At 37.5% G+C, this 72,089-nt stretch overlaps 1 protein-coding gene across 1 annotated transcript; it reads right to left on the reverse strand.

Moving 5' to 3' along the window:
• Positions 1 to 6,157: 6,157 nt before the first annotated feature.
• Positions 6,158 to 46,494, reverse strand: DCN (decorin). The gene is made up of 8 exons (XM_076334379.1): positions 46,304 to 46,494; positions 41,771 to 42,003; positions 25,335 to 25,447; positions 15,121 to 15,334; positions 14,819 to 14,932; positions 13,509 to 13,602; positions 8,783 to 8,921; positions 6,158 to 7,682 (listed from the first exon to the last, which is right to left on the reverse strand). Exons 2-8 carry the CDS (start codon positions 41,973 to 41,975, stop codon positions 7,488 to 7,490), a joined length of 1,074 nt encoding a protein of 357 aa, XP_076190494.1. The 5' UTR covers positions 41,976 to 42,003; positions 46,304 to 46,494; the 3' UTR covers positions 6,158 to 7,487.
• Between the last annotated feature and the right edge of the window lie 25,595 nt (positions 46,495 to 72,089).

Here is a 72,089-nt window from a genome sequence, read left to right on the forward strand (position 1 = left end):
TGGGTTGCAAGTGCACATTGCCAGCTCATACCCAATTTTTCATCCACCTGTATACCAAAGTCCTTCTCTGCAAGGCTGATCTCAATCCATTTATCACCCAGTCTGTACTGATACTGGGATTGCCTCGACCTTCATGAGGTTCACATATGTTCATGTACTACCACACATGCTTTCATGCCAGCCCAGAAGCTGTCCGTGAGGTAGCCAAGTGGCTAGAAAGCTCTTTTATCTCCTCTCTCGCTTGAACTGTGAGGGAGGGTGGAAGCGGGTCAGAGGTATCCTCAGCTTCCTCCTCTTTAGGGCAGAGCTTTGGTAAATGGGACATGTCTTCTCCAATTCCTATCCCTGCTTTTTCTTTTTCAGCTCTGCAGAATAATCTAAAATCAATGTGTAGTTGTATTTTTCCATAGTGTGAGCACATTCCCGCTGCCTAAGATGTAGGGAAAACAACAATCCTGTGGGTCAGAATTCTGACAAGGAAGTTCAAAGGAAATATTACCATTTCACAGTAATTTAGTCCTTTGAGAGCAGTAAGGAGCCTAACTACTTAACTTTTTCCATAACAATCCAATTATCTGCATCTGTTGAACAGAAATTCACACAATCTTCTTTATCTCCCCGTAACCTACACATGCAGTGGCTCCTACTATATGTCAGAAATGGTTGGCATGTCTTTAAAGAACTTGGTGTTGGAAATGAGCAGTAAGGGATAGAAGAGAAAAAAAAAAGACCCAAAAGGTTAATCTTTTTGTGTAATTTTGGTGATGGCATGATGAAATATTAAATCGCCTGGGGTTTAGGATCTCTCAATCGTTCTCCGTTAGCCAACACTTCAAAGACAGTGCTTTGTTTCAAGACTTCATTGCAACATATCCACTTTCTCCTTCCACGTTAGAATGATGTGTATGGACAAACCTCTAAAGGATTATTCTCAGAATTGAATAAGCCTTTTGAAGCATTTCAGTTGTCTAGAGTTTCTAACGTAGCCAAGCAATATTTAGAATGATTCTGTCTTTCATGTCAAGATTATTTTATGCATTTTGAAATTACTTTTTTTTTCTGCATTCTGAAATTTGGTTTATTCTTTATAATCTTTTTATTCCCACAAAGATTCAATACCTTGAAATTAAAAGATGAAAGGATTCATCAGCAGAATACTACATGATTAGCTTAATTGGTTCTGAGTTTTCCTGTTGAAAGGGCTTTCTAACATGCATTTAGTAGCAGACACATGGTCCCTATTTTCCATGCCTTTATATTGGGATTTGAACACTTTCAAAAAGTTACTGTGTGGAGAAGTACTAGCCTAATTCATCTCAATTAAAGTCTTCATCTGGAAGCAATAATGTAACTTGTCCAAACCTGAAGTTTGCAAAAATAGTAGCAAAATCCTTAAGGCTTTTTCATTCAAATATAATATGTAGTTTAATATATTAGTTGAAAATGAATAAAAGGTGTAAGTATGATTTATCATAAATTATATACCTCAATACTGTTGAGTCAATAACATAAAGAGCTAGGAAAAAAAAACCCTGGAATTTTGCTTCATTTCATGTTAGATATGAAACTAGAAAGTTCTGTAAATTGTAACCATTTATACAGAATAAAGCAGTACGTATTCCACTGTCCATTCTGCCAAATGTCAGGAGCAACGAAACCTACCAATTAATATTTGTGCATATAGGCAAAATATCATGCCATTTATCACCAGAAATCATAATTTGCAAGTATTTGTCTTCCCTCCATCTGGGTGTGAGCCAAAGACAGTACCTGGCACAATTCTTTGGATGAAACTTTTCTGGATGGAGGTGGTTTAGACAGTTTGTTTTTTGTTTGTTTAAAAACTACCTTTTGTATTTAGACAGTGGGTGGTATCTTTTATTTAATTTCCCTTCAAAATTAAGTGCCCATCTGTAACTTTCAGTTCCTCTGACTGAAAACATTGGAACTATTCATGTGGGTAAATGTTTGCAGATGCAAGGCCTACCATGTTTGTTATTTTCCAAAAACTTCTTCACTGTGTTGCTTGCTGCAGCCGTACATGTGGATTCAGAAACATGACCATCACTGCTTCTCATCACACTGCAGATTCTCTGATTTTATTATTAGTTCCCTTTATTTCTTTTTTTTTTAATATTATGTTATAATCTACAAAGATGTGTGTGCATGTATATATAGGATTAAAACAATACCATTTTTCATAGTTTTGTCCATTCTTTCTCCCACAGATTTAAGTCCCAGTTTAAGCAGGCAGTAACAGAGCATTAACATTCTTCTGGTCTGCTGACTTAAGACACCCACATAGAGGTAATCTCCAAAGCTTTCAAGCAGCATAATGTACACACTGAGTGAGAGAACAGCCTGACAAAGCAGTTTTGAAGAAACCACATCTTTGTATCTCAGAAAGGAAAGTGTGGAGTTTAACAGGCAGGGTAAGCAGCCCTCTGTAGTACCTGTATCTAGACTGATCCTCAGGCACTTATGGTACACTAACAGCCCCAAGCTTCCAGAGCAGGAAGCAGGGCAGGAGACCAAAGGCTGGTTTATGTCACTTTAAATGTATCCGTTGATGAGTCTAGCTGTTTGAGTGTTTGTGTTGAGTTTAATACAAACACTAAAACAGTTTTTGTGCCTTTTCAGGAGATGCACAGATACTTTGTCCTATTGCAGCTGCAGCTGCTGGAGCACTGTAGGGTAATGTTTTATGCTAAAATTTATCAAGTATTTTTAGTTCCACTATTTCAGTTTGAAGATGATGCACTTAATATTGAACATCTCACAGCCCATGTTTCCCCTTCAGTGCTGTGTAAACTTGTTACTAACATGCTCCTTAATTTCTTTTTCTTTTTATTGAATAAACTATTTCCAACTAAATTAGCACAGACTAAATCCCTTTGGGTTTAAAATTTGGAATGGAAAAAAAAACAACTACCTAACAATAGCTTGGTAATGACCATGGAAAATAAGGCCACCTCTTTTGAAAAAAAAATTACAGAGATGTAGGCCAGTCCCTGTAGCAAAACTGACTTCAGAGCAACGTGTACATTCAGAGAGGATGAGCAAAACCACATCCATGTGCAAAGCAAGAATATTTGACTGTGGATGTACAAAAAGGCTATTGATTTCACAGCTATGCACACTGACAAAAAAAAAAAAGTGAAACAGCAGAGTGAGTATGTGAATTTGTGTAGCTTCTTTTCATAAAGTCTCATAAATGTCTTTCCTCCTGGTTTTCACAGTGAACAGTAACTTTGTTACTGTCCCTCAGTGACACTAGATGGCACTTCAGAGTAGTGGTGGGATCAGAAAGTCTTTTGTAATCTTTTCTGGTTGTTTTGCGTATGATATTATAGATGCATGAAATTAATACTTGCATCAAACAAAAGTAATGTCTCAGCTTTCTGCTAATTTGTATGTATGACTGCGAGGTAGGTAATACTATCTGTTTAAAAATGTAACAAACATAAGCAGAAAGATATTATGTCAGAGTGGTTCACTAGTAGGTCAAAAAAACAGGTTATGGGCCAAAGAGCTGTTGCCAGACATTGTGTTTAGAGGATTTGAGAAGCAGTTTGTGGAGGGAACTGAAAAAAATCTATAGGCCTGGAAATCAGAGCAACACGTTGATGCCAGGGATTTAAGACTTGATCCTTTCCTGGAAATGAAATTAGATTTGATGTCATTTATACCTCAGCAATCAAGTATATGATGACTGTCCATAAGCTGGTGCACTTTAGGAGAAACCAGCCAGCGCCCTTCTGGCCTTAAAAGACAAGCGTATATGAAGGGGTTAATTGATTTGTAGTCAAGTTTTGAAAAAATAACATTCTTTAGCAATATATGATTTTGCTAAACAAAAATGTGTATGTACTTTTGGAAAGCCTAAACCTGAGGGATATCATGAATTAAAAAAAAAAAGAAAAAAAAAGTGGGAAGGATACTACAAAAGCAAAAGAATAAGTTTACAGTATTGCCATGAAACTACAGTAAAACTTAAAGAAGCATCACTTCTTCAAGACATCATTTTCATTTCCAACTTATTTAGTCAATTCAGTAGAAAACAGACAGGACTATTTTCTTTAGTTAAAAACCTCTTATAGGGATTTTAATTAACACTTTAATAAGATTCATGACTAAGAGAAAATTGATACATTTAAATATCAAAAAGTAACAGAAAATATTGGCCATAATTCTGAAAAGCTCTTAAAATAAGAAAAAGGGAAGTCCAAACATTTACTCAGGCATGTTCCTAAGTAATGTGGTGAATCATAAGCATTATTAATTTAAGATGGCAGAAAACATATTGTTGTCTCTAATTTTATTATTCTGTCTTCTTTATCACAAAAAGATAGAATTTTAAAAATATTATTAGAAAATTGGTTTTAAAAGCAAAGGCAAGCAAGTGCTATCATTTTAGTTTGGATTTTTTATAATTTTATATTCTGTGGAAGAAATAAGAAGCCTCTGTATGTCAGTTAAATTCTTCCATCATTCTTGCAGCTGAGGATCTGTCAGTACACCTTTTTATTCTCATATCTGTTATTTCCACCAGCTTGAATTTTCCAATTACTAGGATATGTTTTGTTTCAGGCTCCCTAGGACGGTCTATTCTCACACCCGAGAGATGGCCGCACCCTTGCCTGCAGTGACCCCTCCGTGGCCCAGGGATGCAGGAAGGGATAAGATGCCTTAGGCTGCACCAGGAAACAAGGGTTTTATTCTGTTATGTGTTTGAGTCCTACAGTTGTGACTGTTTACCATCTTCATACTTTATGGAAGGATCGGAGACACACTGTTGGGCCTAAAGGTTTTCTACTTTAGCTCTCTTCTTTCTTTCCCCCCAACTGTTCATAGTTTGTTTGGGTTCTTTCTTTCTTTCTTTCTTTCTTTCTTTCTTTCTTTCTTTCTTTCTTTCTTTCTTTCTTTCTTTCTCTCTCTCTCTCTCTTTCTTTCTTTTTCTTTTTTTTTCTTTTGTTTTTAAGTGGAAGAGCCATCTGTTCTGTATTTATATGAAAAGCAGTTTTTAAAGTATTGGGCTTCTGGCTGCTTTGAAATCTTTGCAGATGCTGTGTGTGGATAGGGTCCCATCAGTCAGACATTGTAGGTATGGCTGCACAATTTATGGAAAACCAACATTGTGTTTACCTTTTGAATTTGTCGTGAACTTGCTGAGGTCTCATGTTATAGGATTCACTTATTCTGTTTTAGTGTGCAGGACTGGGAATCAGGCAAGTGCTGTTACCTTTGCAGCCCTTGGATGTTAGCAGGGAGTGTATTTTATGAGGAATAGCCTGTGCTTTAGCACAGAGGGCAGCAAGCTTCGTGTGGGACATACCATGGGTATTACAGAGGAGGAGCAGGCTCAGATATTTTCTTCTGGACTTAAAGTTGCTTCTGATTTGAAAGAAAAGCCTTAGTATGGAGAGATTTTAAAGCCATGGAGGGAGAAATGGGAAGTTTGTGTATATGCTTATATGAAGTTTTATGTCATAAGTAATTGTTATTATTTATTGTATAAATCTCTTCCTGTAAGTTGTATCTGTAACTGCTAATTTGAACTGTGTACATACAAACCCTGTGGAGTTGTTCAAGCTAAGACAATGACTTTGTTCTCTATTGAAATGCCAGTGCTTAGCTTTCTGCATGAAGTCTCTCTCTGAATAATAGCAGATATCCAACCAAGAACCAAAAGGAAAAAAACTAACTGCTGATTTTCTGGAGGGTTTTCCCTCCAGTGACAGAAGGATATAATGTACTGTTAGTTTTATTTAAATATAACACTCAGAAAATGTGAAACCCAGAAGAAAAAACAGATGCAAATGGGGGAAATCATTGGCTACTATATGAAGAAGATAGCTAACAAGAATGCAAACACGCTTTTTCTGTGTAATGGCTTTAGTGATTCATAATCATTTCCAATTATTTACTACCTGAATAAATGACAGCTATAAAAAGAATATATTCATTTTCGAGAAAAAATACCTATGATTTTTAGGCATGAAAAAGTTTCTTGAGGCAAGAGAATTTCACACAACTTGCTCTTACTTTAGCTATCACCATGCCAAAGATGTTCAATTTTCAAGACTTAATCATAATTAAAGTTCTGACACACTATGTTATGCTATCAAAACAGAAAATAAAGACAAACACTTTGGAGTTTGCCTGTATTACATTATTCTTTAATATAAATGACATATAAGTTTTACAAATTAGAGAGATTGACCTTGGAGTATTAAGAGGCTGCAGAAGATTCTTTTAAGGTGACATTTTTATTGAGTATATATTTAGCTTTGTAGATTGACAGTAGAAATGTGCAGCCTACCTTTGATGTGCTTGCTACCCACTGGTACGGGTTGAAGAATCCCAGTTTGCAGAGGGCTTCAAATCACTCTAAGAAGATACTTCTACGAATGCTGTCCCAGCAATGTCCAGCTAGGCCTTGCTGTTACTTCACTTCATATTTTGCTATACTTATGATTTTGCTTATAATCTAAATTTCACAAATTCATCAGGTGGGGAGCCTGCATATCTCTACTTGACAATTAAAAACATTGTTTAAAAAACAAAAACAGTAAAGGATGCTGACAAATGTACAATGCAGAACAAGTGAACAGTGAACTGCTAGTATTTTTGGTTTAGATATATACATGGACTGACACCAATGACTAAACCCTAATACCATGCTCTGCAAGGCAGTCTCACTGAAGTCATTATAACTGCTCTTTTGACTAAGGTGAGATGGATTTGCCCTAGAGAAATTTAGTCATTGAGCTCCAGACATAGGTTACAGGTCTTTTTACTGCAGACTAGTCATTATTTTGTTCAATAGGATTATGTTAGGCTAATCCTGAATAGCATTGCTCTAGAAGAATGGCAAACTTTAAAGAACTATGTATACAATATGAATTTATTTTATTTTTCCCAAAATAATGATATTAGCAACAACTTTATTTGCCTCTGCTAAATAGATACATTCAGAATTAGCTTAGTGTTATAGTGGATATTTTTAAACCTCCAGGGCTTGAAATAAATTTAAAGGAGGTAACTCTCACCTTCTCAAGTCTCAAGATGATTTGAGAGTCTTTTTTCCCTCTACTATTTTTTTTTTGTGTGTGTGGCTATAAAAATAACCTCAATCGCTATTTTTTTTTTTTTTTATATCATAGCTTGACAAATATTTACTCCGAATCTCATATACAGTGGAATCTGAAAACCTGTAGCATTCAGCAAACTGAAAAATACCACAGAAAGCATGCTGGAAAAGAAGGCTGAAATAAGTCGGTTTAAAGCACAGTTGGCAATTCTTTTTGATGTTATGCTTGATCTTGTACATCTGTAATGATTCATTTATTCCACATCAATGGATCATCTCCACTTTAAAGTGAAGTTTCTGGTATTTGGCATTAATTGTTAGCAACAATTTTTTGAACAGGCCTATTACAACAGGTACTTTAGCTGAAACACAACCAAACCCCATCTTTAGACATCTATTTGTAATTTCCAATCTGTACTGCAGAACGTTCATGGATACACCGAAAAGCAGAAGGCTGGATTTCCCAGTACTGCACGGGGTTGCTGAAGAGACTCACACCGGAATAGCTAGCCTTTTTGGTGTTGTAGCCAAGAGGGCAAAAGTCGTTGATACCAACTGAAGCAATTTTGTTGTTATGAAGATAGACCACCTGAAAAGCATAGAAGTACAGAAATGAGACATAGAGCTACCGTGGCAAATAGGATGAACGATTTGATGTCAAATTCTTGGTATGTATTGTGCAATGTTATACAGAGTAACAATATATCCTTTTTTCCAAACAAATGCTTGATTCTGCTTACCTTTTGAAATACCTAGAGTATACCCAATTAGAAATAATTTCTACAGAAAGAGCAGAAGCTGTGCAAGGCAATCTAATAACATTACTATCATTTGATCATACTGTAACCAAAACAGGAGTCAAAGATGTGGAATTATTAATACAGTGCTGCGGTTCAGAAGGATGTGCTGTATATAAAGAATATGTTTGGTGCTAATTGGTTTCTCTCCAGCTCTAATGTTTTCCCTCTCATGAGTGCAAACTGTACGGGACTCAGAGCCAAAGTAATCACTAATGATGATTTAATATAGCTGATGAATATCACTTTGCTCCAGAGTCACCATTTCTGATGAATTTTCCCAAGCTACATGCAAGTGGTGATTTACATTTGGGAGTCTTCATTCTTTGGGAGCTTGCTTTCCCGTAAAATCTCAGTCCAAGTGAAGACAGATTTTAATTGGTTCCAAGAGGCCATATTTCTAGCTATCCAGCCACACAGACCTCAAAAATACTGCTGATGTGAAATGCATATTGCATCTCTTTGCCCTCCTGAAGGCACAGCTTTGTGAGATGCCAAACGGAAGGTTCTTGGGAAAGGCTGCAAAATGTCACTGGGTAGAATTGAAAAAAATTCAACAGAAGAAATGTTCTTTGAAAGCATTTTTTGAGTAAAGAGGAAATCAAAGTACACAAATAATCCCATATTTGTTGAGTCCCCTCAGACACACGGAGATAATGAATGCACACCTCCAGGTCTATACACCTCCATAGACACATCCACACAAAAATCAGAATAAGAGTCTTCCTGTTGTATGCAACTTTTCCATGCCTATTCAACAGTTTATGAAACTTGCATCAAGTTACCTTTTGCACAAATACTGTATATGTTTCTGTTCAAGACCGAATAAACACACAAATACCATTTGGAATCTTTCAACTATTGCTCTCTGAGGCAGCATGATAAACTTTACCTGGATATATTTGTGTTCACCCAGCCCACCAGGTACTCTGACAAGTTCATTGTTGTTCAAATGGAGCTCTCTCAAATGAGGTACATTGTTAAGAGAACCATTTTCAACTGAAGAAATACTGTTGAAGCTGAGACCCAATCTGAAAAACAAACAAACAAACAAATATGTTAAACTTGCCCACATAACCATCTTTCTTGGGTTGATTACTTCTCTACTCTACTGTTGTAGAACAGACCAGACTAATTTTCAGAATTGTGTGTGAGGTACAGACTCACCACGGACAACTAATTCAGTTAAACATATTTAAATGTTTGACATCTGATGTGAACTATCATAATTATCATGTTATCATCCAACTTGTGCCCGTGGTACTGCATACTTTCATAAGCTATATGACTAATCCCACTGTAAATATATACTGTGTACCTCCATAGGCACCAGTCTTTCTTTAAAAGCTGAATAAGAGTTTCTTTCATGACTTTAGGAGCACTGGCTGTAACTTTCTTTGTCAAACTACATAACACAGGGTGACCAGAACTGTTAAGTTTAAATCTTCACCGCATCCTTCTAAGATACTTATGTAGTTAGAGCCATGTTACAGGCTGGAAACAGGAGCTGAGTCATGCATAATGATCTGTCCAGCAGGACACAGAAGTGGGACGTACACATTTCTCCTAGGTTCCAGACCAGATCTTTCATCACAAAATCATCCTTCCTGCTTTATAGATCCACATTCTGGGTTTACTAGCACAATTTATGTCCAATTTGGAAAATCTGGTCCTATCTGTGTATTTCTGTGTTAATACTATTTTGGTTTGCAATTACCAAACTACAGAATTTTTTCAGGACACTCTCATAAGTTACAATGCTCTGTGTTGCAGTAAGGGATTCAGTGGTAATTCTGCAGGAGTTGTCATCATCAGGAGTGTTGTCCTTTGAGAAAATTATTTCTATAAAAGCTAAACCTACTTCATCTAGTTGGCTTTATCTTTTTTCTTTAAGCAATCTCTTTTAATTTTGAGGGAAAAAAATGCTCTGAGATTTATTAATAACCAAATCAGTTAAAGAATTTGATATAGGTAATCAGAATCCTTGTGATAAAATAATTTGCTATGGATGAGTACTTTTAAGTCTTATTCACAGTAATCTACTACCTGTAATTCTTTGTGGCTTGTGCCAGCTTCAAAAGTCAGAATCTGGACCTAGTATAAAATCACAGAACTAAAAATTCTTGTTTGATCTTTATGGCAGAGATGTTTCCAGAAATAATGCTGTCCAAGAATGGAAGTGCATTTTATAATTTTCCTCTTAAAAATAAACTGTCAAAGAAAGATGTTGTTAACTAGTATTATATGTAATACAAATAGTCATATCACACTCATTTAAACATTGCAATGTTGTCATACTATTAAATGACAAAGGAGGGCTTAATGAGATCTCCCACTGACATCAACTGGGATTTATTTCACTCAGAAATCAGTTCACAGTATCCCGTATCTTTGCTAGAATTTGGTCAGGAAGAATTTTCATTTAAAAGTTATTCGAACAAAATTCCTTTTGAGTAGACTACATCAAGATTTAGGAAAGCTTGGGGGATTTGATCCTACAGAGCAATTTGGTCTGAAGATTTACAGAATAACTTCAGTGATGGGTGCTCATAGTGAATGTCTTTAAAAGGATTGGGGAAAAAAAAAACATTTTGACAGGCTATAAATTCTTGGTTGACACATATATATGCTCGCTACTAATATATGCTCGTTACATATGAAGGTCTACACGCAGATGTGTCACACCTAGGGAGACCAGCATGAAAAAAAGCAGGTCTGACTTTCATATTGGTCTGTTGAAGCAAAAGTAACCCCTTTACACACCATAGGGATGGACAAGATCCAACTCTGCATTAGCTCATGCAGGGAAACTCTTTCAGGGAAAGAGTAAAATCGAAGCAGTCTGTTGAAAAGTGGATCTAACTCCCACAAGCAGTGAAATTATATGTAATTACATCTCATCTAAATGTGTTACAAACAAACTCTCAGTCACTCGGGGCTATGTTTACAAATGAAATAAGTCAATATTAGTGTGTAAAATACAGGGTGATTAAGAATGTTAGGAAAGAATATGGTCTTCATCTCTCTTCTTTTTCCCATGGGAAAAAAAAGGGAAGAACTTGAAAAATCACTCTTGCTTAATATATTGACATATGACTTCCTTTTATGTTAGTGAATAGGTAACATTTTTCCAGTGTTTTAGCTGATCTCATCACAGTGTTCTAAATCATTGAAGAGCAACATCAAAAACATATCTAAAAATTTAAGAAATTCTCAAATATTTTTTCACCTTCTTTTGTCTCCAACATCCCTGCTGGCTCATTTCCACTTTTTTTTAACAAACTTCATGCTGCTCAACATCATCGTTATTCTGGGCTTGATGCAACATCCACTGTATGGACCTAGATCTTTCCAGTAAACTTTAATAGGATATAGACATTAGTAACATCAGTTGTGTAATGTGTATATCCTCCTGTGGAGCTCATTCTTGCGTGTAACCAGCAAACTCTTTGCTTGGTTTACATTCATGAGATTTTTTTTTTCCACTGAAGCACTATATGAAGACTTTTGAAAGACTTAAGAGTAACTTTACAAGGAAAACAAACAAGCAAAAAGGACAAATATTGGCAATCTGCTAGAACTCAAGAATTCAAAAGAGAATGAGCAGTAGATCTACACCAAGCTCTCGCATAGAACAATTTACAGTTCAAAACACCATAACACAGTCAGAAAAATGACCTGTTTCTCAAAGTCTAACTGTGCTTTAGGGCAGCTATTAGACTGTTGAGCATGAGTTGACATGATCCAGGAGAAGAGTGGTCTGACTCCGCCCGTACTGATGTTCATGAAGACTTAGATGTGTAAATAAAAGCTGTTTTTCAGTAGCTTGTTTCCGTGGCAGAAGGGGCGTGCTGCCCCTTAGATTTACCCCATATGCTGTCCTGGAGCTCTCCCATAGCTCCCTTCTTTCTTCATCTGTCTGCTCTATTATGTCCAATGTGTTCCTTTTTTAACCAATCTGTATTCTGCCTCACTTTTCAACTTTGCAAGAGAGGATTTCTGACTATGCTTAGGTTGCCTGCTTAAGCACAGGCCAGAGGGCAGTTTAAAACTTGGTGCCTGCTCTGAGCAGCTCCACATTTCCACACCATGATCAACAGAGCATCTTGTTTCTCCATACAGTACAGCCACAATGGAAGCAGCCCAAGGTTAGATATTTTTAGTAGCCCATCAGCATTTGCTGCATAAAACTTTATGTCTTAAGAAGGACTTCCAACAATATTGTCCATGTGATGCTGCCTGTAGTGTTTTCCAAGCGTGAATGTGAAAAAGCAGAAAAACTCTGTCGTCTGCAGGACAGCTGACACACCCCACACCTCCCTCTTCCAGTAAAGTAAATTACTCTTTACATGAGTAGTTATGATCTTGTTTTGGTTTTGGAAGTTGTCTTTATCATTTCTCTGGAGGATGTTACATTTTATATTAAGCCTCTATCATAAACAATAACTGATTCATAGTCCCCTAACCCATAATTACGGTATTTTTATTTTTTCACTAAAATCCAGGAGCAGACTGTTTTTGAACAGGGATGAATCTGTGATCAAATATGAACATCAAACATGAGTTGAAATGTCTTATTTTACAAGCTCTAGAAAGTTGTTCTAAGCTTTATCACTTGGAATTGCCAGATTTGGAGTATGTGTTGTTACTATATATATATATATATATATACTATATACTATATACTTCATTGCAATAAATTGCTGTCCAAGCTACTATAAACGGTGGTAAACTTAACTCCTGTTGCTCAGTAATCTTTCTTTAATTTCTGTTTTCTGCCTTCATTATGACAAGCAGAATGATTAAGATGAAGATCCAGGAATTAGATCCAGTAATCTGATTAATGGTCTTTTAGGTCAATTACACTTCTATTGTCATACAAAAGTTTTTGGGTATCATAGTATTAAAATACTTTGTAGTAAAGGCCCATTTTACTATTTTAGCATGTTATCTAATGTGAACTAATTCACAAGTAATTATGTATGTCTATAACTGCTCTTTGGGAATTCTCCTTACATTTTCCTACAGTTAGAGAAACTTATTCAACAATATATTCGCAGATTAGCAGGGTACAATCACTCCAAAAAAATGACACTTTTTCATTTATATGCTATGATTGGTTTTTTGTCATGTTCCTGGACTCATTGCAGACTTGCCTTTCTTGAGAAACAAAGGAAACACTGTTGCAAGCAGTTTTGGTTCCCATGTGCTTTTTTCCTCTGTTTCCAGGGCAAATTGCATGAGCAATGCAGTGTCCCAAGAAAACTGCATAAACCAAAGATGGAAATACAATGAAAGAAGCATGACATAATTAAAAAATCTAATTGCTCTCTTTATCTTTCTTTTTTTTTTTTTTTTTTTTTTTTTAAATCAAACAAACAGTTGTCCTGGGCATACATCACTCATAATTGAAAACAGCTGGAAAGTGTTGTTAGGAAAAAAAAAAGTGTTTTGTTCTCTTAAGTCAGTACACAAGTCCTTAGAAGCTTTTCCTGCTAAATTATCTACTGCTTCAATGATGATAATGCTCATGAAGCCCAGAATGATGTTTTCTAATTGTGTGTGGTGGTTACAATTTCAACTAATATTTTATGTGAAAAGAAGAAATAAATTCTTACTTCGCCAAGTTGGTGAGTCCAGACAGACCTTCAGCATCAATTTTGCTGATTTTGTTGCCATCAAGGTGAAGTTCAGTAAGGGATGGGGGAAGGCCTGAGAGAGAGAACACCATCAAATTACTTTTGATAAAACTGTATTATTATCTTTTTTTAAAGGACTTGTGTCATACTGAGGCTTTTTTACAGTAACAAAAAGATTTTTACTAGACACGGCCAAGGACAATTCACTGAATGAAACAAGGAACTTTCACAATCAGGGAAACTGAAAACAACTAGTAACAATTTATTTGGCATGAAATAAGACCAAGCTCCTAATGTCATTATAGAACAGTTAATTCTTAAAAAAAAGCTAAATTAAATTATTCTCAGATATGAATTCTTGCCTTCGTGATTATGTAAATGGAACATATATGATAGTGTAAGAGAAAGAGCTTTCATTTTAGCCAGACTATCCTCATACATAAATCTACAAACATTTGGCACCTAGATATTTAACAAATAACAGCAGCAGAAAATGAGATTATAAAGATGAGGTAAAATAATTTTAATGTTTTTTTTAGGTAGGGCACATACTTGTTTGCAAATTCTGTTTATCAGGAAAAAAAAATTGGAACCAAATATTTTAACTATCTGAGGTCCCTCAGAGGAACATCCAAAACAGGAAATGTGGGAAGAAAGAAATAACAACTAGTATTAACTTTCAAAAAGTTTTCAGCTATTTCAAAGCAATCTGCTGGCTGACGTATGAATAAATTGAATATAATTTCCTCTGGATTGGAACCATTCTGGTTTGTTTTGTTTTCTTTTCTTTTAATAGGTTATATTGAAGTTGTTCTTATTTTGTAGTAATTTGCAATGAAGTACTTTTAAAAATAGCAAATGTTTCTGTTTTGTATAGAAATAGTATTTTTGGCTTCAAACCCACAGACTTGTGGAGGGCTGATTTTATGCTTGTAGAACTTCAGTTAATTCTACATGAATTTACATCTGTGTAATGTTGATCAGGCTCACCAACCAGGGTTGGGGGGTGAAACCATTCTTCCACTTTATATTTCAGTTATGAGACAAGAAAAGCAAAATAACATAAAATGGTTTACTTTTGACAGTGCACCTCTTGTGGAGCTTCTCATAATAGAAAAACAAAATTTTCCAAACCAATAAAAGTCAACTGACCAAAAAATGAAGTAGTCAAGTAATGGATACTCTAAGGACTGACTCAAAAGGCTTCCATAATCATTTTTTTTCCAGCTGACTAGAAGTCACTATATTATATCTGTGCAAATCTCTGAAATATTAATTGAATTTCTTACCTTTTGGGATGGTAGTAATGTTGGTGTCCGCGATACGGATGTAGGAGAGCCTCTTCATCCCCTGAAAAGCTCCATTTTCAATGCCTGAACTCTTGATTGGATTGGTGCCTAGTTCTGCCAACAAAACATGGTCGTGAGCTGTGCTGCAGTGCAGGTACCTATATCCTTCAAGTCAAAGCTAATTTGGAGGTACAATTTATTGGAGCATTGCTTGGCTTTCTACATAAAATCACTGATTGAACTAAAAACAACATCTTGAAAAAACATTGAGTTGATTTTGTTATAATTTCTCATGCTCGTACCTAAGACAATCACTTGATTCAGTCCGTTAAAGACAGCTTTCCTCAACTTGGAGATCTCGTTCTCATGAGCCCGTATCTCCTGAAGAGACTTCGGCATATTTTCTGGGAGTTCCTTCAGGTTGTTCTTGGACAGGTAAAGTCTTTCCAGTTTCTTCAGAGGAGCAAAAGCTAACGGGCTTATTTTGCTGATTTTGTTGTTAACAAGGATCAATGCCTGTGGAGTAATAATGAAGGAGATCTCAGATGATCATTAGGGAAATTATTTTAGGAATGAAACATTTAAAAATATTTATTCTTTTCTAGTGTCTTTTGATGTCTTTTGATGGCCAATCTAATGAGCTGAAGAAAATGCAATGCAGTACTAAAACAAATAAAGACCTTCTGAATCAGTGCAAGATAAACAAGGCCTGCATAACAAATACAAGTGTTATTTCATTGCTGAGGTATATGCAGCTTCTGTTAACATCCATAATTTATACCCAAGAATAAGTACAACCCTTCCATTTGAAAGCTGTGAAGAACAAGGCATTCACATAAAACTAACATTATCAGTTTTATTTGGGTTTCTTTCTGATTCTGTTTATTCTGAGGATACTTTTATACCTTACCCATCATCACACAACCAACCTAAGCAGTTTTTCCTGAACAGAAAATTCTATGACTCAATACAGTGAAGGCACAGCCCAGCTTAATAAAAATATGCATATCATCACCTCTTTCCTGTTAGTCTTATAGACTGCACTTATTAGATATCTGTCTGATAATAACCTCATTTTTGCAGAGATATAAGCTATTTTTTGGTAAGCATAACTTGGTATGGAAAGGGAGCAATTTGAAGCATCATACTCTTAAGTCCTGCAGTTAGGCGTCATGGGCCATATTCATTCTGCCTACTACGTAGGTGCCTAATCCAGTTCTCACAACAATTGTGATATCTAGACTCAGGGTAACTCTAAGCAAATTAGCTCTCTATACAGTCAGGGGAGAAAGGCCTCCATGAAAGCTCTGTTACCTGTAATAGGTGGTCTCTGTATGCCTCTGAAATTTTACATTACTGCTCAATCTTATTGATTAACCAACCATGACATAAAAAGGGAGAAGAAAGTCCCATTACTGTCAGAACAGTAATGCAGCTAATGGAAAGGATTTCAGATATGATACATATCAGAATGAATCTTATCATTCCATCTGTTTGCTATCTACTTATCAGACTTACAGTGCGGCATGTTTGTGCAGTGAATTAGGTAGAATGAGCTGTGTAAATATCGATATAATATCTACTTATATTTATTACTAGAGAATAGCTATAGAGCATCTTGGATCACTAACTCCATTATGCTGTTTTCAGAAACAGAAGACAACAGTTGCTGCTAAACCACAATTTTTTATATTGCATATAATATAGTTAACATTCAGTGCATTTTAATACACTTTTAATAATTTCAGAATTACACTTTAGTCTGTTTCTTGGAGCATTCAACTCTTTCCACAATCAGTTAAGTATTAAAAGAGTGCCAAGAAGTATATCAGCATCTGTGACTGCACCTCTCCATCATGAAAACTGAAATAGAGGTGAGAAGATAGTTTAAAATGGTATTTGATGTGTGTTTTTTCCCTAATGGACTCCTCTTGCAGATCATCCTGAGCAAAGCAAGCAGTGTGCTCTGTACATGGTTTCACTGAGTACACATAAAGCTGAGCGTATCTGGTTTTAATTTTGTATGCTAGCTAGCAATAACACATTTGCAAGAGGAGGTAGAAAAGGTCACTCACAGTTCAGCAGAGCATTTCCTTAACAATAAGCCTCTCCCAAAATAAATATATTGGTCAGTGGGAGCCATGGCCCCAACTCTCTTTTATTTGAGCCTGAGCTGTAAGAACTGCCATGAGAACACATGGGGTACACATGGGGTGTGGTTTCCTGAGTCATCATTGCCAGAATTGTGATACAGATGTAGATTCTGCCTGTAGTGTAATACAGCTACCTGCACAATATTAGGACATGGGAAACAATCCAGTTATTATGAGGGGTACAGCTTGAATTATGCAGATGAGTCTCAGTTTTTATCATAATAACTGAATAACTGAATGTGTTACTGCTAATTACATTCATTTTTTTTTTTCCTTAATTTTACCATGGATTTCTTTTCCATAGATCTCTAAGTCAACATTCAATGAGTTTAGACTCATCTTATCAGCACTTGAAATTTTTATTCTGTATCTTGCTTTCTACTGCTTGGTCATTTATTTCAGCCAAAAGTCTGCCTTATCTTTTTTTCTTTTTTATTTGATTTGTTTTAACTTCGTTGCCTTTTAGATAAAAAATGTTTGGGCCATGATTATCACAGCTGATGATCTGATGTGAAATATTTGTTGCTGGAAATAGATAGGTATACATTCAGCTACACACATGGAAATATTCTCTGAGTAGTTGATGTTAAGAGGATATTACAGCTCTTCAGAGCAGAACTGATAGTCCTGACCAAAACCAGAAGTTATCTAGGTATCTAGGATTAATCTGTTCTGCTTTGCCAATGCTTTCTCCTGAATATGACCATGTTATCTTGGGGAAACACGCAGAACTGTTTTATTCAAACATTCAGAAAGTCTCTCACTTAGAAATGATGGTATCTATCAAAGGTATGTTTAAAAATACTGATTTCACAGTGGGAACATATCTATGGTGGTATAAGGTGGGAAGGTATCACAAGCCTGTGGTTTTCAACTTTTTTGTACCAGAATATCATTTCCCACTTACACCCCGCACTGCAGGTCCCTGCTCCCGGTATTTTAAACCTGCATTAATTTTCCACACTGTTGTGCAGCTGTAAAGAAGAAAAAATAAACCCATCTATCAGAATTTGTAAGAGAAGTTTTACTGTCTCCCAGAGCAACAGCAAATGATGAGGATAACACACCAGCATAGCACCTGGAGAGCCACCCCTGAGTTCCTTTCCCACTTCACAATAACTCTATTATATGCAAGACTTAAAGAACTAAGTTATTAGCCTTGGAGCAATGCTGTTTACTTTCCTCAAAATGTGCCCCGTATGGTTTGCATGTAACAAAAGTTAAAACAAAACAAAATAAAATTAAATTAAAAACTCAGGGGAATTTAGAGGTCAGTGAAAACAGGAACTAGAGCAGAAAAACCTAGGGAAAACATCTGCAGGCAGTGCTATTGAGGAAGGGACGTTAGGCAAAAACATGCCACATGGACTAGCTATCCTGAATAAAGCCCAGATGGCATGACAGGGCATTATATTCATCTTGTTAAAGGACATATAAAAATTTTGTACAGGGCAAGAAGTACTCGGAGGGAAAAATGAGGGTCAGCCTGAAAGTGCTGAAAGTGCTGGAGCCCCTTGGCCACAGACAGTACTTGTGATGATGCTTGTATGAAATGATTTGGCAGAAATCTGACAGCCTAGAACAGAGCCACAGGAATTGATACTTTTATTCAAAAATCTATCTTCTTCCGTGCTTCCATTTTTAGTGGAGGGAAAAAGATATTTCTTTTAAAATAAATGTACTCCCCCCACCAGAAAAAAAAAAAAAAAAAAAAAGACTTGAAGCATGTCACCAATTCACAATACAAAAGGCTGAGCACACGAATGTACAGCTTTCAGCATGACCTAGTATGGGTGCGAAGATATTTAGCCATAGGTAAGAAAGGAGGAAAGAAAGAAAGAGAAAAAAAAGAGGCACAAATACGTCAAGTATTAAAGACAACTCCTAGTCAAGCTTAGAGGGTTCATAGCAATTTGCTATGGATAAGAGAAAAATTAGCTTCCATCTTCAGTTTCCTGAGATAAAGCCTTTTTCCCTTGTCATATATAGAGTGTAAACATTGCACGGTAAACATTGGCCCTATTATAATATTGCACTGTGGTAATACCTACAGACCATCTTATCATGACCAGCAGTTTAAGTGGTTCTCAGAGAGGAAAAAAAATCCAAGCTTTGCTCCAAAAATGGCTTACTTTTTACTAAAACACCTCTGGTATTAGTGTAGTCAGGGAAAAAAAAAAAAAAAAAATCACTGTATGACAGGAATAGATGCTGGCTCCGTTGAAGTCAGTGGGAGTCTGGCCATTTAGCTCCCTCTGGCCTGGTTTCTACCTCAAATATTTATTCCCAAAACAAAAAGGAGGATTCACAATTCAGGAAAATTTTGGAACACTTGTTGGCAGGCTTTTGTCAAAATACACCCTGTCAGACTGCAGAGGGAGCGTGTGGCAATCATGTAGGAGCTAGCATAGGGTTGTTCTTCTTGGGGTTACCAAAACTTAGAATTTTTGCCCTGTCTGGGGGTGGGGAGCAGGGGATTGTATTTTTTTGGTGTAATTTCATTATGAGAGAATCTCAGGGGATTGTTCTGAGGGGTTTTCATCCCTATTTCTGTTCTTCTTAATTTAGAATAATTTGAAGCAAGAGCCTTGCCAAAATCAGAAGTGAACTGTAAAATGATCAGCAAATTGTTATCAGCCATAATACATGGTGATACATCTGTTTTGCCAGCTGGGGATGGTACTCTTACCTAACATCAAATCTTTAATGATGCATGCGTCCTTCAGGGTTTAAACTGAAAAGTTAATCCACTGACCCGATGGAATTTCTTTAATTTCCTGGGTTATGTATTACATTATTACCTGGTTTTTATTACAGTTCTGCTAGGAACAGTAATGCCTTAAGAATTGTAAGCTCAGGAGTCAGGCATCCAAATAAAAATAATAATAAATTTCATCCTTTTTGTTTGCCTTATGTTTTTAGTTGTTACTAAATAACTACATACTCATAACCTGGACATATAGTCAATCTTTTCTGCCAAATTACTAGAAGTAGATGTACACTTAGGAAAAAAAAAAAAAAACAACAAACAACAAAACACAAAAAATATAAAACAGAACTTGACTTTCTTCTCTAATTGTGTTATACCAGGAGACAGAATTTTACAAAAGAAGTATTCATTTTAAAATTCATTTTAAAAAATCTTAAACATTGGTAAACTTGAAGGAAGCAAGAGCCCCTGAATCCAAGGAGGTCTCTGAACAGAATTCCAGATGTTATGTCTCCTGAAGGGCCCATGATCTACAGTTAAGGCAAGAAAAGGATAAAGGTACAAAAAACCATGATGGCACAATTATTCTTTATTTGTTGTTACTTAAATTCTTTGGTAGGGTTTGGTAGTAACCCTACCAAGCCTAGGATCTAGCGGATGTAGCTAAGAAAGACAAGAAAAAAGGGATGACATAGAAACAATAGGGAAGAGATGAATGAGCTGTGAGGGGAGGAGATGGCAAGGCATTGGAGCAACAGCCTGTCAGTATAAACAAAAGACGACTGTGGAAAGCAGTTTGATCACATCCACAGTACCTTGTTGAATAAGCTCGCAAAGCCAAGGAGCCTGCTGCAGATCTAGTTTGCATGGCGTTTGAGCTCTCACTGATAAGTCTTGTGTAACATGACTTGCACAGATGACCACAGAGCAGCTGGCTCTACATTTTCCTGCTCTAAGAAAAAATAATCCTAATGCTTTGGAGTTCTAGAGAATCTTTCAACCCTGTCCTTGTCTACTGAGGCAAGCATTTTGGTCATTCATTTTATTACAATTTACTTGTTTATTTTATTGTTGTATATAAAATCTCCTTTTTTCATTAGCTTAATACACTGACTCTCTCCAGACTTTTAAGGACCTCAAAGTATTTTCTTCTGTCGTTTTCCTCACATGAAAAGATCTTTACCCTCGGCACATTAAAAATGTTTTGCATGCATGTGGTGTGTTGCATGCTTGTTTCAGTGGAAAATCTGATTGTGTGTTAAGCACAATGCAAAGGAGTGTCTGAGGACATGACAACTCTCTAAGGCAGTGCTGCGTTTCAGAAAGATTAACTTTTCTTTTTTCCTCAGAATATTTGTTAGAAACCTACAGCTGCACCAAGTGCAAAAAAAATTTAAAAAAGGTATCTCTCAGTCCTGTTAAGAATGTCTGCCGTTGATGATAGTGGAAATTGAGTTCGGAGGTAGAAACTGGACAGAGATATCTGTCTTTGGTTTTTTTTACAGCATGCCGGTGGTTACTGACTCTTCATTCTGTGATTTGCAGAGCATTAAGTTTCCTTAACTTCTCTTTTAATTATGCCTGGGAAAAAGGAACTGAAGCTGTAATGAGTCATCAGAAGACTGTGTTCTTTCATTAATACTTTTTGATCTGTTAGGAGCTTTTCTGTATCCCTGGAAGATGTTCTTAGACTTTTCTTCAGTTAATCTGGGCTCTTGTCCTTCCATAGGGAACCTTCTTTTGATTTAAAAAAAAAAAAAAGTGCATGAAACTTTTCTAATGCAATACTTTGTTTTTCCAGTTGATATTACTGCAAAGAGTGTTTCAGTTTATTTGCCTGTATATTTAGTGTCAATAATCCCTTGGTTATTGACCTTAAGGTCATAACCTTAAGTCCCAAGTTTAAATCTTTTATCTCCTTCATGCAGGTCTTCGCTTTCGGTGTAAGTACAACTGGTTTTAGCACTGTTGTATGCACAACCATGGCTTTGCATAGTTCTGCCAGCTTAAATTAAGCAATGTTCCATTTGATTTCAGACCAATAGTGCATTCGTCTTCTTTTGCTGTACTAACACTGTGCCATTGAAAAATTCCTGTTGGAAAAGCATGCAGTCACTATTCTGTTGTTTGTGTTGTTCTTACAGTGATCTAATACACAGTAGTTTCTTTTACCTCTTTTTCCAAGTGCCAGGCGTTATGCTGGTTTGCTTTGGCTTTGCCACACAGCATGCAACTCCATGTGCTGTTTTTGCAGACTCCTCCTTCACTCTGCATGAGGGCTTACCTATGTAGTATTTTGGATTCTTTATTGTGTCCATGGGGTCAAAGTACCGTACTCTATCCAGAAGTGTCAGTCTGCCTGGAAAATTCTGACAGTTTCACAGAAGTTTTTTTTCCTGGCTTTTCCAATAGCGCCTCTCTGATTGTTTGGCCACAGGTCTAAATCATAAGCAAGTATTTTACATAGTATCAGACAGTTTTCTGAAACTGCAAAACTCAGTCCTCGGCCCTAAAAAAAAGACTGTCTTCAATTTTTTCCCTATTCTCCCAAGTCCTCTGGTAAAAAATATATCTTATCTTTCATTTTTAAATAGTGTGAAATCTCACTGAGTTTTTATAGTACAACATTAATAGTTTAGCCACTTTTTCCTGGATAAATTTAAAACTATAAAAATATCAAGTGCACCAAATCTGTTGACTCTGGTGTTTTCTGGCAGGCATCTACTATTTGCAGATAAATATTCCCTTAGTTGCATCCTTTTTTAATTGCCATATTTCCACAGCTGCAAATTTTAACTGCTTTTTTACCTACTCAGGAAAATTTTCTGATACAAAGAATATTTTTGTAGGTACTAATTTCTCTTTCATTTCTATTTCCATGTATTGTGCACTCAGAGCATAAGCAGTTACATTTTTGCTGAAAGAGAAGCCATGGGCAAGTTATAGGTAGATCCTTTCTTTTTGCCTTACTTCACCCGGGTTTTAGTACAAGTTGAACTCTAGGTTCAACGCAACTTGTTCATGAAAATCTCTTCTAAAACTATTACACTTATGGTTGGTGATGTCTGTAGGAATTAGGAAGGAATTTAAAAGGAATATTCAAAAGGAATAAACTGAATATACTGCTCATTCTTTTCAAGATCTATGAAAATTGGGATTTAAGGAATTGTTCCCTTAAGTGATCACTTCATGCAAGACGTTAACTGCAGTTGCTGATAATTTTAGATTTTGGAACAATAATACTGATAATTTATGTAAATCTTCCTGTTTTAGTAGAGTATAAGAAGGTTTAGTAAAGTCTAAGAAGTCTAGAAACTTTTGAACATCACACTGTCAAGTGTAACGCTAACACAAGCCATGTTTATCAGGGAATATGATTAAAAAGCGTATACATGAGAGAGATATATACACATATATATATCACACACACATATATCTCCTTAAAACAAAAGTGACAATGGAGCTTTGTCTACAACAAAGCTTTTGAGTTATATTCATCTAAAACCAATATTCCCCTTTCACTATAACTCTGAAGAATATTTAATTGTGAGGTGGGGAATGGGAATCATTCCCAGATATTACACAAGAAGAAGAATGATGCCTGCTGAGAGTAAAGATGGTTATATAGTTACATATATGTACTGCATGACTAAATTGTTATTTTGGGGAGGAGATGAGAGGATCATTTTTTGTTCTTGAGTAAATCCAGGAAAACTGCATAGTTTTGAAGGTTATTTGTTAAAACTTACGTTACCGTTGTCACTCTTTTGTATGAATTCCACTGGTTCCTAAGCATGTACTGGGTACTTTTGGGAGTAAGACAAACAAATAATCTTTTCCCTGAAGAGTTACCTATTTAATTCACTATTAAATTATATCTGCTGTAATAAAAGAAAGAAAAAAAAATCCATAGAGTTAACCTCAATGATATGACATAGTTCACAACAGCTTAACTCACAGTAGGATGTATAACAGAGACCTGAGCTGAGTGCCAAGTAGGCAGAAGTCACTGGGGCAGTGCTTTTCATCTGCAATACCATGCTCTGACTCATTTCATGCAGTGTCAGCAAAAAGATTAATTTCACTGACAAGACTTTTCTCTTTTTTAGCACCTTGCAGATGATCTTCACAGAAAACGCAGGACTTCTCTCCAAGGTGGAAGAAAACCAAAACGAGTGTGCAGGAATAAGGGTGTCGAATCTGTTCAGTAGCCAAGCAGAGGAATTGAAAAAAAATTCTGGGGCACAAGTCATCTCATTCTAAAACCAAGTCAGATGAAATGTGATGTAGAAGCACCTACTTCTCTTTGTTGACTGTAGAGATTATCTGTGTAACTAGCTCAAGTATAGACACCTATGCTAAAATTAGATGACATAAACCTCATCATGATTTACTTATGCAGCTCCCTCCACTATGGACAGACTGGCATTGTGCCTGTTCCTAGAAATTTTTTTAAAACTTTTCTTCTTGATGTTGCATTAAAAGAAAAATTTAAGAGGGAATTTGGAAGTAATTAAGGAGATAAATATTTATAGGATTTTTTTTTTCCAAGTATGAGTGGCTGAATGCAGATTCTTGTTTGAAACAGTGCTTGTTTGGGTGATGGCATTGGCATCATGAATGGATAAAAAGTGGGAGTTGGCTTCTGGGTTGTGAATGAAAACAATAGAATGGAAAGAGGCTGTGAAGAGCCAGGAAAGCAAAGCCAAGTAGTTTATATCAAAAAGGATCGAATAGAATAATACACAGAATAAATTGAGTCGATGAAAGGCTAGAAAAATAGTATTTTCATAATTATGCCTGAGTTGGGGTATTACTTTCAAAGGCAGAGAAGTAATAGCCTTTTTCTGATCTAGAAAGAAAGACATTTTTCAACAAAATTGAGGCAAGACTATGAGGTATGAATTTTAAGATGTTGATTAAAAGCATAGAAATAAAGGAGGAGGACCTCAGACAGAGAAACAAAAATTTTGAAACAGAGGAAGGTAGTTGTCTGATGGAAACTTGGAAAAGAAGAGGTGAACCAGAAAAAAAGGCAGTCACAGAAACCAGGGAAGGAAAATATTTCAGCAAAGAGGAAAACAGACAGCAGCGTTGGAAGAGACTGGCAGGTAAAGGAGCATGAGGATGGAGTTTTGCTAGGAGAAAGTTATTCCAATAACACGATTTCATTGTAGTGCAGCGGGCAGAAGACTGATTTGAAAAGATACTTGAACTAAAATTAGTACAGCAAAACTGCTGACAAACATGGTATATACAAATCTCTTGTGAGCTCAGAGGTGGGAGAGGAAGGAATACCGTAACGAGTGAGGTGGCAGGGTTGAGATGGATCTGCTTTTTAAATAGAAATAACCAAGTCACTGTGCCAAAGGGACTGAAAACATAAATAAATAGGTGAGAGAAGTTATGATGGAGATCAGGAGACTGAATGGACAGGAGACAGGTATGAAGAGTTGAAAAGAGATGAGAAACTTCTGTGGTATGAGAAAAGAGTTTGCAGGAGAGGAATGGGAAAGGAAATAAATAGGCTGGGCTGGTGGAGGAAGATCACAGGGTATTTCATCAGTTTTCCTTAAAAACCTGAGTACCAGGCCAAAACCACATTTTCTCCCCTTTTTTTTTTTGGCAAATGCTAGTTCATTTATATACTTACATGAAGATTCTTCAAGTTCTTGAAATCTCCTTCTTTAATTTCAGTGATTTTGTTGTTCTGTAAGTCCAGCAGAGTTGTGTCGGGAGGAAGGTCTTTTGGCACTTTTTCCAGACCTGGGGACAGTGAAAAGAATAAACAATTGACTTTGAAAGAAACTGTAAATAGGGGTCAGTACTTTTCTTAGCAGCATTTACCTTTCAGTAAACACCATTTCTAGAACTCATTTCCTGAAGAAGCTTATGAAGACTTATCTGAAAGTATTTCTGTCTTCAGCCAGTCAAAGGGAGCTTTATTTTGCTATGTCAAATCAAAATTTATTTAGTCACATTTCCATTATGCCATTTTCTGAGAATATATCTGAGTTATAGCTTGAAGCAAAGGATTGAGTTTGGGAAAATTATTTCTAACATGTTTAATTCCATTGAATCGTGTGAAAAAAAATTGCTTTCAGAAAGAGGTATGGTATTTATTAATTTCACTGTGTGTTAGCTTTTGTGCACAGAGAACATTTCCTGCTATTTAAAAGGTAGTAGGCTTTTTTGAAAGAAGTACGATAGTTAATTATAATCATTTCCAGAAAAAATACTGTTTGTTTGACAGTAACTGAATAACTTGCAGTAAAGTCCACCTTAAAAAAAACCAATCCACCTCCCCCCTTTTCTTTCATCTGAAACTATGTCCAAGTTTTCTGGAGAACAAATCTCTTGGTTTCACTACAACTGCCAAAAGAACATCAGACAGTTTAAATTAAAGACTCTCTTTGGGACTATTTTCTGAATAGCTGATATGTAAGTCCGATGAAGTCATGGAAATGAAATTATTTAGTGTTAAATAACACTTGCTTTACCCAGCTTTTCTTTCATACTGTGACTTGGAATAGAGCAAAACTTTTATAGTCATTCTGATTTACCACAAAATTAAAATGTTCTTTCCTAACTAGTTTTGTTTTGTTTTGTTTCTTTAACAGAATGTGAAACGCTAAATGAATGGTTGGTAGGAAAAATTTATAGACACTCATAAAGTCTCTATATGGACATCTAACAGAAGTGGACTTCTCTGGATAGAACAGTCTTTTTACCAGTAAAGTTTTTAACAAATATTTCTGAAGCTATATTTGAACTCTCCTGGGAAAGATCTCTCTGCAAGTATCGCCAGTGTCTCCCCAGTATGATGGTAGACTGCATGATATTGTTCTCAGATGAAAGATGTATACCTATATATATTATCTTTTTAAACCTATATATTTTAATCTCAAGCCCAGAGACAAGATATGCTTTGCCCACAAAGGTTGTGGTGTCTCCATCCTTGAAGATATTCAAAAGTTGACTGGACACAGCCCTAAGCAACCTGATCTAGCTGACCTTGCTTTAGCAGGGGGGGTGGACTAGACAATCTCAAGAGGTGACCTCCAAACTCAATAATTCTGTGATTCTGAGATGTTTAACGTTCATCACAAATGTAAGTGTTTTCACACCTCGAATGTAGGTTTCTCTGTCAAAATCCAATGTTAAGCAAAATCCCTTCTCTTTCAATCCTTTTTAGAATATATATATATATGTAGAGTGAAAAAATGGTTGGCTCGTATTTGGAAGGATTATGGCAAACCATGAAAAGAAGTATATGTTTGGTACTATATAATCCTTTTAACCTACATAAAGAACACTATTCTATAGTTACTACTATAAAACTTCACCATAAACTCTAGAGAGGCCACAGTGATGTGTACCGGAGCTTTGCTACAATTAGTGATGCACTAAGAATTCATTATAGATTTGGCCATATTCTTAAAAATATCTACATGCAGATGAGGCCTCCAGTTCATCTTTAGGTGTCTGGTCTGAATCTTCCAAAGTGTTGAGCATCTCACAGATCCCACAGGTGTCTGTTACTGCTGTTGGTGCCTAGCAAATTCAGGAAACAAGATTGCTTTTTTAGTTATCTATATATGGGTGCAGGAGACCTAAACTTTTGAAAAGTGTTTGCTTCTTTTAATCTTACTTTTGAATTTATATTAGTCTGTATAGAACATATTCTGTTGTCCTACCATTACAAAAGTTTGATTTCTGAATTTAAAAAAACATCCTAACCACTCTTTCAAATTTATTTTCCCACTCATAAGTTCTCTAACATTAGCTAAAAAATTATTAAAATATTTGGATCTGATATTTATTAAAACTGAGTACAATATAGATTAACCTGGCTGAGTTTTAATCACACCAGCATCCAAAAGTTTTAAAAAGCACAATCATCCAGCCTGGGATGAATTAGTAAAAGCTTCTACTGTACATAAAATGACAAAGGCCAAAGCTCACATCTCATCCTGTTTACCTTACTGATATTCAGTGCATGAATATATGATATAGATTACGATTCTTCATATTACTAAAATAACCTTTCCTCATTCAGGCGTGGACTTCATTTTTACTAAAGGCAGTTGCAAAACCCTCATTACTTTCAGAAGTGTAGGACTAGAGTTCCAAATATATAAAAATGTGATACCGTATAATTTGTATGTTGGTTGTCTTTGGACAGTTTCTGTCTTCAGTGGACAGGAATGATGTCAGCAACTAAAAATTCTTTTCCAAAAAGCACTACTTTTTAAGGTCATAACTTTGTTATAAGAAGTTCTTACAGTCTAGCAACTTTTATAGCATTTTTCACATATAAATACAAAAAAAAGGTTTAATTATTTGTATTCAAAGTAATATTACTATGTTCTGGTTGTCAGTACATTTATATTAGTAGACTGTTATCTGTAAATAAGTGTTTATGGCAGAAACTAGGGCACATGAGAGTTATACAGCTGTCCTTTATGTGATGCCCTTGGAACATACTTTGTAAGAACACTTGGATTGCCACTGAAGGGATAATTTGCCAGACACTAAACTTCAAAATAAATTTCCAACTGTACATTTCAAGCTTCACGTCAGCTTCTAAAAGCTCAAGTGTTATCCCTGAATAAGGTAGAACTGATAATTTCTCAGAGCAATGAAGTTAAACTTTAAATGTTTCATATTACAACAATAAGACTAATTCAATAATCAGATATCCATTTGTGAAAAATGATTTATAAAAGCTTCCTATCTTGTACTAGAAACTAGAAAGATGTACAATACAATAGTTAGCTTTGCATGCAAAGAATATAAATGCCATCCCTTAAAGTGTTAAACTTGTTTTATTAACTATCTCATGTATATTCTGTTATGCATTTCCTGAAGCTGTTTTTAAAAATGTTTCAGAATACACCTATAGAATTTTTTTTTTTTTCCCCTTGACTTGTCTGAGTTTTGAAGAGGAAAGCATAGAGCAGTACAGGATGCACCCCAGGTGCTGGAGAGACATTGCATTCTCATTAAGCAGTTTAGTACACCCTCCATCTGAAAGCTACATCAACTGGAGCTCTCCAGTGGAGGAAGAGTTTATAAATGGGTGGATCTGGACACTGCCTGTAAAATCAGCAGCTAAATAATTCAGGACTAAACTGTGTTTGAGGTGTGGACTGGATCCAAGTGTTTCACCACTTGTCACATCTACATTGGCTTCAAGAACTGTGCTTCAGCTTGCAGGTCCAGGTCTCTATATGGGTAGATGTATCTCCAGGTAGATACATGTAGGAGGAGCGTTGGTGTAGTATAAACTAGACCCTGTGCTGGAGATTCCCTGCCTGGAGAGCAAACCTTCAAAACTTTCTGGTCAGGACAAGTCAATAAACAGCCAGTTCAGATGAATGGGGGAGCCCGAACTAACATGACAGCATGACAGAATTTGAACCAAAAAGAGAAAATTGTAATCCCACTAGAAGCTGAAATGGCTTTTGGTTCCTGGGATAAAATTACCATTTCCCAGGAGGATTTTTTGATTCCTCTGTCTGGGAGACCAAGAAGTTTAGAGGGGAACTGTGGGCTGTCCTTACTACTCATTTCTGAGAAACCCAGGCGATGCCCATATACTTCTGAAGCCATATTGTACAGTATGACTGCATGTCCACCTACAAATGCCTTCCAGTGAAATTTATGTAATACCTACCAAAAGGGGAACTGGTGTTGGAAAATGTCAATTCAGTCACCTCTCAATCATTTTAAGAACAGTTTACGCAAGTATTCCAGCTCTTGGCTGTGATTTTTTATACATTAAAGGTCGCTTCTTAAAAAGCCATACGAAAATCTCTCATAGCAGTCTGACTTTTTATGTGAATAATCAGTGCTACACAGTTCGGCATTCAGTTCCCTGGAAATATTTCAGGCCTCTGGTTCCTAAGATTAACTTATAACTGATTAAAGATTTAGATTCTTCTGCCTTTCCCACTGTATGTTAAATTGAAAATACATATGTCTTTATTTATTTTGGTTGAATAAAACTAAGTCAGTTATTATCTAAGTTGGTAAATACATTTTAAAAAATTCTACTTATTCACAAATAAGTAGAAATGGTATAGCTCCACCCTTCCAAAATCCTTGTTTACACTGAAATTAAGAGCCTAAAGATTCTGGAAATATAAGGGATTTAATAAACGAGTTCATGTATCCTTAGTCATAAAGACCATTTCGATTTGCACTAAAATATTTCTTTGAGAGAAATCATGACTTCCTTATAGAAGCTGAACAGTCATCAGATCCTGCAGCACAGGTCAGATCTGTATTATTTTCTGCAGATTTCTATAAGTAGAAATTTTCTTCTGTTCTACATTATCAACCCGTAGCACTCAACTGTCCCCACCAGTGTACATGTTTGTGCAAAAATGCATGCATATGAAAACACATAAAGAACAGAATATGCCACAGAACCACAAAATGGAAAAAAAAAAAAAGTGTGTAAGTAAGCTTGAAACATTTCCTTTTGTTAGTCAGGATCAGCTGAACTTTTATTATCCCTGGCAGAAGTTTTCCTAACTTTTTCTTACGCTAGTTGCCACACCACAGGTTTTTTGAATAACAAACAATCAAAATGTATTCATCAAAATCCAGCAGAGCTGGATCATCATCAGATTTCTTTCATGCAGACAACAAGGGCCCACACTCACTTTTGGAAACACTGAAAGGCTCATCTACAGTCATCTAGAAGATGTTTGGTGGGGAGAGGTTAACAGGACCAGGAATCCCTCCTTAGTGGGAGGGTGGAGAAGAAGGTAACGTAGCAGAAATCAGGCTTGTCTCTGTGGGATCCTATTTATGTGGAGTGTAGTTTTTTCTCATAATTTCTTAAGCAAATTACAGTGTCTGGCTCTTTAGCTGTTATTGCCTCACCTCCTGGAGAGAACAGAAGGCTGATGGGTCTGGAGATTTTATGAGACCAGAAATTAGGCAGAGAAGAGCCAAGGCTGGTATAATTCAGCCCTTATCCAGCCCCTGAGACAGCAGCAATCAGTGGCTAGCCATCTCCTGTGTAGCACTGCACCAGCCCAGCTAGCACATGCTGCCATTTAGGCAGTCAAACAGGTGTAGGAGATATAGCAAGGATTTGGGAATAGTGTAAGGACTAAGGGGGGTGAGGGGTTTTGGTATACAAGACAGGCTTTATTACTTTTGCAGTTGAGGGAATAACCTGCTCAGCTACAGGAGCTGTGATCAAGCAGCCGTGGAATTGTTTAACCCATGAAAGGAGAAGGGTGGCTTTTGAACCCTTTTTGCTACGAAGGGGTTTCAGTCTACTGCTCCAGTTTCTCAGAAGTGAGAGCCACAAGTTAGTCTGCAACTTGGCATGGAGCCACGATTCTGCTGAAGCCATACGACTATGCAGAAAAGGAATGCAAGATTTATGGGGCCAGCAAGGGAGACTAAGCAAATGGAAGTCTGAGTCTGTAGCCCAGAGATGAGGACACTTCCCTGAGAATTGCATACTTGTAACACTGAGACCACATAGTCAAAATAACAAATATATGAACAGCGCCAATTATAAACAACTTTAACAACGCAACAAAGCTTGGGGTTTGATTTTTTTGTTTGTTTGTTTGGGGTATTTTGGGTTTTTTTTTCCCTCCACCTATCCATTTTACAACAAGCAGGGATGTGGCTTATTTCTCTGAATAAACCTTCTCTTCCCCAGCTGGAGAGAAGGGGCCAAAAGGCAGAGAGACATCTGAATGCTGTAGCTCAGATGCATGTGTTATTACATTGCAACACTCACAATTATTATCACAGGGGCCATAAAATGGGGCTCTTTTCAAGACTCCTTCAGTTTCCACAAACAGCTGCTGCCAGCTGAGGAATTTGGGCTGAGCTGCATGTAATTCCCAACCGTGATCATCAGCGGCTGCTCTCCCGGCGGAGGCAGCCTCTCCAGCAGCTGCCTGCGCTGCCTGTGCATGCTGTTGTGTGCTCTCCCCTGCTCCAAACCCAGCTCTGCCGCATCCCACTGAGGGGCAGCAACCCTCCCGGGGGGTGAATGCCCTCAGTAATGGCCTGAGTGGACTCTGGGGTGAATGAGGCGAACAGCAAGCTTACGGGGTCAGGATACTTAGTCACGGAAAATAACAGGACTCAAGGACTGCTTTCTGGAAGGATGGCAAGGAGCTTAACACAGCTTTGAATGCTTTGACTTAGAAAAGTTCACTGGCTATGTGCTTCAGTATTTACTGGAAATTTGTTCTCTGTTGTGTGGGATTTGCAAATAGGAGTAATTTCATTATTTGCATCCCACCATACATAAAATAGGAAACAATTGTCTTCCTCTACAGAGAAGTATCCGCAGCCTCCTTCTCTCTCCCACTTTTAAAGTAAAAGTTTGTTCTCCACCTTCCCCTCACTTGCTATGAAGTCAGCAGTAATAATTTTTTTCTAAGAGATATAAAAAAGCAGTGTCCACTGGAATGCATGAGACTCTCAAAATACATCTTCTTAAAGGTGATTCACAACCATTTTTCAGACTTTTTTTCTGCTCTTCAGTCTATAAGACTCATCTTCCATTAAGATCCATTTTGGACTTATTTTTATCACAGATTATTATTTTTGTATACCTCTGACCCTTCCCACAGGAAAGAACAAGAAAATGAACTCCATCCCCTGCTGAGGTGGCCTCTCACAGAGGTAGACCTACTGATATGTTACTACGCTGGTTTTTTTTCCAAACATTTACAACATTGCTTCCCAGAACAGAGTGAGGAACACGGAAAAATAGAAACAAATTCACACATTATGATCAAATGCATAATTCTCCATTATGATAATACTAATAATTATAAAGGGCCTCACAAAGATTTAAAAATGAATGCATTGCTTTAACTGTTCTTTTCCATTTGCACCCACTCTGTGTAGTGAACACATATTTCAAAGTATAACGGATATTGCAAGCTACAGATGTTATGAATTATTTTTCAGTGCTAGTCAGGTTTTTGGTACAGATAGATTTAGCCTCCTGGCTCCGAAAGCTAATACCTAAGAGTAATGATATATTCTTGAAACTAAAAATCAAGCAACTCCTATTTCTGTGTTCTTTCTAACTGACTTTTAATTTCAAAGGTCTGGAAGTTATATGTCTTATCAAGAAGCACTGAAGTATTTTAGAAAGGCAGGAAAATATTCTGAAATAATCATGAGACTTCAGGGATTAAGACATTAAGTAAAAAAAAATCTAACCTTATGAGTTTTTTTAACTCCTGGAATTGCCAGCTTTACATTTCCCACTGTCATGGTAACAGACATAAAACATCCCATCAGAGAACAGCAACTGTCCTGTGTGATTCATGCAATCTGCCAGCACCATGTGCATAATGGCTTTAGTCAAAGTGGATGCAATGCAGATGTACTACCTATGAGTACTCATGTGTTAAGGTGAAACATTTGTTTCTTACGAGTATTTTACAGTAGTCAGAAGAGAGCATTTCAGTGACTCAGAAAAGTGAGTATCATCTAATAAATTACATTTTGAATGATCTTTTGGAGTAATATAATTTGATGTTTGCCTGTTCACAGTTTAAGCAGCAGGCAACAGATGACAATTTAAGGATAGCTCCCTCAATCTTTACTTTGGGATCTACCAGAATTAACACTAACATAATGTAGTAGCCATAAAGAGTCATTTGGGGGGGATCTTCTCTGGTTTCAAGTAAACTTAGCCCTTCCTGTTCTGACCACATGGTCATAGCACAGCCCTAGTTTTATTATGACCTGAGGGCAGAGATATGTTCCTCGTTATTTCGGGTACTTCTAAACATAACATGGCCATTTTTCATAAATGTTGTAGGATTGTTTTCAACCTACTTTCATGCAAGCAAACAATGGAAGGAGCTGCTGTGACTGTGTCTGGACATAGTGAATAACATTTAAATAAGTGTTGGGAGAGAATTTCCTGATTGAATCTGGGAGTCTGCAGACCTGTTAGTTCCCTCTTTCTACTAGATGATGTGGTATACATCCTTGTAACTCTTAGATATTTTTGCTTTGTGACTTATTTATTTTGTTAGTAATTTAGTGATAGACCTTCCCCAGGTCAGCTATCACTGTAACAGTCATCTCCAGCCCAGAGGATGTAAACTCTCCACCACAGAGTTAAAGAATAAAGAAAAGAAAATAAATTTTACCCCCTAACCCTGAAAACAGTAAGATTTTAATTCAATTCTTAAGTTCCTTCTTCCTTTTTCCTTTCCTGAATCTGAAACTTTCTATACATCTCCTTTTTTAATCATTTCTGTTATAGATTCCCTTGAAAAAGCAAGATTTTCCCTTTCATGTTCATATTATCCCTTCTTTTCTTTTTCTTTTCTGGGCTGCTGCTACTATACAAATTTTATTAGCACTGTTCACCTTTCCTTTCCCATTCTTACTTCCCAGTGGTAAAGGATCAGTACAATCTTCCCAATTTGAAGGTGTGGAAATCAAAGCTGAAGACCTAATTGAACTTTTGGAAAGAAATGGCATCAGAGCTGAATGATAACATAGCTTTTTAGCCCTGTTTGGCTAATGCACTTATGCCTTTGCTCCTACACCTCTTAGGTAGAGATATTCAGCAAAGAGTTTGGTTATTGCACCACTACAAACACTCTTCTTCTATGTCACCCTAAAATATGAATTCATTGAGAGCCTGTTTAGTTTCTGAGGCCTACACTGGAGCAGTAGAAGGGAAAACATGCACTCCAGCATAGAAACTGAGGTCATCCTAGGCTTTCACATTTTAGGTGGTGCGGGAGGTGCAGGCAGAAACGGGTTCTGGGATGACCTATTGCACATTTCTATTGTGCTGATGATGTATTACAGAACCAGACTGTAGTCCCATTTACACATGCACATGTTTTAAATGCTGTAGGATTTCTATAAATAATCTGACCGTTTGTTGTTTTGCCATTAAATCCCTAAAGCTGCCATGAAATTAGGTGGGCAGAAAAGATTTCTTGTTTTCACTGCTTTTTAAAATATGAGTACTTATCACATTCCTTTTCTTATTGAAATTACAACTCCAAGCATCCTCTCCTTAACAGATTTTTGTAGCAACTCAAAGCACTCCAAATAGATCCCAGGAAACAAACACAAAGCTGGTATGGGATGCTCTCCGAGGTGCCCTCTCACTTAAAAGCATGTGTGCAGAGAGCACACAAATTCTTTAAATACTGCTTTTCACCTTTTTCATTCCCTATTGACTGCCTAAGAAGTCTGCAGTAGAGTTGCTTATACAGCAAATGTAACCCTGCTAACAACAGAGTCATTTGTACAAAGCTTTTCAAGTCTCATAATTGGTCCCATAAGTTGAAAACTGCAACTCAACCCTCCCCACCCCTCCAGAAAAACCCATGCAGGCATGGTCCTGGGTCTTAAGGTCCCTTTGTGTCTGTGTTCATTGTTTCCACCTCTTTCCTTGCAGAGAAGCCAATGAGCAAGTTCTACTCCATCTATCTACTTTGCTTTCATAGTGTAAAGGACAATAATGCTCTGTGTGAATGAGCCCTTAAATATAATACAACCAAAGAGACCTAGAATTCCAGCATTTGTCAATATTGTTTGTCAGGGCAGGCATGTAAAGCAGGAGAAATAAGTTTAAAAAAAATTGCAATGTATTTTGAAGGATATATTCTTAGATTTGAACTTTAGGAAAAGATAAAAGTATATTCAGAAAAATACTCTTTTTTTCTGTAACCTGATTATCTTCTTTTGGCCCACTTCCTTTTAATCACATGACAGATCCTGGACATGGGTAAAGCAAAATACGGACCAGTGAATCCAAGATTGATAAGGAGGGGACACTCTCAAATCTGGGTTAGAGAGAGGTGTTTTGAAAATCTGCTTAGAACTACAATCTTTTCTAAATACGATGGTAACTGGACTCTGCGAGCAGAGTTTTCCTGAGTAGCTGAAGGCTAGTATTGGCAGTTCCTTGCTGTTATTGGTGGCTTCACATAGGACCCAAATTCCTAGGTCTCCTCCCTGTTGGCAGGGGGTTCTCAGTGAACATTGGACCTTTGGACTCTTTAGCTCTTCCTAAGACTTGGCTGGGAACCTTTCACAGTTGAATAGCACAGGCTTTATGTTGTGAAAACACAGGTAGCTTTTAAATAGTTACATGTCTTACCAAGGAATATACCCTATAAAGGTGTTAAGAACATAATAATACACATACTGTAGACGTCCATAACACTAGTAGGTGTCAGCAGTGATTATTTAGCATGTTTTAAGCACTGTAATCACCTGCTATGACTTATAATAATTGACTCACATTTTACTAGCTATCTATTAGCTATTTATTTGTGCATTGGGAAATTTTAGAAATGAACCCTTGTCACAGTGCAAGCCAGAAAACAGTCACTTCTTGTATCACTTGTACTTGGCAGTCAGGTTTTCCATTCCTGCCACTAGGCTTTCTTAAATGGCATTTCCTACTCTGAAGCAAGCAAACAAATCTAAGGAAAAAAAAAGAAAACACACGGAGTTGGTAACTGTTACCTTGGAGTAAGCAGCTAATAAAGAAAGGATGTGTTTAGAGTGGATTAATTTTCGCCTAGAATCATGTTTATCAACTGGAACATCAGCAATTCAGGTTGCGATGCAACAAGGCCTGTCTTTTACTGTTACACTGGCAAAAGCTAATGACTTTTTGTTAATATAAAGCAGTCTATATCCAGGCCAATATATTTTTTTTCTTGACAACTTTTCAAGATTGTTTTCTAATTATTGCGTTCTTGACAATAATTTTTCAGGATGTACTGAGTACAGGGCTTTAATTCATGCTTTCTTTAACTTCCAAGGCATCCCAAAAATTGTATCTAAGCAGAATATATACAAAAATTTTAATAATCTGTGGCAAATTTATTACAAAATAATGCTGGTAACCCGAGTTTATTTTTTCCATGCTTTAATTTTATCACACATAACTTCATTAATCTGAAAGTAAGTTGTACAGCCTCGAGTGGACATCGAGGCCCTGTGTTGGCAGTTTAATTCTCTGAGAGTGACATATCCTTTCTGTCACTGACATCCACCTTAGACAGGATGAACTGCCCCGTGGGGCGGCTGCCTAACTCTCCCCATGGCTGTGAAAGGAGCCTAGATGACTCTTAAGATAGCTGACATCACCTGAGATCACTCCTATATTACAGATAATACCTGTAATACTTCATATAGATCCTCCAGTCTCATCTCCAACATGTTAGAGTATCACGATTCACCCAAGTGAATCAAGTTAGCATGTGGAAAGCCCAATGCCCTGTGTTTGATGACAGCATAGTTATGTTTGGCTGAAGAATGGTGTCCAAAAAGGCATTTAGTCTTCAGTTTTAAGGCCATGGTATTGTGATGCAGAGGCTACTCTCAGTATAAGTGACAATATACTTTCCCAGATTTCATGGTTCCATTTTTATTGATAATATTTTTGTTAAATGGTCCAGTTCCATGAAGTGAGGGGATTTCATGAGAGTCTCAGCTTCTATTAAACATAAAAGGAATAAGTCTCTAGTCCTTATTGTTAGAAGGAAAAAATACATAAAACATGGAATAACTTGTCCTAAAGGCTCAGCAATTACAATGTAAATTAGCAGAAACTTTTTTATTTAAAAATTATATTTGTTAATGTCTGGACATTTAAGGATCCATGCTTTCTCTTATTACATCTTTAGAAACCTGTAAGATTTTTAGCTAAACATTTAGCTTTAAAAAATATGTTTTTGAAAGGTTAGTAAACACTCAAATAATGGCAGGGATTCTAAAGCTGTGTACACAATAGTAAGTAATCCTATCTGTTTTCTTGAACTCATAAAATGACTGAGACTGATCACCTATGAGGTACGTATTATTTTTCTTTAAAAAGATTTATGTTGACAACAGAAGTTCAAATCAAGGTATATCCCAAAGGAGATAATTTCCTTTATAATGAGAGATGAGGTTCCCAAATGGAGTCATGATCAGAAAATGGGTGTTCAGATGTTTCTGGAAGATTTTCTACAATGAGAGAAATAATCTTTTGTCAACAAATAAATTAGCTGTTGTCATGTTACCATGGTTCAGCTGTTGAAGAGCCATCAGTTAATACAGTTTAGACACTGTACATGTTCAGATAAACTGCCTCATGTTACCAGATCCCTGGAATAATGCTTTACATATCTGTAAGCTTTTCAGCCACTGATCTCGAAGTGCTTTTCAAACACACACTGCAACACCCATGCTGAGCTTTAATATACCCTTCTTTACCTTACAGCTGGAGAAACCCTGCATTTCTGAGCTGTGAGTAAAATTCCAGTTTAAGTTGTAATACTGCTTGAACTTTGATTACTGACATCCATCTCCCACACACCTTTTGGAGACCACAAAACCTCCATGGATGCTCACAGCAAGAGGGCTAGAAGGACCCCCCTACATCCTGTGAAGTCTCCAAGGAAGGTGATCTCATTGCATCTTGCAGAACACAGACACTGCTCACTTCGTAAGGGGCTGCCAGACTTATCTGAAGGTGAAATAAAGCTCTGACCACCACCTCTGAATGCACTTATGGAGCATTCTGCGTCCGCTGCAGGGCTGAGTAATCACACATGCGTTCTCCTGCCTACCAGGGCGCTCTGGGAGGAACCTTTTCTTGAGACTCCCTTTGGGAGGATGAGACTTTAAATGGAACAGTTAATCCTTGCTAGAGCTTTTACAAGGCATGTTTTCCTGGCCAACTGACTGCACATCTTCCTTGTACTTATTATCTTAAAACATGAAAAGCTGCCTCTGACCAGCTGTATCAGCTACTCCCCACCTGTAATGTGTGCTAATAAGGAAGACGTTTGTGATTTCTATGGAAAGTCTGGCTATAGCATAGTAATGCCTTATACTGAGGCACGATTAAAAAGTGAACCTGTGGCTCCCTTTTAGCAATAGGAGGCAGATTCAGAAAAGGCAGCACTTTTATAAAGATACTGTGGTGGACTTCCTTGAGTCCGTTGCACAAAGGTAATACATCTCATATAAGGTAGGCACATGGGGCTCTGCTCTCGATCTGTCAGCTCAGAGAGAATTCTTCTTCGGGGTGTGAGAAGACGGCATTCTCGTTCCTGCTAACTCAGCTCTTGGCTTGGAGGCAAAATAAATTAATTCGGAGGTATGTGCTTAGGAAGATGTGACTGAAGCTTGAAAGTACAGGAATGTAAAAATTCAGCTGACAAGAGTGTAATTGGACCACTGGGCATTTTTTTCACTGTTTTTATTGAATTTGGATTTTTTTTTTTTTTTTTTATTCCCATCCAGTGCTCATGAGACAAGGGGCAAACCTGATCTCTGGACCCTGGATGTGATAGTTCTCCTGTGATTTATTCACATAACTCTGTGTCAGATAGTTGGTTTTTTCCTTATGAAGCAAGAGTTTACAAATAGCAGATGCCCCTTTGGGCACAAAAAGAAGCATGCTGAGGAAGAGGAGACCTCTCCATAAGTAGCCCACATTAGGGTCCTCCAGCTACCTTGTTCTGACGTACCCTCTGCACCCAGGGGCTCGTGGCTGCAAAGAGCCAGAGTGAGTGGAAGAAAGGATCCTGATCCAGATTTCAACTTTCCTTTGCAGGACTTAATTTAGTAAGCTCTTAATATATCCCTGGGAGGAGTCTTGTTATTGCCTGCAGTTTTTCTTCAATTAGTGCCCATGGGACTAGATGACTAAATCTGATAATTCTGGGGGAGGGAGGTAGCTAATTTGGTTGGGTCGGAAATGCCTGGAGCTGAAGGGAGATGCGGGCCAGGAGTGGTGGTTAGCAGGGAGGTGGAACTGTCACTGCTGGTTTCATGGCTCCCATGTGCACATTGCCTTCCTGACCGCCACGCCCCAAGCACCCTTCATCCCACAGCCCAGGAGCTGCTAGGTCGTCCTGGCAGGACCTCCACCGTTTGCAACAAAATTTTGAGCTCTTGGGGCCAGCTCCTGGCTTTCCTCAAGTCCATAGGTAAATCTGACCTTGTCTGAGTCACACAGAAAGGGATTCAAGGCTGGAAGAGAGGAGAGCGGAGGGCAGATTTGCCTGTGAGCAGGCAGCACACACAGCTGTCCTGTCCCTGTTCGCAGGGGCGGCCATCAGACCTGCACCCTGGTGAGCCTCCCACTTGGGCCACGACCCATCAGGGGCTGTCGTAGCCACATGTGTCAAGGATGGATGAAACTTAATGCCAAGTCTGGGGAATTCTGAATGATTCTTAATACCTTGAGCTTTGCCAGGGAAATATTATTTATTTTTCAGGGCTGCATATTTTAAGCCCAGGGAGATCTCTCTTCCCTTGTGCCCAGAGGCTGGATGTTATCAGCCCAGCTGCTTCAAAAGCACAATCTTTTCATTGCAGTATCTGCAGCATGTGGGTTTAAACCAAGCTCAACATATATCTCTTTCTTATCACCCCTCTCAAAATTATCTGGGAAACACAGACCCGGGGCCTTAATTGCTGTATTTCTGAGTCTCCTTGTCATCATGGGACTCTATTAACCCAGAAGCATCTGTAGGCAGTGGACTGTAGTGCAACCCTTTGGAAACCATGTGTGTGTGAAGGAGAACTGAACAAACATGGGAGCAAGTACAGCAACAAAGGTTCCCAGCATGAATATCTTTACTTTTTTACCAAGTGAAAGCTCCTTACGTTCTGCAGAATTGAAACAGACTGGGTACAAGTTCTCAAAATAACTTAAATTCCATCAACATTAGCCAATGTAACAACAATAAAACCTAAGAGCTTCATGGCATGTGGGGCAATCTCCTCCTCACTCCCCACCCCATGTTTGCTACTATCTGGCACCTAAATGGTAAAAAAAGAAAATATCTTTCAACAGGGACAGTACTATGAAAGCTCTATGAATGCATGGCTAGGTTAGTCCGTGCTCATTTGTGCAACTTGGCTTGCATTGTTCATTGGGTCTTTGCCAAACATATCTGTTGTGTAATTATGTGGCTTGTTTTAATAAATTCACAGAAGTTTCTAGGGATGTAACTAATGTTTCCCCCTCCTTTCTGTAATTATACGACACCCAGCACAATGAGACCCAGGTCCTAATTGGTGGACTTGTGCCATGATTTACAGTAATTATCAAAAGCCAATACTATAATATAGGAAAATAGAAACAACCAGCTATACCTTTAAACAGCTGAGAGAAGACTTTAAAAAAAAAAAAAAGCTCTATAAATTCATAAGAGAAATTATTTATCTGTCCACTGGATAAATTGTCTAATTTTCTTGCGAACAAAACCAATTTTAATTGATTTTCTGCACTGTACACTGACTTAGACTGAATAATACTGGCTTAAACCAAGAGCAGTCTCGCTGAAGTCAACTTCATTACTTGAGACTTCTGCATGGGAAAGTCAAACACAGTGGTGGCAAGCATGGCTTCACATCCTGCTGGTCTGACTGTGCAGACAAGCCCTTGTACGTGAGGGAGTAAGGGGAGTTTGTGAGAAAGGTTCTCATGGTTTCAGCTTGAACAGTGTCTAAGAAAGATATTTAATAAGGAGCTCTAAAATGTGTTCATTATTTTGGAGAGTTTCCAAGCTCTTTCCTCCAAAGAGCTGGTTCCAGTATATATGATTCAGGGTTGGTTATTCCATGCTCATGTATTCCAATAGAAATGGGATGATTTCTATGTTGAGGTACTAGACAGTATGATTAAGGGTGTTGGAGCTTGGACCATGCAATTTAGAACCGTTTAAAATGTTTCCATTCCCACATCTGACCTCACTGAATTTATTTAATATGCATTTGAAGGAATAGCCTCAAAAAGTTATTTTCTCTGCAACAGAAATCTGTGGTCTTTCAAAGAACAGATGAAATGTACATACACAAAATATACATTAAAAAATCAAACATTCTTCGTGGTCACAACAAATGTCCATCTTGTCAGGGCTTTATGGCCTACTTCATATAGTACATTCTAGTTAACAGTAGCTGTAGCATATTTCTTTGACAAAAACCCAGTTACGGACTGGCAGTGAGTAGCAGCCTCACCATCTCAGCTGCAAACCCGTGGCTAGAATGTAAGTATATACCCTGTGGAGATACTCTTGGGCTTACCTAGGTCAGAGCACTGCACCACGCGAAGATGGCACTGGCAGCGGAAGGGGCACACTGGTCCAAATCCAGATATGACGGGATCGTCCGTTGGAGGCATATCGGCCGACCCTTCATCCTCCAGCATAAAGTCAAAGAGGCCCTGCTGGTGGAATGGCTTGGCCAAGCATGCTGGCAGCAGTAGGACGAAGAGAAGAGCCAGCCTCATGGCTTAGTTCATCGACTCCGGGCAGAACCTAGGGATCAAAGCAGGAGATTTACAACAAAAGTAAGTTTCCCATAGCTGCACAGTTCCTGCTGAAGGAGGTCCAGTATATCCACCAATTGCATAACTGTTCCTTTCAATAAATGAAACCCGAATTGTGAAAATAGGACAGTTATGTGATAGGAGTTTGGTAACTGCTTGTCAATAGGCTTTTTTTTTACAGAGCAGTTTAAAGGCAACTGGAAACACATCTGTTTGCATATTTAGAGTAATATTTATTAGGAACAGGCAGCGCTGTCAACTTTGTTATGCAAAACAGTCAAAACAATAAGCCACATTTTCCATGTGTCTGTTTTCTGCCAACGTAACAGTCTATTTGATTTCATTAGTATTTGTTTCATAGCAATGAGCTTGTCCCCTGGGGACGAACCTGAGGTTCCCAAACTCACTGTAATGCAGTATTTGATGTCTTGAGAAATATTTTTTTTTAAAAGTGCCAGCTTGCTGTGTGTTTTAAATTATAGCCTAGTAAAACTGACTGAGAAAGAGTAGGATCTAGTGACAGGGTGGAGAGAGAGGGGAAGATCTTTAGTTGTTTAAATGAGCTATACTTCTTTCCCAGATTAAACAGCACAATAAAATGGAATATAATGTTGTGTTCTATTGGATATTCTTGGCTTTCTTTCCAAATTTTTGGCTAGGGGATTTTATGATATAAACAATGCACCCTGAAAATCCTCTGCTTTGCACTGCATAAGCATTTGAATTGATGCTTGTAGTATTGTCAGCACACTTTCTAATGGGACTTCAGGGCCTCATTCTGCAGACTTTCATGCTCAGGAGCAACTTTACACAAATATATATTGCCATACATAGAAATACAAAGACATTTTTTACGCTGAGGGTGGTGAAGCACTGGAACAGGTTGCCCAGAGAGGTGGTGGATGCCCCATCCCTGGAAACATTCAAGGTGAGGTTGGACTGGGCTCTGAGCAACCTGATCTAGTTGAAGATGTCCCTGCCCACAGCAGGGGGGTTGGACTAGATGACCTTTAGAGGTCCCTTCCAACCCAAACTATTCTATGATTCTATGATTCTATACTAACAAGGAAAACTGCTTAAATACGTGTTCTCAGGACCTAGGCCTAAATGCATTTCAACACACTGTACATTGTGCTACCTGTGTTGCTAAGGAGAAATTACAAAGCAGCTGTTTGCAGGTTTTGTATCAAGGCTGTGTAGATCAGCTAAGTTTCTGAAAATTATTTTCTTTTACTATTTATTTTATATAAGGAAGCTTATCTTTTACAAACCTTCATGGGTCTAAAAACAACCCACAAAAATATATGAAGAAACCTGCTTTCAAGTTGCCAACTGACAGAAAGGCAAATTTGTCATTTATTTAGGAGCCTTTTCTTAAAATGGATGGCATAGTCCTGAATACAGATGTTGCTCTTTGTAATGAAAGCAAAAATGTCCACTTGCTTCTTCAGGTCAATAACTTCCGAAATGCCTTGTCTGGGTGCTACCTGGGATTAATTTTTTTCTAGCAGAAGTTATCTAACAGTTAGGGGAGTGGTATAACGTTCCTCAGCTCCATATTGACTAATAGAAAGATAAAAAAACTGGGGGAGAGGCAGAGGAGGAGGACTGTCTCCCTCTCTACATTGACATACAGAACCTACCAGGTAGATGACTAACATAAGCAGCTGATGTTAGGTGAGAGTGGTATACTGAGGCCTCTCTTTCTAGAATACCACATCCAGGTACTCTAACAGGAGTGGTCAGAATAAAAAAAGCTAAACAGATAAAAAACACAGGTGTGGAATTAGATACAGTCTATATTGTGCCTGGGTTCAATTTCCTTTATGAATTTCTACCTACAGGTGCCAATAATGCAATCCTGCAGAAACCTTTAGGGCTCGGTCTTGAGAGGATGATAAGGTTACCTTATAAAATATGCTAGTGCTTTAAAATCATAGCTTATATTTCTGTCATCTACCTAACAGGAAGACAGGTATCCCAAAGACTTCAAAGTGACTTCACATGGAGTAAAACACCATTTCTGTTGCCTCTTTAAGAGACATAGTTGGTTTCTTAGTTGGACCTGAAAGTATTTTCTATTCCTGGAGCAGACATATTACCCACTGCATGCACTGAGGAGTTTCACAGCCCCCAATGTCAACTAGAGGGTCAGCGCATTTTAGCATGTCCTGTTAGCCCAGCTCAGTGCTGTGCAAACTCATGCCATGCAGCAGGGGCAGGCTGTGTCCCCGTGTGGACCATCCTCCTGCATTCCCTCCTGCCCTGCCCCCCCCCCCCCCCCAACACTGGGGCTGTGTCCTTTCCCCAGCAACACCCCCATGATGCATGCAGAGTACACACGGACAAGTAAGGATGTCACAGCAAAGTGGTGTTAATACATGGTGGTGAGTTCTTACCATGGTTTAATTTAAAAGAAGATTTTTGAAATAATCATTATTATGTACAAATTATTGTAAAGTAACAATGCAATTTATTAATAGTCTGAAATGGGAAGACAAATTTGCTAAATCATCACCATTTATCATAATAAGCTGCCTTGTGAAAATGATCAATAAAACATTATCCCAGTACAAATCATTTTTCAGAATGTACATTAACATCAATAAACATTGGGAATGCTGCACACCAACACTGGCATGGCACTGGCAGTCAGTACTTTTTAAAGAGCTTCCCCAGCTCTTTTTTATGTATTTGTATATTTTTAAAGTATTCTTAAGTATTTAAAACTGCTTGTATTCCCCCTCAGGGTCACGGTGCTGAAGCACCATCCATCCCAAGAATGCACAATCAGGATCTTATCCTGGAGTTAAATTACTACCCCTCAGAAAAACCCAAAACAATGCAAAGGCACTTTGGAAGTGTCTTCACACTTTATTTCTTGTTCACATTAATATTGATGACTTCACTTATCTTAGTTAAACCCTGTAGTAGGCCTTTTCCTTTGGTCCCTGTTTTGTCAAAACTATAATAAAATCAGTAAGAGCTGCGTATAAAGGAAAACTGTAGGACAACAAAGAATATCAAGGATCTAATCCGAGGACACAGCAGAGAAAATAGCAGACACAAGCTACATATTAATCAGGAAATTGGAATAGATATGTGTCTGCATATCTTTATTCATATATATGTATTTGTACTGCAGGCATACATATCTGTTCCTATTGTTTGCATGTGTAAATGAACATAAACAGAGAAAAAAATATATACAAAACTGTACAAGTAAGAAATGTTTACATGTCACTTGCAAAAAAATTAGAGAGGGGAAAAAAATCTGAATTCTTAAAAGGTCTGTGACACAATATTTATGTCTGCAGGACATAACTGTTTAAATTTGCTTTAATTATGTGTTTACAATGAGGAAGACTTTTCCACAAACAGAGGAAACTATACCATAGACTTGGCCACATTTCAGTTTAAAATACCACTGGAAATATGCTTCATCAGTTCACGTCACCACTGTATTGGTGGTCTTCTTGTCACTTTACCTTAATATTAAGTTTAAAATATTAGTTCACCTACTGTCAGAAATCTCTCAAAATGCCACAAAAGACAAGTTAAACAATATGTGCAGTTTCAAAAAAAATCCCCGACATTATATGTTTTACCTATTTTGTGTAATAAAGTCTAGATGTCCAAACGTAGGAGTTGTAAGCTTTAAAGAGATTAAAACTCTGTTAACAGGAGTTTCAACTCCAGGAGTTTTCTTTTCTACTATTTCATTCATAGGAACCTTCTTTAAATATGAGTCCGTTGTTTGTACACTGTAACATAGCACTTTCTAACATTACAAAGACATACACTGAGCCCGTTTAAGTAACTACTACTTTTTTTTTCTCTGAAATTGAAATTATATTCATTAGTATTTGGAATATATATGAAGAAATCCAAATAAAAAAGAAATCGCAGAGTGCAGTTTAAAACAGAAAAGTAAGAACTCATGCATTTTTTACACTCATTACATCACCAATTCTAAACACTGGATTGCAAACAGAGAATATACTGCTGCAAAAGTTTACAGTAAGGAAAAAGAAAGGACTATAGCAGTGCTTATACAAATCAAAACAAGAGACAGAACAGTCAAATAAACAGTAGGAAATCTGCACAGTCCTTCAGAATGCATTCTTATGTTCCCAAGAAACAAAAGTGCTGGATACAAAACTTAACATTGCTAAACATTTAGCAGGATTTTTTCCTTGCTTCTCTTAAAATGCAACTAGTTCTTGCCGTAGACTTGCCTGAAGTTTTATTAGTGCAGCATAGTTCAGGAGAATTACTGAAAACCGTACCTTTTAATCCAGGATTTGCAACAGGAGCTCTCAAAGCTGAGATGTAATTAAACTAAATATTCAACCCAGGCAAAAGGCTTTGCAGGTGTGGAAAGGAGGAGGGGGTAAGTTCAGCTCAGTGACTGTCACTTGGTGGAAAACCCTCCTGCTTCTATTCCATAGCACAGTTAAAAAATAAGGTTTCTCTCAATGAACAGAATCCAGGCTGACACCCACATTAGATCATATGGTAATGATATGTCTCCTGTATTGTAGCCAGAAACTTTATCAGCTCTTTTGCTTTCTTTTCCTCCTTTTTCTTTTTCATTTGCTTTGTTTCTTTTTCATCTGTTTAGAATCCCAAACTACTTGTACACTGTAAGACAGATGTTTAGCTGTAATTCATCCTACTTATTTTATTTATGTCCCTACAACATATATTTAGGAAAGTTTTCTTGGTTTTAACTATGTTTTTTTTTCTGACTCATTACTGAGAAAAATGTTTGGCTGTTCCTCTTGTTTATAGTATTTGTAATTCAAGGAAATGATATAAAATTAATCTTGGAGTTAGTCAAAGTGGAGATTAATATCAGAAAAAAGGGGTAGCTTTAGGTAAAACTAAACAGATACCAACCTGCCTTTGCTTATGCTATAATCATTGTCAAACCAAGTAGTATATACTGTAATATACTATTCCTGTCTAATAATAAAGTTTTTATGTATTTCCTCAAACTACAGCATGTTTTTGATATATATGAAAATCATGTTTTCATTAGAAGAACGATTCTAACATTTGTGGTTAGAACTGCTTTATATAAACCTTGCTTTTTTTTACTGCTTTCTCACCAGGACAGCAAAGCAGAGCGGAAATCAGCTTTAACTGTTTTTTGGGGGTGGGTTTTTTGGGGTTTTTTTTGGGTTTTGGTTTTTTTAAGAGACAGTGGAGATTTTTTAGCATGAAAGGAAAAATGTATCTGACTCATTGTTCAGATTTATATTGTATTTTAGTAATTTCTGTTTTGATGCAAGTATCAATGGAATCTAAAATGCAGTTTCTCTATTCCTGCACAATTTTAAAAGTCTAGCAAACTGAAGGGAGAGCAAATACAATAATTACTATTTATTTAGTAATCCAAACACATTGTGAACATGTGTAGCTTCCCTGTGCTCTTAGCTGTCCTATCTAAATACTGGAGGCTTGTGTCTCTGTGTTTTGACTTGTATCCTTTTATTTCTGCCCCTAGGCTAAGACCAGGTGCAAATCTGAAATTAAAGCCTGTAAAATGTGAAATGATGTTTAAAAGAAGTCTGCATTTTTAGAAACACAATAAACTCTTGAGATTTTAGCTATTCTCTTCATTTAATTTCAAGAAGAGCCATTGAAACAGCTCTTATAATTGTTCTCCTTTGATGGAAGAAAACATGGTAGAATAATTGCTTAGTTTTGGTCAGTGTAGCACAAAGGTGTAATCAGACATCTTACATTACAGCTTCTTTATATAGTTCACTCTAGAAGTTAAGGATCATTTATTCACCCCTAGTCCTTGAGCTAACTTCTTTCCCCTGCCTCTCCACTGGATTCAAGACTGCTAATGATTTTTGTTGTGACATTTTTCCACATATGATTAGTGGTGTTCCAAGCTTTCATGCTTACAACAAAGCCTTATCTTTGTCTAGAAGTGTCGCCATGAGGCTTGCTGAAATCTTGGCTGCATCTTAGTAATGTCAGTTATTTGAACCTTGGTCACCAGCTGCATCTGGTGTTTAAAAACATTTCAAAGCAAGATTTTGATGAGGAACAGGTCAGGGTAAACTTGTTGTCAGTTTGCTTCACAAAACCCATTCATATCCTTTCCCAATAAAATCGTAATACATTTGTTCTGATATCTGTTATGGGGTTGAAAGGTGTTAGAATTTAATAGCTTAGTCATCTCTTTGGAGGCACAGGAGGGGATGTACAGCCACCTCTTCTTCTTTTTGGTCTTAGGCATTAGGGAGAGTCAAACAAAAACATGAAGATCAAGGTGGGAACAGGTGGAGCACAGGGTGCCTGCCAGGTGGGCTGGGGGCTCCCAGTCTGCCTGCAGAGGAACTGCTGCTCATAGAGGGGGAATTTTCCTACTTCTTCTGTAATAAAGTCCATCCCAAGAAGCTCAGAGGGGAAGAGATGTTACCATCTTTAGGAATTATGAAAACACTTATGCTGCCTGCCGATACCCAGAGGTAGAAGGGGTATGTGTTAGGCATCCAAGCCCTCCTGAAATGCAAAGTGGAGTATGTGGAGGACTGAGCAACTGAATGGGAGAGGACTTACAAGATTGAATATTGGTGCAGTACCCTATTAACTGTTTTAAGTCATTTGTGTGCTTTTATGGGAATGTGGGATCCTTTCTGATACAAGTATTCCTTTAACCCCACTCTTTGCCCCCTGCTACGTCACTGAGAAGATAAACAACTTTTTTAAAAAAACCCAACAACAATATTAAGTCATTATATAATTTTAAGGCCCATGACCATACACAGGGCCTAGCATCGATAAGCTCTCCTTCCCAGTCTGACCTACTTTGACTACGGCTTAGTCAATACAAAAAAATCATGATTAGAACAATCTTGGTTTCTATATGATTTTATTACTGCAATTTAACAAACTTATACGGCTACATGTTGCTCCAAAGACTGATTCCCAGAAAGTTACAGGCAACTGCATGTTAATGTTATTTATGTAACAGTCTTTTTATTAAATTTTGATGGATAGCATCTGCTTCATTTGCCCACAGCTTATTTTGTGGACCTTTCAAAGGGCAGTGGTGGGAGAGAAGACAGGAAGCCTGCCTGCCTGCCTGCGTGCTGTTGACTGACCTGCCTGGGTCCAGTGGAAGTCTCTGCAGGAAGGAGATGAGCAGCTGCCCTGGAAGGAGCAAACATACCCCGGGGGAAGAGCTCCTGGAGCACGGGGCAGGGCTGGGAGAGAGGCACGTCCAGCAGGCACCCAGCGCTGCCAGCACAGGTTGCAGGCTCCTCAGGAGAATGGGGAGCCGACATAACCTACCCCTGGGGGTGAAAAGAAAGGCTTTTTTTAGGGAGCCTGGGAAAAAAAGCGTAGCATTTATTGCAATCCAGAATGTTACTGGAATAAAACCAAAGCAGGAGGACAGGATCTGTCCTGCAGGAACATGGTGGCCCAGAGATTCAGGTTCGTCCTCATTCTAATTTTCCACTACAAAAAAGGCATTTTTCTTGGGCTGACTTCTAATAGATCACAGCTTTGACGATCAAAGACTGGTTAGTGTTGTTGTGGTAAGGAAGAGGGGCAGGCAAATCTGCCTCAAAGTCCTCATGAACCAGCTAGGTAAGTGCCAATCCCCACCAAGAAGGGAGGAAACCAGATCCTCTGTTTGGCTGCCTCTCAGGGGCCCTTTCCACCTCCTCTATCTTTGTATCTCACGCCTGGGCTTTACTAGCTCCCTAGTGTGGCATCCTCCACATTCTCTAATATACTACTGCCTGTCTTTCCTCTCCTTTCTACACTATGCCTAATAATTTCTTTCAATCACCTGTAGTAAACTGTTCTTTACCGTAGCAATGGAGTTCCTCTACTAAAAATGCCAGTAAATATTGACCCAAGCTTAGTAAACATTGATCCAGGTAAATATTGACCCAGGCACAGCCTGACAAGGTAGCTAAAGAGACAGAAATGTAATTTCTGGATATTTTGAGTATCAAAGTTTCCTTCAGCGTTCTGTGACCTCAGAAATTATAGTCCTGAACTTCTTGACATTTCTACAGATCAAAAGGACCAATGTATCGGATTTTGGACGTGTGCTACCAGTAACATTATTTTTCTGCTGTGGTGAAAGCTCTTCTTGTATAACTGTTTGAACAGAATGCAACCAAACTTCAAAAGAGAGAGTGCTCTCTTTGGAGGAATAGTCTCTTCTGTCACCGTCTGTCTTCCCTTCTCTCCCTTTCCCACTCTGCAAGAGCATGTACTGTGTACCCCTCACGGTCAACTCCCTGCTCTCTTCTGAAAGGAGTCTGTGGGATCTACAGGTCATTCTAGGAAACAAATTAAAATTACCCTCAGCTGAAGTATCCGATGTGTGATCATGTCCTTTACTTTGGTCTCTTTTCTTTGGAAAGGTCAATCTGCTCCTGTACTTGACACTGGCTTTCCTTTCTGCTGACATTTCTATTCTCTCCTGAATCAAATCGTTTTGTCCAGGTGTATCCAGCAGCTGCAGGACCTAACCACATATCAGCGTAGCCTTACTACTCACTATGATTTCAAATGCTCTGAACTTAACTTCCACCCTTGAGGAGGAAGCCTGTCCTAACTGTTCCTCACACTTTTGTAGTGTAGACGTACATTTTGAGATCACTGTTATCTCCCTCCCTCAAAAATGCAGCAAATAGGTAAAACTAGACTTTGTGAGTCCTCCCAGGTCCTAGCCATCCTAGAAACAAAGAGTGAGAGAAAAGTAAAAGTGATCATGGACTTAAGACCCCAGAACCTCACTTTGACTTTACCTCTTCACCTTTAATTAATGGTGAAGAAAACATATGCAAAAACATTTGCTGTCATACACACTGATATACCTCTGTATTAGTACTCAGGTGCTCCATTTGCTGTGTTTCAGTCACAGACAACATTACATTTTGTTTCTGCCTGATGTCTGTGTGAGTGTCAGCAGTCTCCTGCCCTCTGGAAAATCTCACATGAAGGAAAGAGTGTGCTGGTAGATGCCCCTCACCAAAGGTACCAGGAGGCTACAACTCTCTATGGAAGAGGGAGGAAAGAGTGTCACTCTGGGAGTGTGGGCCATGAAAGAGGGAGTGATGACTGGAGAGCAGAGAGGATTAGTTTTGGTAAGAGGAGATGAAATTTCAAGTGAGCAGCTGTTTCATCAGATTTTGGCCTTTCTTTATATTTTTCAGTATCTCGAGTTGGAGTCCAACCATTTTCAAGGTTCAGATGAAAAATCCAAACCTTAATTGTCATATTGATGGCCCTTAGATCATGCTCTGGACAAGCCTCATTATCCCAGCTGGATTACACAATGCCCTAGAAAAGGATGACAGTAATTCATGCAAATGTTGGAACTATTTGGAACCATGTTGGAACCATGCATGTTCTCTGTTAGTCAGGGGTTATGAACCAGCATTCAAAATGAGACACATCCTGTTCAGCTCTGAACAGCCTATTCCCAGATTATGAAAAACATGTGAATATCCAGGTCATCCTTGATTTCCTATTTAGTCATCACAGAGAGTAAACTTTTTCAGGGCAAGCTAGTGACTGTATTACTGAGGAAAGTCCTGAAAAAAGGAGTGGAATAGAAAAAAAGGACCTTTACACTAGGGTTTGTTTCTGTGTCTCTGTATTAAAATGCTCATTTTTGTATGTTGGCAATCTGCTGAAGAAATAAATAATATCTAACTTCAGCTAAACATACAAAATGGTGACTTTGAAGATATAAGCAATGACATCACAAAACTTGCCAGTTTTGTTTGGATTGTGTGACCTCACTATGGAGTGGAACTGTTGAGAATCTTAAGGTGGATGGTGATGAGTTACACGAGAACCAACCCTGTCTAAACAGGGTGTGCCCTGTGGGGTTCAAATGAAAAGGATGTGCTTTTCATAAATCTTGAACCTTTGAAGTAACTCACTGCATTTGAGTCAATTTAAAAACATAATAAAGAAAAATAATGATGTGGGAGCAGAGTCCAAATAGCACAGACGATATCTAGCATTCAGGATGGAGAAGTGATTATGAGAACACTACACACTGTACTCAAATTTTACCTGATTTGAAGACATGCAAAAGTAGAATATAAGCCTCTTCAAGAAGGGCGAAATGGAAGTTCATAAAAAAGGGCAGTAGGAAGCTTTTAAATTCATTTTCACACTATCACGGCTCAGAATTTAAAAAAAAAAAAGTCTTGAATATTTTTAAAATCTTTTTCTATCGATATAGAATCAGATTTCTTCCACTTTCAAGATCACTTGGAATTAGGGTCATCAGCCATTAAATACTTCCAGGTTACAGTATTGTTCAGGGAACAGTCTTCAAAATATCCATTGCACTTCATTAAGCATTTGAAGAGTCATTCACTTTAACTTGCCATTACCCAGATATGGCTTTCTTTTGACTACTATTTAAAGCATATTCTACTTTTATTCTTATAAATAAGTTCTTCAAAGGATTGCTGTGACCAAGTAATTGCACTGATGTTCCTCAACAGTAATTTTCCATAGTCAACCTGGATAAAACATAGTGAGGTTTTCTAAACAAAACAGAGTTTAATTCTACATGTAAAAACTTTTAATGTGATGGTAATTCCTTCAGCTATTGAATTACAGTGGAATGTTTACTCTATTGGTAGTCAGAAAAAATGAAGGCTATCCTTTTTCTACATTATCCATTGTTTTATTTCCTTCTTTACAACATGTTTTTCAGTTACTTCTTTGTTCCATACCATGCTCCTGGAGCAACCTTCTATTCCAAAAAGGCCAGCTACGTTTTAATTTAGATGATAACACACGTCCATTGTGTTTCAACTGAATAAAAGTTAAACTATATTTTGATTAGCAGTATTCTTGGTTTGCATTTATTTGTCTCACTTTTGGTTTTTTGTTTTTTTTTTTTTTTTAGATCTGCTTACATAATAGATGAATTTACGAGCATGCTGGGACACACCCCCAGGAGACATAATTCATACCATCTTATTGAAATTGCAACATCCTGTGATTTATGCCATTTCAAAATTTAGCCACTGAATTTCTTGACTCATCTTCATCTATCATAATATACCAGGAACCCAAAACCTTAGAGATTTAAGTCAAGATTTGGAAAAGTGACTAACAGTTTTCAAAAATATCTCTAGTAGATCTGATTTTCGAAGACACATTCAAAGAGCAGTTTTTGAAAATCAGGTATTGCATAACACACTGGAGGATGGACACAGAAAACAGCCAGGCACCCACACCAACTAATCACTTTTGAAAATCTCAGTATATTGAACTAGTTTGAATCTACCAACTAAATTTCAGGATGGAGTTATTTTGCCTTACATGTAAAAATTAAATAGGATGTTTCAAAATTAATGCATCAGCTTTTTATAATAAGATGGAAAACTTGCCTCTGAAGAAGCCACACATATGCTTGCAAGCAAAAATCTATTCAGAGACTGTTCTTCATTTATAAAACCAAAACCACTTCAAATTGGATCTTGAGACTTGGACAGGTTGGAACAGTCATTCGTCATGTTGTTAAAGGTCTTCCGCCGTGTTCCTGCACCCTGTGTCTCCTCCAAATTGTTTGAAACAGCTCCGCAAGAGCAATTATCTATCTTTCAGTCACAATTAGAAAATTCAGCTCTCCGAGAAGAAGTTCACACTGTATGTAACCTGTTCACAGCCTGCAATGCCATTTTTGTGTCAATTTAAAATGAGAAACATTTGGCAAAAGATGCAATGGAATTAAGTCACAAAAATAAACAATTATTTTTCAAATTATAGGATAGAAGAGAGAAAAACAGGTTTTAAAAATACATCCAAGAAAATTCTAATAATTTAGAGGACTTTGTAGAATCTTTCAGGCCTCACAAAAGTCTTACTTTTGTGGCTTTATTGTGGGTTTTTTTCACCTATCCAACTAGGGCTATAATTTAGGGTATATTTTAGCCTAAAGGACACCTGCTATTTAGTCTGAAGTGCCTATCTAATAATCGTAATCTATTTGTCAAGTGCACATCCAGGACAGAAACATATATGGTTTACAAAGAGTCCATTCTGCAACCTCACTTCTCTCTCCAGGTCCCGAAGATGTTGCACTCCCACAGCTCCAACAGAATAAACCTCTGGATTATGGATTACAGCAGGCTTTCAGGGGCAAATTAGGGTTAAGATTACTTTAACGCATTTTTATTTTGTTCCGTGGCCTTGAATCGCTAAACTTGAAGTCACCTGAGGTCATTGGGATCTCTTATAGCCTTCATTATAAGCATTACCAGGACATGCAGGAGATGACATTGCCAGGCTGAGAGGCTCAATGGCCTGACCAGTCTGATGAGCTCAAGTATTCAACTATAACGGCAACAAAACTTGTTGCTCTGGGGGTAGATCTCTATTGCATCCCTTGCCACCACTTTACATAGCCTCATTTCTCAGTATGTTCTGACTCCTCTCCACAAATGTTACTGGCCAGCCATTTTATATGAATTTAGTAGAGAGTTATGGAGCTCCCACCATCTACTGAAATTCTCCCCCCTTCCTGCAAGTCTCCCCACAACCTCTCAGATTTTGTGTTTATTGACAGAGTTTGGTGGTATTTTCCAAAGCAAGCAGCTTCTTCATATAGTTTATTTTCCAAATAGTGAATCAATAATTTATCATGGTATGTTTCAGATTAAAGGAGAACAAAATTGGTGGCACTAGAAAAGTACAAAATTTATGAAATGTAATTGCCAAATATGCTGGAGACAGCAAAATGATTTTAGTAGTTTTAAAAATATTCTTTGAATCTTGAAAGAAGGTTCAGCCTGTCTGAGAATATTATTTTTTATGGCTTCTCTTATAAGATTATACCTCAGGATATTTTATTTTTAAAAAATGAAACCATAATATGACCTTCTGTTTATAATAAAAGATCGGTGGCTGTAGAAGACAAAAATTCACATTCTTGTATTTCAGATCTGAAGCTTTTAAAAATAATGTCAGATATCTTTCATCAAGGAAAAACAGAGTCAGATTACTGCCTTATAATGAAAGTTTCTACAATATTTATTGTAGCTTGAATTAGTTTCCCTAACAGTCTGAGAATTGCTTGGCCTGTTCTGAAAAAAATGTCAATTTTGCCTTTTACATATGCCCATTTTTCACCAAAACAAATGTTTAAGTGTGTATTTTCATCTTGGCCAGTTAAAAAGTGATGTACACTTACGGATTTGCCATTTTGTACTCTAAAGGAGAAGGAAGTGCCGTTTGATACTGAGGAGACATAAGCCATGTGCTGGGTGCTAAGTGGGACTGTAAAAAATACTGTGATGACCCTATGATTCCTATGACTATAAACTCTTGAGTCAGGGCAACTGGAAATTATACAGCAAATTAGTACAAAATGTGACTTAATCAAATATGACATTTCTAGATATCCAGAGTACTTTACCCTCTTTTTTTCCTAGTGTCATTTTGTTTGTATAAAGCTGAACAGAAGTGACTGATGTGACATATGCAACAGCTTTACCAATCTCTGACCTACAATGTGCCCTTTGCCCAGACTTCCCAGGCTTATCTTAAGTGTAAAAGCTTGATTTTGGTTTAGATCTACTGCTTACTGAATTTTGGATTTCTGTGTTAGCTTTTCTGAAGTCTAAGAGGTAGTCCAACACCCATCAACTCATGATTACATAAGGCACAGAAAATTGTGCAACAGTTTCGTAAGTCTTCCAGTCTCTTTGCTTTTGGAGAACAGTGTACTCAATATAGGCAGTAACTGGACACAAGGATATTCTCTATCATCGTGAGCAATGGCTTTATATCCACACATATTTTTATTTAGAAGCTTAAGAATTAAATTATTTTACCAGAGTATCGTTTTGCTTGTCTTTATAGTCATTCAGCTCTTTGAAGAGACAAAGATCCAAAATCATCAGATAGGAAATCTGGTTGTCTGAATTGTTTGTATGAAAAAGTCCAAAAGTATTTAACAGGAAACAAAATTGGTTTTGTACAGTATTTTTAAAACAGCCAACACAATCAAATGGAAAATTAACGGAAAATTATATTCTCTACTATAGAGCTCTGTTCTACATCCTGTTCCATGTAAAATTTCTGTTGAAAGAATCTCATTCATTATTTGGTTCTCTTGGGTTTTGAGTCATTTCTATAAAAGCATATTTATTTTATTCCTCAATAAGATTTTTCAGTAAGAGTTACTGTAAGCTGGAGACCCACATCTCTTTTTATTTAAATGTACATTACTCATTAACCAGCTATATATTACATAGTAAATATGACATAGTGTTTACAGGGTTACCAAGCATAATGGCGTGGTTTCCTTCAGTGTTCATTAATTTCCAGAAAAAAAGTATATTCTATCTAAGGTAAGCTAACACAACTAATTTCATGAGTGTCATGGGTTGTGGGTCTGTAAAAACTGTAGACACAAGTGTGACAAACACCCTTTCGAAGCTGATATGCTTTTGAGCTGGTAACCCAGCAGCACTTTATAGTATATAAACTGCATGCTACATCTGTGAAGCAGAAGCTCCGGCACACATTTTTCTCAGTAGTGGTATTCCACTGCAAGCTTGTGACAAAGTGCAGCGTGAAAATCACACTAATAATAGCAATGTAGGAGACAGAACAAAGGAGACCATTTAGTCCATCTTCCTGCTGTGAAGCGGCATCAAGTAAAACACCTCTCAGAGGTGCTGATTCTCCCCCTGTGGCTATTTCTGTTCCCTGTGCCCAGGCAGATCCAGGAGGGCTCCACTCCCCGGCACTGGATCCTGTTACTCAGCTCTACTGATGGTTATTAAAGCTTTCCCAATATCAAACATGAGTCTCTGCTGCAAATTAAGCCAATTACTCTTTGTTCTACTTCTTGTGGGACAACTCATCACAGTCTTCTTCATAGCAACCTTTTGCATACTTGAAGAGTGCCATCATTTCCTTCCTAAGACTTCTGTGACCAACTGCTGATCCTCTAACCATTTCTCTTGCTACACTTTTTTTCCCAGTCCTCTGATGATTCATTTATTCTTCCACAGATTCTCTGAATTTAATCTTAAAATGGGGTACCTAACAGTATATATGAGTTTCTCCAGAGCCTAGAAGAGTGGAGCAATCATCCTCTGTGCCTTGTCTCCTACACTAGAGAGACTTGTGTTTTTATCTCTGTGGAGGTATTTATTGACAGCAAAGAATTTTCAAAAGGATTGACTTTTGGTCTAGTTACATTTTCCTTGAAAGTGATTAAACCTCTTCTTATTTTTAGCCATAACAAATTGAAAGGAAAACCTGATTTTGGACAAACAGCCCTTTTTTTGAATGAATCTTTGTCATGGTGTTATGTCCTCTTACATGTCTTCAAAATATATGAAAAAGAGCAAACCTCCACCTTCATATCCAATTCAAAGTCACCGTACCACCTACCATGTGAAAATTACAAATTATCTCAGATTACTTTATCACATCTTGTAGCTTTGTTTCCCCTTTTGTGGAAGAATGAGGACACTGACTTTCCATGAAAAATATTCTTGAGCTTGCCAATGATTTTTACATCTTAGTGGCATTATAATCACATTTTAAAGAATTGTGATATGGATTATTTGAATGCCTGGCCTTCCCTCACAGTCTTTAACTACCTGACTTAAGTAATGAAACAAGATCTACATCCAGTGGATAATTCTCCTGCTTCATTATCCAACAAAATCATTCACAAATCAAAATGAATGGCTTCTCTAAAAACAAAGGTGACTACATTTTCTGAAACAAGAAAGAAGAGTTGACGCATTGTCTTCTGGTTAAAACAGTATAAAAAGTGACCACCTTGAATTCCCGGCTTTTCTGTAGACTTCAGGATTGGCTGAATCAATAAACCTGAGTTCAGCTATTGAAAGGCTAATGTCTAAATACCCTCTTCAGGGTTGACAGTGAATATCAGTGCCAAAGCTCTGAAAACTATCCTAAAACTAGGGGTAGTAACATTTTATTTCAGTTGTTTTTGTCTATTTTTGTGCTTTGATTGTGTGGGCACATCAATCAACTCAAGCAGAACCAGCTCTGATTAGATTGGAGCCAAACTCCATTGTGTCTTGGAGGCAGAGTAAGAGATCAGCAACAAAAATATACATATAATCTGGATGTTATTTCTGAACACTGTTCTTCATTTAACAGAGAATGAATGAAACTGGACATCTACTTCAACTGCCTGGAGTAGCAAATCTTTCTGAGACTGTGCAAAAAAAAATCGTGCAAAAAATTACTGTTTTCTTTGAGGTATTGCAGACTTGGATTTCTTCAGTTTGTCTGGTGTAAATATTGCAGATTAAAATTTAATATAAGGCTATGTTCAACCTCCTATAACCAGGTTTACAGCAGTCTTTTAAATTGGACCAATTTAGTTCTTTTTACCCTTGCAGAGATCATTTGTAAATATTTCATGGGAAGTACATATTACTTCAGAGAAATCTTGTGGTTTGTTTAATTTGGTCCAAAAAAAAGATTCCTATCTTTTCATATGTGTCTGAGGTAAGAAATTATGGAGTAAATTTGCAATGCCATTGAGCCTGGGTTTTCCTCTTCACTGGTACAATAAAAATGTGGATGCAAATTTTATAGCAACACATTTCACATGAACCAGTTACTGAGGGAACATATTAACACAGGGACACACAATGATGTGATTTGTAGACATGAAAGAATAGCCAGGCAAGTTTAAAATTGCAGTTCAACAGGGCTGTAGAGTCATATAGAGACAGCAGAGTTGTTTCTGGCACTGAAGAGACCATTTGCAATCCAGATATTTCCTTGTGAAAGCCATTCTTGGAGGGTGCATATGGAAAAGGCAAAATATTTATATTCATTTTATTTTGTATTAAATGCGACTAAATGTAAGACATTCCAGTATGCAAAAAAGTGTATCCCTTGAATATCTGAAAAGTTTATGTTCTAGCACATAGTGTTATAAATAATAAGTGGTATCTGGGAATGAGAATCTCTTGTGGAAAAAATACATCACTCGTGTAAGTTTGAATGTGAATAAATAAAAGTATTAAATTAATTAAATGGGAAAATAAAAAAAAAAAAAGACAGAAAAAGGGGGAAGGAGAGTGCTAGATGGAGAAGGATTAAAATTCAAGCTACGCCTATTGCTCGCCAGACTGAATCACTTAAAGTTTTTCTCCCCTAGCACATATATTTTTCTGACATCTTTTCCCATTATTCACCAATGAGACTTAAGAAATATGTACGCTTGAACACTCCCACAGGGTTATACTTCTTTCTACTTTCTCTCATGCTGAGAAATTTCTTCAGTCACTTCTAGAAAAAGGAACCTGTATTGTTACAAGGCAAATTCTATGTTCAAAGTTTCTCAATTTAAAAGGTGGGGTTTTTTTTAAAATTTCTAAATGACAGGTAGAGTGGATTGAACACTGGAATAATACCATTAAGCACTAGACTCCTTTCAAGCTTGTATGTCACACAGAGGCCACTGAAAGCAATCTGGCTGCTCACTGACCACTGCCAGACAGGGCTTTACCTGAATATTGCAGCTGGGCTGCCCTGGTGTAGTTCTAGGATTACGCAGAGTATGATAAGGGCAGAAGAGTAAAGGCTGTCACAGGCATGTCAGAAAGCTTGTGTAACTTATCTAGGATGGGCCCAGAGGGAAGCACAAGGCTCACGGGCATTCATAAATTAGTAGGCAAAACTGTTTACTAGATATGCACTGTGTGGTTTCTTCCATAAAGTTTGTTACTCAAATATTTATTTCCTTTATTTAACAAATTTTTATTTGCTTTATTTAACAAATAATGTTGCTCTTTGGAGCAAGTTATTCAATAAGTGAGGTTTTTTTCCCCAAAATTCATTCAGCTTTGCACATAATTTAAAAGAAAACTTCTTTTCTTCACAAGAAGCAGGAAGTTCTAAATGCTTATTTAAAAGAGGGCAATGAACGCTTCCCAGTATGATGTAAAAGTAAAATAAATACCATTCTTAGTCACATATTGTTCAGACAGACACAGTATAAATAGATTATATGAGAGGCCATGAGAAAACTGCCTGAATTAATAGGCTGAGATATGAAAACAGTTTGAATAGTATTATTATAGTGCATTTACTCAAGGGTATTTTCATTTTTCTCCAGCTACACCTCTTTCACCTTATGACAGAACACTGAAAAATAAGAAATTTTTTTTCTTATATCACACAGAATATGTGTGTGATATACTGAATATATATTCAGTATATCAGTGTGATATTCTGAATAAGAAATATTGTAATATATAGGTTTTTGCCACTGTTCTTTCTCAACAACCATTATGGTAGAAAACACTTAGAAACACATTTTCCAAAATAAGCGTCAATGATCAGAAATAAACATTTTCCTCCAAAACCAAATTTTTTTACCAAATTCTGTTTAGACATTTTAAAGGTTCTTTTGACAAACTTCTGTTTGAGTGGGTGCCTAAAGTTAAAGGACTTAGCAAACTCCTTCATCTTACTGCACACAAGGGAATTATTTTTTTCCTTAATTTCAATGGATGTTGGATATGACCATAAATAAATGGGTTGATTTGGTGCACCAACTCAGTTGTGTTTGCTCAGTGGGAGATGTGGGAATTCAGCACTTCTAAAATGAGACCACATATCTGGACACAAGTATGTGTTTTGGGAATTGTATTAGAAAATTTAAGCTACTGTGAAATCATGTATGAATAAAACATTACGGGAAGAGTAACCAGATATTTCACGTACTGAAAAGGAAAAGTGTTGGCTCACATACACGTTAATAAAGGTTTGTATTTTACTTCTGCAGAACACATTTAGAAGGACCACTAATTTCACTAATATGGACTTTGTTCATACTGCATATTTCTCCACTAATGGTAAGAAACCATTTAGCATTTCCTAGCTCAGTATCTAATACTTTATCTTTCCTTGGCATGGGATTGGGCTGACGTTCTTCATGTAGGGATATTTGGGAACTAACATGTAATATACTGCTATGTGTTAGTTGCTGCTGAGTTTTATTTTATTACCATATACATGCAGAGTATCAGAGTAGGCAGAGTACCAGCTGCTGCTAGTGAATTAACATTCAGTGTATTAGCCAGACAGAATGCACAGGCTTCTTGGCAGCATTTCTCTTTGCTAATATCATCACTTATAGCTTTTTAATGTACTTAGAGTACTTCTAAGTATCAAGTAGAATAGTTTTATATGCCAGAAAACATATTTCTGCCATCTGAAAAGTTGAAACAATAGAAAGTTTGATGTGGTAAAGCTTTTGATTCTTTGACTACAAGTGTTTCTTATCAGGCATTTATCTAGTAACAAGAAAATAAGGTTTATCTGTCATTTCAGGTCTCTAGGAGCTATGGTACAAATCTTAATATTAAAATGATATGTATCTAAGTGACATTTGAAAGACCGATTTTTATGTTCCATCCATGTGATCTTTTCAAAAGATGGCATTAGTTTGCACTTACCAGCACTCATGAAAGTACAGGGATGTTGACAAAAGCAGCAACTAGAAAACAACAAAAATCACTGAACTCGAGTAACTTATTCCTGGCAAATAACTTGTCTTTCAAAAATGGACCATTTCTGCCTTTGAATTGTTCACTGTCAATGATTTTAAATTACACTGACATTTGTTGTAATTTCTTTTGAGCAAAGGGCTGAGAAATTATTGGAGGTAACATTCAGATATTCATTTGAAACAACTTCCATGTGTACATAAGTTCAGTAAAAATAAATACAGAAACCAAAAGGAATGTAATTTACAACTTGTTTGAATACTTGAAAATATTTTGCCCTCATACACACCAAAATGTAGCGATAACTCAGAACTCTCTACTTCCAGTTGGTGTATGAAATTTCCAACTCACACATTTTCATATAAAGATTTCCATAGGCAGGTGCTCACTCTTTTCTTAGGGACAACTTTACATTTTCTGAATGTTCTTACAGCTGTTTGAGATTTTGGATATGATTCATGGAGACAAGCAATCTCTAGGATCCTACAGATAACATTACTTGCATTATTCTGGGTTAAAATTATACCTTATAAGATGGTCATAAATATTAGTCAACCCACTAACTGTAAATATTAGGTAACATACTGGTCTTGACATGTACATTCATATTTCTTGATACACCTTGTAGATACATCTAAGAACTATGGATGTAATACGGAATTGAAATTGTTAGCAGGGAATAATTTTCTTCTCCAATAAAAGAAATAGCTAAAACATAAACCACCTATTATTAGATATATTGTCTGAACTCTTAACTCAGTACTGTTTTGCTCATTACTAAACAAACCTGCTGGACCAAACTCTTGAAGTCTGCTTCTTGAGCGCAATAGCCAACAGTAAAAAATGAGAAGGGGCCAAGAAGTTACAGGGCCTGTAACAACCTCATAGAACCTTTCTGTTCCAGGCATCAAAACATATCCCAGAACTCCCAACTATGAAAAAAATAGGAAAATATTCTTTATACCTGACTCTCTGATGTTATTTCCTAAACAAACAAGCATCATCACTTACTAACCATGTATGTCTTTTGTGCAGTGATTCCTGGCTTATGGGTAAGAACCCCAGTTTCTCTTCTATGAAGAAACCTGCAGCTGGGAGGGATGCAAAGACAGACGTTCCCACCTGGAGCTGAAGGACAGGGCGGGCTGTAGCTGTGTCCCTCCCGAGACACCTTCGCCAAGCCCAGGGCACTTAGGGCTGTCAGCGACAGCAGCAGCGAGGTGACCTTTCCCAACAGCTGGAAAGGATTTTTTCCCACAGTCTACCCCAAAGCTTTCATGGTGCAGCAAAGCCCTTCACTTCCTCTTCTACCACCACTGAAAAGGAGACGAGATAGTCCATTTTGTAATCTCAGTAGTTTATAGCCCTTTTTCTGCGCAGCTCTTTCTTTTCTAGCCCCCAGTTCTGTCTGTGTTTCCTCACAGACCGTGATTTCTTGTCCTCCGATCTTTCTCAGTGTTGTCTTCTGGCTTTTTCCATGGGTCCACATCTTTACTAAAATGCAGTGCCCAAAACTGGACTCCAGCTGATGCTCTCCCAATGCTGACTATATCTGTAGGTTATAAAAATTATTTTGTATATCTCACAGGAAGTATTCCTGTATACGTACCACAGTATACATATTTTTTCTTTTTTTTTTTTTTTTTGCCTTTTCTCCTATAGCATGACATAGCTGACTCATGCCAAGATTCTTTCCTGCAGAATTAGTACTCAGCCATTTGCTTTCTATCCTGTGTTTGTACTGTTGTTAGTCCTATGTAAGTCTGGACTGCTTCACACAATGGAAACCTGTTCAAATCTGATAATTAGGGCATTTTCCTGGGGTTTACCGATGATTTCCTAGCAGCTGAGTACACCATTGAATGGATGGTTTCTCTTTATTTTACTTAAGAGCTGTTGAATCATTCTTCAGACTACTGTGACCACATCAGTGTTGGTTTAAAAAACGTGCTCTGAGTGAAGAATTGAATTTATATCCAGATCTTTAACATATAAATACTCCAGCTGTGTACTGCTGGTACAGATATGAACTGTCAAAGTGTATCTTATTACTAGAGGCATTTTATTTTTGGCAAAATTTGGCCAGTCACAATTTTTTTCCCCCAGTTTCTTTCAAAGTCTTGGGAAAATGATGAAAGTTGAAAAGGTAAGAACCAGGGGTCTCCCAAAAAACTGGATTTCCTGGCTGTGCCAAGAGTGAATGAAGAAGTCTGGTCCGAGGCTCAGCTGGGGGTTGCTCCTGGGAGCAGTGCCGATGCCCTGTGCCAGGGCACCCCTCTGCAGAACATGCAGGGGTGCATTCATCTGCGGGGTGTGCGAGGCTGCCTGGGGTTGCCTGAACCAAGGCTGCGCCTGCAGAAGGCGGATGAAGTGAAGCTGCTGCACCCGCAGCTGTGATGGCGGGCGGCCACTTGTGGCACAGAGCATGGCCAGGGGTCTGAGCCACTATCCCGCGCTCTCTGGGGTCCCTTCCTTCACATGTGCAGTAAAGTGCAAGCTAAGTACCCAAAGGATTAGAGCCTAATTCACACTTTCTGGGCAATTAGGAACAGTCAATTTGGAAGTTTTTGTATTCATTTTTATTAGGTGCCAACTGCTTTTTTACAGCCATGATAGCCTACTTCCATAGGCCATCCGAAAAATTAAAATCCAAAGAATGTGGAAAGCCAAATGGAAGGCTGCAAACCATTAATGGTTTCATGAAATATATAATATGCCTGCACAAATTCTGCTGATAAATCTTATGGACAGTAAGATGCCTGGCTTAACACCTTTAGCACTGCAAATATGCTATCTTTACAAACTTCCTTTGGAAACGTTTTGCTGCTAATCCTACTGAACCTGCATGAACATCATTTGTAAATAGACACAAAAGGAAAGTGTTTGAGTTTACTAAACATTGTTTGGGTTTACTAACTAAAATTATACTAGCATTCTGTATGCTCCCTTAAAACTAATCAGAGAACAGACAGCTGACAATCTAAAAGTGAGGCTAAAAAATTGGGAACTATGAACAGAAAGCGAATGAAGGGCAGTTTTACTCCTCTCTACTATAGAGAGTCATAAAAGACAACTAGTGCTTTGACAGTTGCTTAAACATTTAGCAGAATAATGCAATTTATGCATGAGAGAGTATAAATATAAATATAACTGCAGTCAGGAAATTGTACAACAAGAAAAAAAAAGAATTTAAATTGAAGCCAGAAGTATGGAGATGTTCCATTGTCCTCTTTTCCAGTAGGGGGTTGTTTTGCGTATGCGGGTATCAGCAGGGGACCTTGGCCTCTCCATGGGTGTAGGGGTCTGCCCCATTTTGTCATTTTTAGGCCTGGTGCCACAGGAGGTGAGCTATTTCATCGTTTATGACAAACACTTTTGAAACTGATTAGTGATTCAGAGTTCTCTGTCATTAAACACAAAATTTTATCATTTCATGTTTTCCAATGTATGCACAGACAGCTTTCCATTGTTTTGTGTTGCTATGGGAAATGGGATAGTTTCATTTTTCAACTATAGGAGAAGAGAAACAAGAAATTAAAAATTGCAAAGCTATCAAAAATGGAAGGGGACTGAAACTTACTTTGACTTCTTGAAGTTGAGTAGACTTCAGATGAATATTGCCTCTTTAAGGCCAACATTTTTTCCTTATTTCAGGTAAGGAGGAGCATTAATAGTAGTTAATGTAGTGAAACAGTTCTTGGTTTTGTGTTACGTTCCAAATGAGTATAGTGATCAGAAGTTCAATTTCTTCCTTACCAAGAAAGGAGTGAAGATAATAGCACTACTGCCCAAATCTAAGAGACTGAGTTTGTGGCTCAAAAGGAGAGTGAAGTCGCATTCCTGTGGCAAAACAAAAGTTATTAAAAAAACTTTTGTCACAGCAGAAGTGTTTCTTTCAGAGTAAGGCCAATGGCACTTTTGAGTCTGCGGGAGGAGGGGAATGCCGGCAGCAGTGACAACCACTGTATAAACCCCCTAACCCGCCATTCCAGAAGAGTCAACTTTGGTTTCCTTTGCAGCTATCTCAGGCTTCATATCTAATTGCACATTTTCTTTTTCTTTTCAGAAAAACGATATAGTATTTTGTTTAAAAAATATGTGAACTGAGGACAAATTGGCAGCCTTAATTATGAATGTTCTGCCTGTCTGTTTCTTGGTTTAAAATATTTCCTGATGAATTATAAAGACATTTTGTGCCTCAATAGCGTGAGTACAATATTCATTGTTTTGAATGACTTAGATGTCAGAGCATTGTCTGAGCAGCTGTAATTTGAAGAACATATGAGAAAACACTCTCTAAGGAGTAACATGATATCTTTAGACAAAAAGTTTGCTTCAAATGGAACTTTCAGCTGATTTCTGCATATTAGTAGTCAGATCTCAAGCCAGTCAGTAGATATGAAGGCAGAATTTCCAGTAAAGACAGCAGCATAGGCACAAGTTCTTTGTAAATCCAGTATTATCCAAAGCCAAAGGAAAAATATGCTGTTCTCACTACTTATACAGCATTTCAACTCTTAAAAAAGCTGAAGAGCACTGTGGTTCAGATGCTGCACTACCATCAGAAAGCTGGGTTTGCAGAGGTTTTTATACTGAAGACAAAGAAGGAGGTGTCTGCTGCTGGTTTTAGGCACTCCCTCTCATCTACTGTTTGCTTATATACAGTTGCTGAACTGCAAGTTCTTGAAAGGAAGGAGGTTTTTGGTGGAAAACAATTGAAAAATAAAGGCTAACATATCAAAAGAGAATAAGAAAAAAAAACTTGGTATAAAGGCAGAAACTGATAACTGAGGAAGTCCTATTTACTTGGGAATTCCTATTTACTTAGGAATTCCTATTTATTTGGTCTCAAACCAGCAAAATTTATTCTTCTCAAGCCTGAATTTGAACTCACTATATTAAAACCCTTGTTCTAAGTAGGAAGGGACATTGGTGGCAGAATGGAGCAAGTCACTGACACAGAAACAAATTGTTGACCCTCGACCCAAGTCAGGAACCTGTTAATATGAAATGAAGAGGAGGAGGAGGAGGAGGAGGAGGAGGAGGAGGAGGAGGAAGAGAAGGATGAAGTGGCTGCTACGTGGCAGAGTGCCACACTCCAAAGGTGTGAAGAAATGAGGAGAGCTGTTAGTGGAGAAGTGTGTCCTCTGAAGGCACCAGAAGCCCTCTGTTGCATTATGCTAAGCCTCACAGCCCCATACTCAAAAATTGTATTAAATGTGGATAGTTGTTAGATACTCAAAGACAAGAATTTCCAAGGTGCTAAGCTCTTATTGTTACCAGCTGACTTCACAAGACTTGTGGATGTTACATGGTTAAGCAAGAAGGAGTATCAAATTAAGCAAAAGCATCTATAAATAATAAAGCATAAATAACCCCCTCTGAAAATGCAGTCTCTACCTCTCTTGTCTCATTTCTCCAGGAGCATAAGAGGAATCATATCTACTGCCCTCTTTCACACACACCAGTATGAAAACAATTACCAGAGTTGTGCTTGAAAAACATTTGTCACGTGAAGAGCATTGTATTTCAGAGACCTTTATTCTGTCTTTAAAATCCCATTAAAATGTTTCCAAACAATGGTGCTGGGGAGTGTACAGGAACTGGGAAAAACAGAGGAGAGAAAATGAGGAAAAGATTCATAAACAGGCAGACAATCACACATTCATTATTAATTTACTTCTTGTATTTTTAATTAATTTACAACTTATTATACCACCAAGTAACATATCCTCTCCTGTCAGCTAGAAGTGCCATTCTTGCTAAATGGATTGAAGGAGCGGGGTATTAGTTTGCTCAACAGTATTCAGTCTTCTTGCATTTACTAACCTCTTTCTTAACGTATTCTACCAAAAACAGTTCTCTAAAATCACTAGTTTAGGTTTCAAATATTGCTTTAAAATTCCAATGTCTGAAAAAATGTCCAGTCTAGTTGTACCGTCTTTCTATCAGAAGAATAATTTTGAAATTTATTTCCAAGTATCCAAAAATGAACTTTTCTATAAGGATTAAGTAAAGCAAATACGAGGACATTATTCTTACTGTAATTAATATAATACTAGAATTTTTTTTCCTTTTTTAGTGCCTCTTGTCAAAGGGTTTTGCTAGTCATAAAGATAGTAGCCACACATATCTGCACAGATTTGGGCAAAGGTTCCTGCTGGCACATAGTATACTAACTTATCTATAAATTGCATAATTTCTGCACTACTTTTCCATCCTAACCTGATTATTCCAATCTGTGTTATTTCTGAGTAACATTGTTACCATGGTTTCTTTTTTTCTCCCTTGTGTGCTGTGTGACTACATAGCCACAGGTATCCAGGCACACTGCTTACACTATTGAATGACGTTTAAATAATTACATTTTAAAACCTACTTCAAACTATCTTTGCAAGCAGTAGGGTAGAGGAAAAAATGCCAAGCCAAAAGCCTTCTCAAGTCTTTCAAAACTATATGCAGAAGTAAAATTTTTGTAAAAAATACCTGACATAGGAATTCCAACAAATAAGTTTGTCAAAGAATCCCTCTTATAAAACTGAAATATTTAAGCTGCTTAGTTCAGATATAAGAAACTATTAGACATACAGAATTCTAATTATTCTATTACTGTAGCTTATAGTATGCATCTTAAATAATAGTCAACTGACATTCGTTCCTGGGATGTTACCAGATTCCCCAACTCAGCCTAGCATGATGTACTGTTACAGAAGTAGTAATGTGGTCCCTACCAGTTCTTTGGGGGTGGCAGTGAGGACACTAACCTAGGTGTGGAGCAGATACTGGTTTCTATTTAGCATCCAGGAGCTGACTGTACACTTTTAACATAGAGATGCAGAAGATGGACCCCATCTCCCTGAGATGGTGAGTGATCTTCTCAGTGGTACTTGCACTCACTGAGATCTCAGATCCCTCATAGCTTCCCCAACCCACTAAAAATGGTTTACCGAAAAGCAAGAGTAGCTCCAACTCAGCCTTTCTGCTTGGGCAAAGCTTTAAGCAGGGTAGGTAATCTTGAATCCCATCAAACTGAAGAGCATAAATCTAAGTCTCCCACTTCATGGTTGCCAAAAAAAACCCCAAAAATAACAACAACAACAACAACAAAAGGCCTAACTTCTTCTAACTTCTTGTTGGACTCAATAATACCTCTCAGGTTTGCTCGGAGCATACCTACGAGGCTGGGTTTTCCACAGATACTGGAAGACCTTTTTTTAAGTGACAGTTGAGTTTTGGCATGAGCTAAATTTTGAGAAGTCATTCCAGCCAAGGATGTCTTTGCACAAAGCACATTCTGAGGTACCTAAGCAACTTCTGTATGTTGTTTGGTGGATTTTTTATAATTATAGTCAGATAGGGTGCTGGCCATGACAGGAAAACTGGTGTGTGTCCCCTGCATTCACTTCTCTGCACCCCCAAGACCACTGATATAATCAGAGTGAAGAATTAATTAATTAATTAATTAAACTTTCTCTTTTCTGAGAAGCTAGTCGTGGTAGTTTCAGTGAGCTATTTGACAGCTTAACACTATGACCAGTTGTAACTCTACAACTGAGGAGATAGCACAGGAGAGGAATTAATGACCAAAGGCAGTACACAAGGGGTGGGAACTTCCCACGTTGGTTTTGCAGCTGTAGCCACCATCTCATGAACCTATAGTCTTGTTCCCTTAGTAAACTTTGCCCTTAACACTATCCATTTCTGTTTAAATTCCTCAAAGTGCAGACCCTGTGTGCCCTATGAAGATTTTTGGCACAGAGCAAATCTCTTCAGTGCTCTCTACATGCTGTCACTGCTAATTAAAAGAAGAAGATAACCCTCTTTTCTCAAAGCAAAACCAAGAATGTATCCTACAGCCGCTGATATTCCAATTTAATCAAAAAAGCATACATGCCACTCAGTTTAGCCCATGTTCTTTACATTAATGCACAAACCTTCTGTCATTCAAACCTCAAATTTTGTTTTCAGAAATCTCTGGAATTCCCATCTGCCATGTCCACATGTATGAAAACCAAATTTCTCAGCCACAGCTGCAGGATAATTTTCAGCAGTTTTCTCATTAGTTTTTAAATGTTAGCAACAATTCACACCCTGAAAGTGGACACGTTTCTACAGGGAAAATTATTTTAAGTAAGGATATGTGAGATTTGAGAGATACTATGTTTATTTCCCAGGTGATGGTTCGAGTATGTAACTAAAAGTAATTATATGAATTACATTACATTTAGGTTTAACATGCTGGAAGCAGAAGAATTTGGCCACAGATGCTATCTAGGGACAATCTGGTCACAGTCTGGCTTTTGGAAGAAAGTAACATGTTAAAGTTGATTGCTGTAGTTTGGGATTTTCAGAAGTTGTGAGACTCTCAAAACAAGAAGATATGTGGGAAAATCAAGGAACTCAGATTCCATTATTTAAGATGCTAGCAATCCTTTAATATGAAGAGATAGTGATAAGTGAATAAAGCAATGTGGCACTACAGTTTTTGTGCTCTCGGTCCTTCTTTTCTTCCCTCCTTTCTCCCTCCCTCCCTCCCTCCCTCCTTCGCTTCCTTCCTTCCTTCCTTCCTTCCTTCCTTCCTTCCTTCCTTCCTTCCTTCCTTCCTTCCTTCCTTCCTCCCCCCTTCGTCTTACTTTCCAGTGTTGTCTCTTTTCTTACACTTTTACATTCCTTGGAGTAGGAATCATCTTGGGATATTTGCACAGGGCCTATATTAATGTTTCAAGACCTGTGATCAAGGCACCAAGGACAGTTGTGGTACAATTGTACCACAATACAAATAAGAAATACAATAATATCACTAAGTAGTGACATGATAATTTCATATCGCTAAGGATAAGTGTATATATAACTAAGGATAAGAATAAAAGAGCCATAAGAGAGGAAAATGGAAACAAGGGAGTACTTCTGAAGGATAGCAACTGGGTCAGAAGATTAATAGGAGGGAGAACATAGGCAAGCGAGGGGAATGATAAAAGAAGGGGAGAGTCTGGTTTAGAGGGATTAAGAAAGCAGGAATAACAAGCATGATGTGATTGAGCAGAGGTCCACTAAGAGAAAGATGCCAGAGATTTTGGTGAGAAAAGTTTGAGTAGAGCTTAAAAGGGAAGAAAGGAACCCTGAATGAATGCACATCACCTCCAGTTCCTCTTGCTACAGGGCAGTAGTGTTTTTGGTTGACCTAGGCTAATTTTGTTTTCACATCAAATGCCTTGGAGTAATTAATATTTAGTGTCCTGGTTGTTGACAACTGCAGATTAATTAAAGTTTTGCCATAATTAGATACAATTTCAGTGCATCCACTGTTCCTACTGTATGCTTAGCAACTTTTGTGCAGTAAAGTGCCCACAAAAAGGTATACAATACATGGTACTTGCAGGTACTGCATTACCAAATCCACATTAAGCACTCAACTTAGAAGCATCTCATAGTCCAGAAGTAGAATACTTATGCCATGTTCTGCATCTTTGCCCAGGTCTGGGTAGAGACTGAAAATTGCCAGAGGTCTCTGGAAGTCCCCACTTCTCAGAAAACTGCAGGTTTGAACCTAGGGTAGGACAGTGCTGCAGGCATCCACAATAGAGCAGGCTTGAGGATTCTCTGATTCCTAAGATGCATAAAAGCACCTCTCTTCCAAACGTTCTTCACCTATGCTGAATTGGGGGTCTGGCCTTTATTTGGAAAACAAAAATGTGCTATTTGTTGGGGTCTGGTAGAGTGCCCAGAACTGTCCATTTTCTCCATTTCAATTCCTAGTTCTAATCTCAAATATACTAAGGTATTGAATCAAAGTGATAGTATCAAATACACCAGGCACTACAATTTTATGCTATTTTAGCAATGTAGCACTACACTGCTTTTCTCATGTAACTTGGCAACAGAGGCATTGTGTGAGAGAGGTCCCAGCCAGTGAGCCCTATAAATCCCAGTAGCATTGCCTGGATCTTTTGGTTAATATATCCCTCCCTTGAAAACTGAGAAGATCACTAGACTGTTCTGTAGGAGTGAAGTCATCACCAAACCAAGGTTTCCATGGTTAAAAAATATTTACAGTTCATTTGCCTATATTCAAATATACTACTTCTTCCCAACCAGTACGAGATTCTGAACTAAATGATAACTTTTAGTACTAATTCCAAAAACCTGCAACAACAAATTTATTAAGAGAAGGGAAACGGTGGAAAGTGAACTCCCACATTAAGAAATATGCTTGGAAAATTATCTTTTCTATTATTTCATCACATCTAACTGCACTAACCATACAATAAGACACCCAAGGGGACTCTGAACTGAAAAAAGATTGATTTCTTGTTTACTGATTCCTTGTTTATTTATGTGTTAGCAACAGAGAATGGCTGTACATTAGCATCAACCTAGAAGGCAGCACTGGAAGAATCACAGCTGCAGCTTGCTGCAAAAGGCATCTACTTTAAACAGGCAAGATAGATAGAGTCATGAATGGGTTTGACACCACAAACATGACCCCTGGAGTGGCAGCAGACCTCAGGCTGGTGGTAGCGTCAGGGAGAGG

This window comes from Aptenodytes patagonicus, chromosome 1, assembly GCF_965638725.1.
Source record: "Aptenodytes patagonicus chromosome 1, bAptPat1.pri.cur, whole genome shotgun sequence".
Taxonomy (NCBI): Eukaryota; Metazoa; Chordata; class Aves; order Sphenisciformes; family Spheniscidae; genus Aptenodytes; species Aptenodytes patagonicus.

Coding starts and splice junctions, on each gene's coding strand:
- DCN (XM_076334379.1), bottom strand. CDS start 41,975: ATGAGGCTGGCTCTTCTCTTCGTCCTACTGCTGCCAGCATGCTTGGCC. Junction 14,933..15,120: donor GAATCAAGTGATTGTCTTAG/GTACGAGCATGA, acceptor TTTTGTTGGCAG/AACTAGGCACCAATCCAATC. Junction 7,683..8,782: donor GTGAACACAAATATATCCAG/GTAAAGTTTATC, acceptor TATGCTTTTCAG/GTGGTCTATCTTCATAACAA.